Source organism: Mya arenaria, chromosome 10, assembly GCF_026914265.1.
Source record: "Mya arenaria isolate MELC-2E11 chromosome 10, ASM2691426v1".
Classification (NCBI taxonomy): Eukaryota; Metazoa; Mollusca; class Bivalvia; order Myida; family Myidae; genus Mya; species Mya arenaria.
The window spans coordinates 6663324-6735412 of NC_069131.1; the positions used below are offsets into that span (position 1 = coordinate 6663324).

The window sequence follows — 72089 nt, forward strand, 5'->3', positions numbered from 1 at the left end:
TTTTCAATGTTCAAGTTGAATGCACAACTTTCATTCAGAAATATCTAATGTCAACGTTCGTGTCAGTATGACATTCGGCTTTGAATGTCGAATGTTATGCCAGTTTGAATGTCAATTGTCCAATGTCGTGCCAGCAAGACATTTTTGTTATAAGCCTAATGTCCAATGTTGTCTTTCTAAATCTCTTATGTCCAATGTAGTGCCAGCACGACTTATATTTTTGCATGTCCAGTGTCCAATGTCGTGCCAGCACGACTTTCATTTTTGAATATCTGATGGACAATGTCGTACCAGCACGACATTCAGCTTGAATTTCCATTGTTCTTTGTCGTGCCAGCACGGTATTTATTTCTGAATGACGAATTTCAAATGTTGTACAAGCACGACTTTCGCTTTTAAATGTCCAATGTCGTGCCAGCACATTCTTTTTAAATTGTCGAATGTCCAATGTCTTATGTTGAGTTATCTTCACATATCTATTATAGGCATTATTTGTCACCATCCATCAATTACGATTATCGTATGCATGGCTACTAAGATTGCACCTGTAGTTCTACTCGCGATGATAAGTAGATGTTTTACTGCTTCTCTTGTGCCCTCAGCTTGGTTTAAACAAACTCTTTAAAATCAATAAAAAATGTTTAATTTACAGAGTTTGAGCATAAAGAAAAGCTTTAGTTTAACAGGTTTTCATGAACGAAAGGACAATATATATACTGAGAAGGCAGCTTTGATGCTGATACTTAATATCACTTCGGTCACTCTCTTTATACTGGTGTAATTTGTTGCATATTCCTTTCTTTGGAAATTAGTTGAAGGGTAAATACGACATGAAGGGATATATACCCGCTGTCCTTAATTTCTTCCTAATTTAGATGTTCTCAAATAAAGTGAGTGTTTATAAATGTATTTAGTGTGTGTGTGTGTGTGTGCGTGTGCGTGTGCGTGTGCGTGGGCGTGTGTGCGTGTGTGCGTGTGTTATACCGAGCCTGCTTGTATAAATACACTAACTGCTTTCACGCACAGGTATAATTATAACAGTTTTGCACTGCGTGTCAATGGACATATTTCGTAACAAGCTGGTGGTGTAACCCCACACCCAGGAATTTAAATTGTAACCATGATCACGTAAACCTATACGAAACCAACGTTCCAAAATACAAATAAAGAAGTTTTGAACGATTAAAATTATGCTAATTTAAATTGATAAATGTTTTCATGGTAAAGTGTCACCAGGATACCCATTGGTACCATAATGAAAGTGACATTCATTTTCATTGTAGTAAACATCAAAATTTAATGTCATATATGTATTACTTTTGAGTTGTATGCACAGCTTAAATACATATTTACTGAATTCAAACTAAAAATATAATGTAATGTAATGTTTCAGTCTATTCTTAGATTTAGAAGGTAATTTGATTTTACGTAGTATGAACTGATTTATTGAACAGCGATTGTGAAAAAATAAATCAGTCTCGTTTGCACGATGTTATGCGAGAGTGTGGCCTTTTGATGTGGGGGGATCCGAAGTTACCCGAAGGAAACCCACTTGTCCGGTTTGATAACCACAAACGAAACTCACGTGCAACCGGACATCGAATTAACCCGGAACTCCTTGGAGAGAACTGAGAGTACTTACCTCTGCACTTACCTTACAGCCGGATTTCTCGACAGTCGCCTCTTAAAAATAATGCATAACACAAACCATATAGTACGGATGTTTAAGGCGAATATTCCTCAACGTTTAAGTTATGAAAAAAGGACCAAGATGAATCTGATTATCTACGCAAAAACATGCATTTCAAATCACATTGTGTCAGCAAACAAATGTTGCAAAACAGGTTTCTCGAGTTTCAGGTGAAGCAAACCATCCAAATTCAATCATTGCACTAGATGCTGATGTAATATTATAATATTTAACAAATTGGTTTAAACGTGGCATAAACCAAGACAAATATAGTTTGCACAGCCAGTGATTATCATCTGTCCTGTCACAAAAACAACTCGCGCAGTTAAAGGAACATACTCACTATTATTGAGCTATTGAAACTGACCTCACAAACATACATAATTGGCAGAATAACACGACAAGAGTCTAATTTGAATGTGATTGTTTTCTTTGTATTACTGTTTTGCGGAATTGAAATAGCCCGTGGCTCAACGAGCCTACAAGTCTACAAGTCTAAGATTTATGAAAATGAAAATGAAATTAAATATCAAAGCTCGAAATAATGGTATTTATAATAAGCTAGCTAATCAAAAACAAAAGAGAAGGTAAACAGCTCACTTTTAACACTCATTTTCAGACAGTCAGCATCCATGCAAAAAAATCAATGTCTAGAGGCAGGTTAAATAAGTGGATCTACAGGTACCGACCGCGCACTCCACTAATAGACGCTGATACAGTGAGTCGAAATACAGATAATGACCGCGCACTCCAATAATAAACGCTGATACAGTGAGTGCAAATACAAATAATAACCGCGCACTCCACTAATAGACGCTGGTACAGTGAGTGGAAATACAGATAATGACCGCGCACTCCCCTAATAGACGCTGATATAGTGAGTGGAAATACAGATAATAACAGCGCACTCCCCTAATAGACGCTGATACAGTGAGGGGAAATGCAAATAATAACCGAGCTTTCCACTTATAGACGCTGGCACAGTGAGTGGAAATACAAATAATAACCACGCTCTCCACTTATGGCCGCTGGTACAGTGACTGAAATGACCGATAATGACCGCGCACTCCACTTATGGCCGCTGGTACAGTGACTGAAATGACCGATAATGACCGCGCACTCCACTTATGGCCGCTGGTACAGTGAGTGAAAATACCAATAATGACCTTGCACTCTCTCTACTTATGGCCGCTGATACAGTGAGTGGAAATACCGATATTGACCGCAAACCCAACTTATAGACGCGGATACAGTGAGTGGAAGTACAGATAATGACCGCGCACTCCACTAATAGACGCTGATACAGTTAGTGGAAATACCGATAATGACCGCGCACTGCCCTAATAGACGCTGATACAGTGAGTGGAAATACCGATAATGACCGTGCACTCCCCTTATAAACGCTGATACAGTGAGTGGAAATACCGATACCGACCGCCCACTCCCCTAATAGACGCTGATACAGTGAGTGGAAATACCGATAATGACCGCGCACTCCCCTAATAGACGCTGATACATTTAGTGAAAATACAGATAATGACCGCGCACTCCACTAATAAACGCTGACACTTTGAGTGTAAATACCGATAACGACCGCGCAATCCACTAATAGACGCTGATACAGTGAGTGGAAATACAGAAATTGACCGCGCTCTCCACTGTTATGGTCAAGAGTTAAGAGTATGAGTCAAAATAATATGATTGATTTGGTCTTCCTTTTAAGGTGAATGCCATTTTTAAACGACTTAAGTGTCGTCAGCGGATACTAGTTTGTAAATGTCTTTCCAACTACTCAACAAATATATACCCCCACTTGCCATCTTTCCATCGAGAATTATCAGCAAAAGTAAGAACGGTATTAACGTCGATGTTAAAGTGCATTCAGATAATGACAACAAAACACACAAAAAAACAAACACAGAATTAAGTCTACGACCCATACATCGTCAAAAATGTAGGTACATGTAACATTTTGTGTACGGCCCATTCATCGTCCGAATTGTAGGTACAGGCAACATTTGGTCAACAGCCTTTACATCGCCCAAAGAGTAGGTACATGTAATTTTTGGTTTACTGCCAATACATTATCCAAAATGTAGATATAGGCAACATTTTGTCTACGGCTCATACATCGTCCAAAATATTGGTACAGGCAACATGTGGTCTACGGCCAATACATCGTCCAAAATGTAGGTACGGACACCATTTGGTCTACGGCCCGTACAACGCCCTTACATCGTCGAAATGTAGGTAGAGGCAACATTTAGTCTTCGACCCATACATCTTCCAAAATGTGGGTAAATAAAACATTTAGTCTACGGCCCATACATAGTCCAAAGTGTCAGTACAGGCAACATGCGTTCTACGGCCCATACATCGTCAAAATAATAGGTAGAGGCAATTTGTCGTCTACAGCCCGTACATCGTCCAAACTATAGGTAAATGCAACATGTGGTCGACGGCCCGTACATAGTCCAAAATGTAGGTACAGGCAACAGTAAGTCAACGGCCCATACATCGCCAAAAATGTAGGTACATAAAACATGTAGTCTACAGCCCATACATCGCCCAAAATGTAGGTACATAAAACATTAAGTCTACGGCCCATACATCGTCCAAAATGTAGATACAGGCAACATGTGGTCTACGGTCCGTACATCGTCCAAAATGTAGGTACAGGCAACAGGTGGTCTACGGCCCGTACATCGTCCAAAATGTAGGTACAGGCAACAGGTGGTCTACGGTCCGTACATCGTCCAAAATGTAGGTACAGGCAACAGGTGGTCTATGACCCGTACATCGTCCAAAATGTAGTTAAAGGCAACATGAGGTCTACTGCCCGTTCATTGTTCAAAATTTAGGTACAGACAACATTTGGTCTACGGTCCGTACATCGTTCAAAATATAGGTACATGCAAGATTTTGTCAGCAGCTTGTACGTCGTTCATGGTGTAGTTACAGGCAACCTATTGTCTACGACCCGTACTTTGTCAATGCAATGTAGGTACAGACAACATTTTGTCTATAACTGTGCTTTGTCTACAATGTCCGAAACAAAAAAGAAAATTGTCGAAAACTGACATAAACTTGGTATCGATGTGCACAATGCATTGAAACTTACTAACTGAAGTATCACTTAGTTTACAATTAATTTTTTCCGCAGTTTTTTTCGTATTTTTTCATTAAAAAAGATTACAAGGTATGTCTACCTAGTAGAATTTATTCCTTATGCATGATTGGCTAGTCGATGTTATCACGTGATATTACCAAGTTAGGTATATAGCTTAAATATTCCAACCACTTAGAGAAAGCCTTCGTAGCACAGTGGATACAACACTGGACTGGAATTTTGGCGACACAAGTTTGAACCGGCCTCCGACTCGATTTTTTTTTACATATTGGTATTTGTTTTACAATTATGATATGAAATAGTAAAATATTTTATTAAATAATTGTACTGAGATTCGTTACAGAAAAAAACTTTTTTTGGTGCCAATCTGGTGTACAGTCCCTTTAATCAGACGAACGACTGGGCTTTCGCGCCAAAATACCGCCTGACAGCACAAAGGGCGAACTAGTAAGTCATCTTGACGAACACCAAATAAACTTTCTCCGCCTGCGGCCTCGCTTCGCTCGCTCCATTTTCTGAAAATATCCAAAATGAACTCTTATCAAATATATAGGCCTCACACAGCTAGTAAGGTGAATATAGATATCAATTATATTCGGATCAAACGTTTTGTCAGGGCGGTAAAGTAGTCACGAAATACAATTGGAACATTCTAATATATAATAAAAAAGATTGAATAAATTTCTTAATCTATTTAAAGTAAGGTGTGACTTGTTCAAATCTGGGATTGAATATAAAATGATTATATGTGCTTTTTAAATCGTAGCCTAGGACTGAGGATACATTGCACTGAAGTTAACAATATTAATACGCATATGAAAACTTAGCGACAAGTCCAGTTAGCCTAGAATTTAACCAATACTATGTTTAAAGGGATGAGGATTAAGGCCAAAAACACCAAACAAAGATCACGGCGCTACAAGACAAAACACATTACACACATATGAAACATTCGCCATTGGCTAATATGGGCTTACTGCCTTAACACGATCAGTGACAGCGCGTCCCGGTTTAAAGGAAATGATTATCTTTGATACCCCATACGTGTACATGCAGGCGTACTTCCACTTTAGGTGAAAACCTTTAATGTTGGCCAGGAGTTTTTTTTCTTCGAATGATGTATACAATACTTAAACAAGTGTCACGCGCAAGACACAGACTTGGAGGTTTCAGTTCAATTGAGTTCAAAGGATGAACTGTAATAAAAGATATTCTTCCTGGGCAGCTTCAGAATTTCACCTTAAACGCACCGTAACATTAAAAGATGAAAATCCACGTTTATACTGATTTGAAGGCTGGGATGGGGACATTTCCAAATTTTATAATTGTGGTCCAAGATTGTCAAATATGGTTTATTTGGTTTATTTATATAACATAGATGGTAAAGATGGAACTCGGCGTTCGCTTCTCTCTATTTCACCTTGTGATATTGTCGGGTTCCATGCCTTCTTGATAACAGAGTTGCAGTGGCAGGGGAAGTACTGGCTGTTGGAGGTTGCGGTGGTGGTGGCGATGTCCTACGTCTCTGTTGACAGCGGTAAGTGTTTAGATATTTTTTGACTGAAATGAACTGCAAAACGTGTGTGTGATTTTGAGAAAATTGATTTTTTCATTTCATTCTATTTTCATACTGTGCCTTAAAAGCAGGCAATATATACCATTATGAAGTTCATACCTTCCGAGAACGTGAATATAAACATCATATCCTACTTCTTGAAATCTACTTCACATTGGTCTGTCTTGACCACGCCAGAAGAAAAGCTTAATTCACTATGAAGATAACTTTATTTTATAATGATCCTTGTTTCAAAATACTTGTTTCAAATTTCAAATATAAATGCAGACGGAAATCAAAGTAGTAGTGTACGATGTATGCAATAAAGTGCAACGGACAAACTATGTTTACTTAGGTCAGCGTTAGTAAGGATCTAAAAATATTGTTTGTTTCGTCCAATCAAAAGACACAACCAAACGTTGGGTATACCTTTTGTATCTAAAATTAAGAACGGTGCGAATTTTCGACATGTCCGAGTTATGCGAGATTGCATAGTAAAATGAGACTACAATACGCGGTATCCAGGAATTCTTACCGTGAAATTCGCTAAATATGCTTTGTTGAGCGGGATTCTGCAGAAACAGAAGGAGTATTCGGTGTTCAATGATAACGGCTTTAACACCAGGGGCTTAGCTAGCCCCTATATTCAATTTGATTCATATGTGTACCAAACACTTTAGGATAATTAATCAACAAATAAACCGTTTACTCGGCAGATTTTCTTTCTCTAAAATAAAACAGAAACATCGAAGCCCCGATTATGTTAATAACATTCATGTCTAAAAGGAGTCTAATTTTCTGTCCTCTTTGCTATTGAACTGTATAATGAATTGTTCAATGTCCATATGACTGTAACAGCATGTATAGTCAAGTACGAATACTTATACATTGGCTGAATTGTTTATTTTTTTGTCAAAATCATGTGGAATCAACCGCGTACTCGCGTATAGGCAGCTACGCGCCTGAACACCATTAGTAACGTCAAGTTTACTGTAAAACCAAGCAATGAGATAAATTGGAAATGGCTTTAAAGTTCCAGTTCGCATATCCAGACTCACAAACACATTACTTTTTTTCAAAATTTCAGCACGCATTCCCTGCCCAGGAGGAAATGTTACCCTTTGTATTGCCAGCGAGATATGTATCAACGCAATTTGTGCTTGCAAACCTGAATACAAGGGTATGGAGAGCGGTAACTGCGTGGCTCGAGGTATTATTTATCGAAGTTAAAATGTGCAGAAATAAATACACTCATATATTTTTATATATACATTAACTACAGAAGTTTTTTCCTCACTAAATATCTATGGTCTATAAAAGATACATGCATTATCGGATTATCGGTTTATCATTACTTAGTCTCATCTGCTTCTTGGTTTTTATATAAACTGCTATAGGGGGATAATTAGGGGGGGGGGGGTATATACCATTGTTATTTTCACGATTTTCGTGGTAAAATAGTATCAGACTGATAATGTTTGCATTGTATTATAATTAATGAGCATACGTATATACGTATGAATTGCTAGAATAGTATACACGTGTATCTGGTAGATTATCTTAAATAGAAAATACGAGGTACGGTCTTATTTCGTAACAAATTAACTTCTGATTTAAATATTAACATGTCTTACAGCTCGTGTCTTTATTAAACTTATATCAACGCACGATTATTCTGATTTTGCATCGAACAAAATCTGCTTAAATTTCAACGCCTGACATGAAAAGGTACTATGTACACGTCGTAATACATAGTTCTGCCTGTCTATTAAGCTGGTATGTACTAATTTTGACGATGTAAACAGGTACTGATTGAACAGCTTTTTACTACATTTATTTTGCATTTCTTGCTTGGTTGATTAATTAATTAATTCATTCACATTAGAATGTATGCCGGTACATATGCACAAGTTGTTTGTATTTCTTAATCATTATCATAAATGAATTGTAGTGATTTAGCTTGAGTTTATTAGTATAAGTTTAAATTGATTGTCAGTGAAGTGTAAACAATTGAAAACTTACTTAAGATCACTAAAAGTTAAGTCATTCATTTTTACCGAATAAATTACATGCAGCGGACATAAACGTACCGTTTTCTAAGTATGTAAACCGTCCATGTACATCCGAGGTTGTTTTCGATAAAAATGGCCGGGGAGCTCCGAATGATCAATCCAATCATTCATTCTGCATCCACACGTCCAGGGATTGATAGGTCGATTTATTTTATATTGATTCATTTTTCTATGAAGTATTCACTAATTCATTTATTGGTTCCTATATTTTTTTTAAACGTATTCTCCAGTCAGTTATTTATTAATTAACGATTTATAGGAGCTTTTTTTAGTCATATATATGGAATTGGTTGTCGATTTCGATAAAGAAACAATGCATAAAATTACAAAATCATATGAAAGTCTTACTTATATCTAAGCATATTCTGGCCTATTTGGATGTCTTTATCTCATATGAAGCTGCAAGTTCTTGTTAACTTATTATAATACAATTTTATCTTCATATCTTAATTATCATCTTGATATTTTGTATTTTTGTACACATTTTCTTAACCATTCAACGTGTTACTTTACATTTATATAACCATATCGTTATGTATATATATATATATATAATGAGCCTATCTTATCCCATCTCTATGTTGCAATTTATCACAATACTTGATCTTATTTAATCAGATTACGAAGATCCATGCAACGCCATCACAGACTGTCAATCAGGGAATCTAGGAGACAAATGCGTCTGTAACACCACTAGTAGCAAATGTGGCTGCATGACAGGTTACTCCTGGGTGGTCTCAATGTGCCAATCCGACAATGGTGAGTGGTATCTAAGCTATGTCAATAATTGTCACCTTGTTATATAGTATACTATCATTGTCTTCAGGTCGATGATTTGGACATTTGGGGATGCTTGTTGGTCAGAGATTACATCTCCACCATATTTGTGATATCTCACTGCCTTAATATGATTCAGGTGTAGAAATCATGGTTTAAGAAGCCACCCTCACAAACAAACCACATATGTTTAAGCCAAGTCTGAATGTTTGTTATTGATATATTAGCATATGTTTGGGCATTATTATCCATCGATTATTTAAATAACCGGACAGTATAAAGTACTTTTTAATTGCTTTGAATTTGATGTCTTACAAAGCCTTTGCTTTTAAAATGTTTAATCAGTATAGAGTTCTTAGACTTAAAATAAGTAACGAAACATAAATAAACTTGCATCTTCCACAGGATACTGTTTAAACATTCCCAATTATAGTCATAGTTTTGAGTCATGAGATAGGCTGGTCAAATACAGTGTTTTGTAACGACATTTGACACACTGTATCATGTTATTTGACACATTTCATGTTCTTTTTTTCACAGGCGCGGCAGGTCTTACCATATCTATCACGCTGATGCTTGGAGCCCTTATGTCCAAGAAGATATTTTAGGACAAGCAACCATCGACACTGCATACTTAAGAAAAACTACATACGAAAGAGAATACCAAACTTGAATATAAAACTATTAATGCTTATCAATTACAAACGTTCAGTTTTTTTTTATTGTTAATGAAATTAATTTTAATTGACAATTGGATATAATTACAGAATTACAGTTTTGAAATATCGCTACAATTGTGATGTATTGAATACAACATTTACGCACTCCACATTAACCGCCATATTGAATGTAAACACCTGGTAATAGATCTTCATACGAGTTGCTTTAATGTCAGACGAAGCTCTAAGAACCATTATGTCATATACTCACGCCTACTAAATGTTTATCTAACTCAGTCAATGGTTTTATGATCTTTCCACTGACAGTGGAGAGGGAGACCTTTAAATGTTGACATTGAATAATCTGTTAACAATATTTGTCTATCGTATATAAAATTAAATTTTAATGTTGGAATTATTTGGCATTCTTATTTTCTTAGAAACTAAATGGACACGCCTTGAAGTCGGAATAAAGGCGAGTGCCCTGTTTTACGGCTAACGCCAAGCCAACAAAGTCACGTAAAAACAATGAAATCCTACACGTGCACAAACATTAATAAAGGGGACATGGCTCACCTAAGTACATGGAAAGGTTTAAGCTATGTGTTCACAAAGTTCAACAATGATGCATCATTGTACAAACAAACAGGTGGAACAAAATAGAAAATGAAACATGCTGTCAAATTTTATCCATGTTCATCCATACGTACGTATTAAAACAAAATGATTCCAAACATTTGCATTTGGCCTACGATACATGCAGCATGGTTGTTGCACTAGATATAAGGTTTACATGTAACACTTGTATTTAGTCCATGATATATGCAGCATGGTTGTTGCACTTGCTAGAAGGTTTACAGGTTACACTTGTATTTAGCCCATGACGTATGCTGCATGGCTGTTGCACTGGCTAGTAGGTTAACAGTTAACGCTTGTATTTAGCCCATGATGTATGCAGCATGGTTGTTGAACTGGCTAGAAGGTTTACATGTAACATTTGTTTTTAGCCAATGATATAGTATGGTTGTTGCACTGGCTAGTGGGTTTACAGTTGACTTGCATTTAGCCCCTGATATATGCAGCATGGTTGTTGCACTGGCTGGTAGACTTACAGATAACACTTGCATTCAGCCTATAATCTATGCAGCATGGCTGTTACACTGGCTGGTAGTCTTACAGTGAACACTTGCATTCAGCCCATGGTATATGCAGCATGGTTGTTACACTGGCTGGTAGTCTTACAGTTAACACTTGCATTCAGCCTATGGTATATGCAGCATGGTTTTTACACTAGCTGGTAGTCTTACAGTTAACACTTGCATTCAACCCATGTATATTCAGCATGGTTGTTACACTGGCTAGTAGTCTTACAGTTAACACTTGCATTCCGCCTATGGTATATGCAGCATGACTGTCGCCCTGGCTTGTAGCCTTACAGTTAAAACTTGCATTTAGCCCATGGTACTTGTAGCATGGTTGTTGCGCTGGCTAGTAGGCTTACAGTTCACTTGCATTCAGCCCATGATATATGCAGCATGGTTGTTGCACTGGCTGGTAGTATTGCAAATAACACTTGCATTCACCCCATGATCATATGCAACATGGCTGTTGCACTGGCTAGTAGGCTTACAGTTTACTTGCATTCAGCCTACGATACATGCAGCATTGTTCTTGCGCTGGCTAGTAGGCTTACAGTTGACTTGCATTCAGCCCATGATATAGGCAGCAAGGTTGTTACACTTCAATGGTAACTTTTAATCGTTCAGTAACCGATTGCAATTTCGGCTCACATCATTTGAGTGTACTAGGGAAGGAAACCTACCGTATTAACACCTGAGGGTGGCAATAGTTGCCTATAATGACAGCCGTTGAAGGCAAGCGATTAGCGACGAATTGCATAAAATCATGCAATAACAGTTGGACGAGTCAGTTATTACCTAATACAATCGTGCTGATGCCGAACGATCTACTGAATATTTTTCACAGCAGCCATTCCGACGGCATAGATAATTAATTTTTGAACTACTTAAAGCAAATTATGTTTGTTAAGTATACAAAATGTTTTAATGAGTACAGTAGAGTGAATGGATGCAGAAAAATACTTGCAGTTTGCGCACGGTAATTGCCACGATACCCAAACTTGCGTCTAGTAATCGATGGAAAAAAGAAGATATAAACGAACACCAAAATACTAAACTTAAAATTGATGTGTAACAAAGCCTTTGTTTTTTAAAGGTTTTTCGATGTGTTCATATAGTTCAATAACCATGCTGCATATATCATGGGCTGAATGTAAATGTTAACTGTGAGACTTCCAGCCAGTGAAACAACCATGCTGCATGTATCATGAGCTAAATGCAGTGTAAATAATAAGACTTCCAGTCAGTGCAACAACCATGCTGCATAAAGCATTGGCTGAATACAAGTGTGAACTGAACGACTACAAGCCAGTGCAACAACCATACTGTATATGGGGTAAATGCAAGTGCAAGTGTTAACTGTAAGACTACCAGCCAGTGCAACAACCATGTTGCATATAACATGGGCTGAATGTAAGTGTTAACTGTAAGATTTTTATAAACATTTAAGAAAGCAATTATACTGTCATGTACATATGATATACATGATTTCATTATTTGCCTGTTAAGCAAAACCACATGCCCCTACACTGGGTCTTCGTTTAACATGTTGATTACTGGGATTGTCCCTGTAATTTCCATAGTTATGTCTAACAGAGTATAAATTACAAGCGAGGGAAGTGAGCGACAACATTTGGAAATGGGACCGAGTGTTTATATAAATGCATACCATAACCAACATGAAGTGCATTGCATTTTGATAGCTTTAATACGTACATTTAGGTCTCTGAAATGCGCTTGCCTTAACACTATGCAAGGGTACATAAAATTATACCTGATTTAAGGAGGCCAGGAAATAGAAAAATATGATATATAAGTCACGTAGAACAAAGGAATTGTGTCAATATTGAAAACGTTTTACAATTATTTGTGCCCATACGGATATTTATAGTATTATGGGTGGATAACATCTAATCGTTTAGTAACCGAGTGCGATATATGCTCACATCTTTGCTCATTACCTTACGTATTGGCGACTGAGGGCGGCGATTAACGAAACTGCGTAGAAAAAAGCAAGAACAGTTAGAACAATGTCAGATATTACCTAATACGATCTTACTGATGCCGAACGATGTACTAAATATTCTTCAATGCAGCCATTCCCATGGAAATTCTTCAAATATCTAGATATTAACCTTTTGATCTACCAAGAATAAATTAAAGTATAATAAGTGTTCGCGTACCGTAGAGTGAATGGATACAGAAATATACTTGCAGACTTCGCACGGTCATTGCCAGGATGCCCGAAATCACGTCTAGTAATCGATGGAACAAAGAAGATATAAACGAACACCAAAGGGCTAAACTTGAAATTGATGTGTAACGAAGCCTTTGTTTTTGAAATGTTAATCAGTATAGAGTTGTAAGGCTTTACAAGAACAACGAAACATAAATAAATTTATATCTTCCAAATGATACTGATTAATCTAAACATCCCCAATAATAAATCATAGTTTTAAGTCATGATTTTAGCCTTTAAATGGGCTGCATATATAAATCATAGCTTTGCGTCATGACTTTAGCCTTGTCGTGTAAATTATGGTGCATATGTAACGACATTCGACACACTGGTTTATGTATTTCAACACTTAGTTCATGCTTTTGTTGAATACCACGCGCGGCAGGTCTGACCATATCTATCAAGCTGATGCTTGGAGACCTCTTAGCCAAGATGATATTTAAGGACAAGCTATAGAATAACGATCATCTACAAATAAAAGAGAATACAAACTTGAATAGAAATCTTTTAAATTACATGCTTATCAATTTAAAAAGTACAGCTATTCACTGTTAATTTGAATTGACAATTGGATATACTAGTAATTACACAATAAATGTTTTGAATATCGCTACAATTTGATGTTCTAGTTTAAAGATTTACGCACTTACATAAACAAGGTATTTATCCCATGTTCTTGTGTTCTTATAGTTCATTTGTTGGAATTATTTGGCATTCATTTTTTTTTTGGAAAATACCTGTACAAGTGTAGTAGTCTTAAAAGAGCGATTGTCCTGTTTTACGGCTAACACAAGGCAAACAACATCACAAAACAACACGGACAAAATACACATACACCAACATATCTATATACCCAGATACCCTAAAAACAATTTTGCTAAATTTAAATGTCTGACAGGGTTTCTTGACTGCAGCATTTCTGCACAAAGAATATTTCCGACGCGGCACTCTTTTACATTCGTTCCTAACCGGTCGACGATAAATTATATATGTGCCGATAAATTGACACAAAATAGTGTTATTGCATTACAAGTACTTGACAAAATATTATGTACTGACTTCGAACTATCTTCCTATTTTGCTAAACGTCATATAACACTCAATAGGCAAAGTGAGCTCCAAAATGGTGTTTTGCCTGAAACATTGCACTAAAAATATGTTATCGCATATTCATAGCCAGTATTTGAACACTTAAAGTAATGACTTTCCTTTTAACCAGATTGCGAGACTGAAGCGATAGATGGCTTCGCGTTCTAGTGGGCCGGTATCCGTGCGGCTAGCATGATCTATTCAGCATTAGTGAAGTGACTGAAGGTGACTGTATTGCATCATTAGTATAATCGGTACAGGGAAAGTGGGTAGACTATCCGTCGACTAGTAATAAGTCAAAACTACACCGTCTGTAACCCGGCCAACGGAGAAATGTTCGTGTGCAAATGAATAAGGTTTATATAAAGACGCTGTTTCTTTTCAACAATCTGGATTACTATAGTTCAAACAAATTTCAAACGTAGACCGGCGCGATTGTTTTTGTTTTTTTGGCAGGAGTCCGACGGTGATTGCTCTGACTTCCTGTGAAATAAACAGAGATGAACTGAATATAATTAAGATTTACATTGGTCATTGTCAAATGAAACTAGAAATACTATTGGCTACTGTTAAGAGTGTAAAGTGAAACTAGAAATCTTATCTAATTTTAGAAACAATATCAGTATAAACAAGAACTACACTGTAGAAATATCAAACGCACGGCGTGAGTTATGGCCTGATGATATGAATGCTAAAAGAAATCTTGGGCCAGACCGAGTCAAACTTCGATGCCCAGCGGCATTATAAATAGACATACATAAATTATGACAGAGGATGAATTCCCCGACTGGCATAGTATCATTAACTGGCCAATAGGCAAGTGACACTCACTTTGATGTTGAATCTACTGTTATAATAAACACAATCTTCATTAATGAACAAGCAAAAACCAACCTGGAAACAATTCCAAATGTGCAACAGCCGATGACCCCGTGTAGCCTGCTGTCTAATATGAAGGCAGAGGACACGCACCTGTCCTATACAGATGACCCTAACTCTGAATGTATCTACGCCTCAGATACGGCTTATCGTTTAGCCGCGACAGTGCAGAATGCATTAAAAGTAACCTTTGCACAATGGAAGCCACACCCAGGCTTCACGCCACATCTCGCTCTAGAGAGTGGGACAACGAGTAATGACAACAGTGCTTCCCGCTGATGACGAACGCTACTGCGGCCCCACCTGTGACCAACACGTAAAAGGACTAGGACGGGATATTTCCCTTAACAACCTGACATTTAAGACATTGAATGTATGGTGCCCTTAACAAAAACTGAAATACCACGAATTTACATAACATTTTTATGTGTATCTGAAACTAAGTAAGATATGTGTTGCATTATTTTGTTATTTTTATTTACTTTTTTGTCAAAGCCCAGAATGCCAAAGAACTGAGCGCAAGTCTGGTGGAATAGGTGTATTAATTTTATTATAATTGTAGAAAGCTATGTGAATATATTTCGTGGGTCGAATTTAAAGACATATAAAATATATCACACTCAATTTATTGGTTGGAACTATTTCATTTATGTAACTTCTGAGAATTCAAAATATTCAAAACAATAATAAAAACTCTTCAATGGAACATATAATCACCATAATGGTTATCAAATCTCAAAACCTGCTGCCTTAAGGTGACATTAATGGCCATACTTCTATGGAACCAGATTTTATTAAAGTAGACGATTTCCTACAAGAGTATTAAATTTTGATGTGGAATTATTTAAGCACATGAGTGCAACTGCAGTCCTAAAAACTCGAAACATACAAACCAACAGACGTTACACAGATAACAAAGTTAGCGTAGCTGGTCAGAGGTTATTAGATATTGTAAAAATAATAATCTGGCTATTTGTACCGGAAGACTCGGGAATGATAAACAAATAGCTAAATGTACATTTAGGCAATTTTCTGCTATTGACTTTGATATTATATCCACTTCGCTTATTGATAGATTCGATTTCATGGCCATAACCTACTGAGATTGGCTTTAAAAGTGAAATTTAAATCCGAAATGAAAAGCACAAGAATGAAATCACAATGACTGCTATCAAAGAACTCCATAGAACAATACTAATATGAAATGAGGCACTGTCTTTGGCAGGCTCTAGCTGGACAATCCTATTAAGTATTACACCCGCATTCGTATGTGTTTTCAAGGGACACAATATATAACAGAGTGATGCAAAAAAATGCATTGTGTGTATCTCATTTAGCTTTAATGGTCATAACAAAAAAGCATAATTTTTGGTCTTACATTATTAGCCTTCATAATCAATTAATAGCTACGTGGCTACAAATATCTCTGCTAAAAAGTCCCAACTGTTCGCCAATATTTTGTTTCCACAAACCGGTATTATGCCCCAATACATGCAGATCTGCTGTAATGCCAATATATGTTATTTGTGTCATAATTGAAACAAGGTAAGTAGAAATGTTTGTAAGGACTTGATTTATTAGTCATTAACCTTTTGTAGGCATGCTCACGCTTTAATAAATCAAGTTTTTACAAACATTTGAATTTGAAGGTCGATGCTGTACTATATGTCATTAGTCCGTTGTGTTTTCTTTCCGAAAAATACTTGGGCTCGTCGTCTTGCAAAACGTTGGCTTTACCTCGAAAACATTGCTAGACATTCAGATGTATACAGGTTATCGTTGACAGTTAAATACACGTGAAGTTATGTTTATAATTATGGATTTAATTGTTGTGGATATGCAAGATATGTTTTCTTCACCATACCGCGCAGAAAGTATAATTATTTTGAAGGTATTACATACACGACAGACAATTTGTTACCAGTGACAGTTCCCACATGTCATGTCATTCAATAGCACACAAATAGTTACATGTGTGATTGTTGAGGCAAATGTTGAATCAAAATTACTCAACACTTTTCTGAATATACATTTAAATGTTTTTGGAACGTATCAAGTTTAATTCTTTAATATTAAAGGGACTCTGTCACATTTTATAGTTTAGATTTCAAAACAAAACGTCTGAATTGTGAATAAAATGATTATTTCAATGATAAAACATCATCAAACGTTCAAATGAGATCTCTGTGGATAATGATTATTTGAAAGTATAACAGAAATAGCTATATCTTGCTATTTGAGGCGGTGATATATCAATTTCTGTTTAAATGCTGCTGTTTGATTTTTCTTTGTAAATCAATGAACAAAACTGAATTTGAAAAACAATTATAGTTGCTAAAAATAAAATCTGCGAGTAAATCCGTTTCATTGGAAATTCTCAGATATGATCTCATAATTTGTTTTCATCAGTACAATTTGCCTCGATGAAAGTTTGGCTTAGTGTGAAACTAAGTCACATGGGATCAAAAACTAGGTCGCTAGGTAACACCTTGGAACACTATAGAGGGTAAATTTTCCATCAGGCGAGACCCTACACATACATTATCCCTGCACGAAATAAATATGATATTTAAGTCTTATTGTATAAGAAAATTACCATATTTTCAAAACTTGAATTATATTACAAAACTCTCAAGTACTATACGACGCATATCTTAGATAAATTTTCATGTAAATACATTTAAGGTCACGCTCTGATGAAATTTTGGTGTCCGGCATACACCCGCTCAGTATGATTTGTGAAAAGAATAGACAATACTGGTTCCATCACATTTGCTTCTTTTTGTGGCTTCTAGTGGTGAGCCTTTAAAAGAAAGTAGTCCTAACTGTAAACGCACATAAATGTAGCCTTAATATGGATATGCCGAGCTTTCGCACGGTTTAGAACCCGTACTAATAGTAAAAACCCGGAACTCAATAAAATGAAAGAACATTTTTGTCAAACTCTAACGACAGCAGTCAATCACAAAAGGCTTTTAGAAAATAATGACATCCGCGATGACGGTATCATTTAAATCGGATACTCCTATTCGGAAACAAATATCAGAACCTGGGTGCAAACCGGGAGTTATTTATACTAACAAGTATAATGTAGCCATTCGTTTTATATCTTGCGTCAGTTTGCATGCTTTTTCTTCGGAACGTGCGAATTTATGTTAAAACACAGTTTCCAATTGTGATTATGCATGCCTAGGGCTTCTCGGAGATTGAACTTAAAATAACTATGTTCACATGATTTTGTTGATCAAAGTTACCCAAAGATATACTTCGTAAAAACCAAGCAGGTTTCAGATCATCACATTCCACGAAAGGTCACTTGTTTACTCTAAACTTTTGACTATATCCGTTTCCCTAAAGATAAGCTTACCTGAACTTAGGCGCTGCCTCTACGGGCTTGAAATATTATTGTCAGAAACGTTTAAGTTCGAGTTACTTATAAAATCAAGTAAGAAATACCATGAGTGAAAGGGGAAACATTTGTTCTATGATAATGCAAGTCTTTCATTTTATTTGAAACTACTGAATCTAATTCAGTTGTCGATTCATTAAATAAATACACAAACATGTAGAATGATATTGTCTACACTATTATGTATGGTGCTAGAATTATGCTCCCCAAAAAGCAAATATATTGTCTTATTGTTAAACTTATGTGGTATAATGATTCCATCAGTAGATATAGATACACAACATAATTGAATGCACTAAATTCAGTTGTCCTACCCTTTTCAACTTTAATACTATACATCTGATTAAGTACACGAATGCAATAACTGTTTTAAACTGTTCTCCTGCATATTTAAATGGATTTGTATTCATTCAATTATAGTCAGAAAAGGGAATTACTCTCGTTTGTAATATTCTTCCGTGCAATCATTATTTGATTTGATTTATTGATTTTTATTTCTAACATAATCATAGCAATACTTATCACTAAAAATTGTAAAATTCACCTAGAAAATCATTCCATGTTTCATAGATTTATAATATCTTATGACAAAATTTCCGCCATATTTCTTCAAGCCCGCAATGTTCCAACTATGAATGTTTACATGCACAGAATCCCCCTAACTATCAGGCGTATTGCTATTAAAAGCATTGCTATGAGTCAATAGGCTTCGGCCACTTTCCTTTTCGATATTCGCCGAGATCGGGGTGTCCCCCGCAGCAGTCTCGTTCGGTAGACTGCTGGTGTCTAAGTTGTCGTTAGATTATACAATACTGAAATGGTTCTTATAGTGTTATGCCAACACTGCCATTATAATGTAAACCTTAAGACACTTTCTTTTCAAGAGTATTTAGTGCAGACCAAAGGCAATAGGTTAAGGATATATATGTCATGTTAAAGAATATCGGCGCATAAATAAAAACTTACAACGGGCAGGTATACAGGGATTACAAGAGTTAATATAACATTAGTTAGATCTAAGATATGCATCACTTTATGATGTAGCGTACACTGTAGAATACTAAACTAACATCACGGTATGACAGGCTAGTTACAACTACAAAAAAACAATAAAACAGAATAACAAGGATAAACACATGGACAAAAATGTCGGTTCTCTATCAGGATTGCGCATGTTAAAACACGGTTTCTTAAAGAGTAGTTAATTTAAATCACGGAAAACAAGGCGAAACCCACCTGCAACACCCGTGAAATACATTATCGACGGACGCCAGTATAAAAAGACGGGACCCGCGTACACTTAGCAGCATGTGTGCACGGGAACTGCTTTTGGGGTACCAAAGCTTAAAAGTAAACAAAAAGAAACCCGTTATGTCCACAGATTTATTTAATTTAATTTTGAAAGATGGCATAAAACTTGCACGGCTGATGTTAAAGGCGGGAGACGAGGTGGTTGAAAACCTGTCATTCCTATCAAGTCCAAGGGTCACCATTATAGACCCTTCCAAGCGTCACCATAAAGACGCACCGTATTGTACACTTAAAACACCATCAGTAGATAGACCCTGGTAACAACGGTACTAAACTGCCTAGGCGTATTAAATATTTTACGTATTGACTAAATGTAAATTGCCACCGCGCCTTCCCGGAACAAACGTCCTGATCCTCGGGTTCACGTTGGGTTATATATTCATGCATCATGGAAAGCTGAACTTGGATTCGGTACGTCATGGTCGACAACATGAAGCCGTGCAGAAGATGGGGCAAGGTATGGGCATAATGGCAATGGTTTCTGGTGGCTCGACTGAAATAAACATCACAGACGCGAGCAAACAAAACACATTTAATTAAAAAGTTACATATGTTATGTTGAAGTTAAGATGACCGGGCTATGGCTCGATTCAAGTATACTGAAAGATATTGACAACTATGGATAACATTAAGTTCTATACACACAAATGATAAACTGAAAACACACATATATACAGTTTATTATAATCATGTAAAGGGGGTGGGCTGGGCAGGGATTTGAGAAAACATGTACAGGCTACCTTCTCGAAAGTTGTAGAAGAAAAGGGAAGTAACAAGGTAAACGCTGACGTCATCGGATAGATTCTAGAGTGATAGACTGGTTACGATAGTATAGACTTGTATGGTAAAAGGAACTGTGCGCCGCGATAACGCTGGTTACATTAAGCTGTAACCAGAATTACAGAAAAATAGGATGGTCTAGAACGAAAATGTCCTTATGACATGTTCCAATGCAACAAGCTTGTTATGGCATTTTGCAACGAAATCTCTAAATAGTTGAATGAATGGGGTCTCTGTATTTTCCTTATTTGGCTGTTAAGCGAGCATAGTTAAGTCTTTTAAATAATGGGTAATGGTACTAGTTACGTTTAGATGGCTGCCATGATTGAGACTATCTTAAGCGGTATAGTATCAAAATACCCAAGATTGCCATTAAAGAATTGGTAATGTTACAAGTCACGTTTAGATGGCTATCAGGATTGAAAGGATCGTACAAGATATAATCAAAATTACCAAAAGTACTCTAAACTACCCGGATATTTTACCTCAAGAGTATCTTCTAATCGCATGGTTATGAAGAATGCACGATGTCAAATGCGTATGACTATGAAGTCAAGGTGACAATATCTTGAAATTGATATATTAAGTACAAATTAGTTTGCCCTCTGAAGGAACAATACGTACTGAAATGTGATCATAATTTAATCCGTTTAAACTGCAGAAACATGTCTATAGCAAACGACCTATATTGTCATAAATGAAAGCACACGTGTTCAAGTTCAAGGACGCCAAACGGAAAGGTGTAAACACAAATAACAACTACGCGCAACAACAACCGTAGTATATTTTTTTTTTTATAAAAGTGAGCAATGTTGTTGAATAAAATTTCGAAACGGAAAAAGACAAGTGTATAGCATAAGCATTTAAAAGATCATGTTAAAAAGTATGTTTTTGGCACATAGTTTACTAGTACAAACTACCAAAATTGTACTAATTAAATGATTAAAATTTGCTAAAAATTATCGTGATTAAAGATCACCAAGGAATCGACTAGTACCGTAATGCACATGATTTTCATTTTTATAGATTTGTTTTTATTAGATATGTTTTAGGTTTACTTTTATCCATTGATCTACATACTAAATTAATATTGACAAATACATGTTGATACATATTCCAACCAAAAATAGAAGTTCTTTAGGCCGAAAATACACATAAGTAGTTCTATTTGCGTAGATTTTATTGCTGAAATGTTTCCTTATTTTCTGAGATGATATTTGATTTAACGTGAAGTATTGTGCCATTTTTAATGGTCGCGTCTTTCAAATACTACATAATTATAAACTATATGTTGCGGGTGTACAGCATGAATACTCGTTAACATTTCGAATCAAAACAAAAGAATGGAAGCGATAGTCTATGTAGAAGGGGCCAAAAATATACGTTAATTTCTATCGTAACGCAAATGTGCATTTCATATTTTCATAATGTCATCGCACAAATGTCGGAAATCAGGTTTTCCTTGTTTCAGGTGACAACAAACGCCAAGCTTTGCAAAATAAATGCTGATGTAAAATTGTACCTAAACACATTTTGCAAGGCCGCTGATAATCATCTAAAATTCACCTTATCCTGCTATACATAACAACTCGCACAGTTAAAGGAGCATAGATACCATTATGGAACCATTATATTTCGTATTCACAAAAAAACGTAATTGACAAAAATTACAAAATCAGAGACTAATGGAAGACTTGCTGAAAAACTTTATTGATATAAATAACGTCATCAGAGAAAGAAAACACATGCAAGAAAAACGCAAGGACTCTCAACATTTGGTCTACGACCCGTTCACCTTCGAACGGTACTTTATCCATATTGCAGGTAAAGGTACCATTTCGCTATTGACCCGTACATCCCCATAATTCAGGCACAGGCAACACTTGGTCTACAGCCCATACTTAGTCCATAGTGTATGAACCGCGAACATTTGATCTACAACCCGTGCTTCGTTCATATTGAAAATGCAACATTAGTCTACAGTCCGTACTTCGTCATTAATGTAGGTAAAGGCCAGATTTGGCCTACGACCCGTATTTTGCCCAAAGTGTATTTACCGCCACCATTTGATCTACAACCTGTACTTCGTTCATAGTGAAAAAGTTTGGTATAAGACCCGTACCGCGTCTACCATGAAGGTACAGTCAGCATTTGGTTCACGACCGGTACTTTGTTCCATTGTAGGTACAGGCAATATTTGGACTAAGAGCAGTTCATCTTTCACATAGTAGGTACAGACAACACCTGGCCCCAATATCACAAAAATACTTAAGTCAAATGTCAATCTAAATCTCAACTCAATTTACCAGATAAAACGCATACTATGACTGAACATCTTGCATGTTTTTATACTTTTTGGAAGCGTATGTTCTCCTAGTATGTGTTGTTGAAAGGATTTTGTCAACATTTCGAAGAAAACTAATTCTAGAGCAAAAAATGTTCTTGAGTAGTTGTTAAAAACAATGAATTGTACTCAAATACATTTTTGGCTGTAGAATATTTTCCCCTTGGAATTTTGATCAATGGCGTTAAACAACATATTCTATCATAGAATGTGCTTTTAAAAAGTGTAAAATTCATATATGATTTTTAATAACTTTTGATATAATGTGATGAATTGAGTTGAAATTGAGATTAAGATTTGACTTAAGTATTTTCGTGATATTGGGGCCTGGTATACGACCTGTTCGTCGTCCATAGTGAAGTCACTTATAAGATTTGGTCTATGACCCAATGCAAACAGCATTTAGTATACGGCACAACTATAAAAACTCAAATAAGATGCCATAAATGGTCGTCATGTCAACAAAGAAAGAAAAGTAAAAAAACATCCCCTCTATGTTACGATTGAACATTTTTTATTTTTAAAAACACAAATTTTGCAAAGCACTAAAAATAAATATGTGACAGTCGCTTTAATGCTGTTAAAATGAATATCTACTGAAGCTGAAACCTTCCTCTTCGTTTTCCTCTTTGAGCTGCATATATATATATGGTGGTGAAAACTGTCTTCATGTGCCACTTTGTTCCGGTTTTCCGAAGAAATAGGATGGAAACTTAGACGGTTGTTCTGAACTCACTGTGAACATGGTGAGTGTAGCGTTTACTTTGTTCAACATTGTTTTTTTTACCGGGGTACTAGTAAATCATGTACGGAATCATTGTAAAATCATTGTTTTTTCTAGGTTTGTTTCAGCGATTCAGAAAATTTAACACATAACTAATAGCTGTGTTTATTGTATAGTGAAGATATGTTTCGCTCGTTGAATGTATGTAGGGCATTGAACTCTATGCCTCTAAACCAAGATGTATGTATTATATTTGACCACTTCACATTTCCATGTAGTTTCCACTGTATTCTTATGACGGGAACACAAAAATAGTTTGTAAAATACATTTATCAGAAATTTAATATTATGTTGCGAAAATACAGTTAATATATCAACAGTGTTATCAGCTCTCAATCCTTTTAAATAGTATATTCAGGACCTATGTGTTAAATGATTTAAGTGAAAAATAGCTTTGTGAATTTGGTTAAAATGGTACGGATTCTGGATTTACTTATCCGTGTATACAAGTCTAAAGCAGCTGTAAAAAAATGTCCCGGTACATAGTAAAACCAGTGAAACCCAGATCAGTATGGTAAAAATATTTTATATCCCAATCGCATGCTATTTTTATCATTCATTGAGTAATGCAAGTGTAATTCACTTTTGATGCAATCCTATGTTATGCTATTTCACATTCCGTTTCGACCGATGTTTTTAATGTTTATACGTGAGTGTAATGCGCGAGAAACAAGCACGGCGGATTCAATTCTATTGAGTTGTTCAGAGGGTGAACCGTAATTAAGCCTAATTTTTCGGAGCTGCTCCAGCTCCTTTACAGGTTCCGTAACATAAACAGATAACCAACCACATTTTAAACTGATTTGAACAGGGTCCTTGGAATATTGCAAAAATCTTATAATTCTGGTTCAAGATGGTCGAATATGGTATATCTGGAGTGTTTTGTGTAAATTTTGATGTCACTTGGCTTATTGTTATCAAATAAATGCTAAAATTGAAAACCGGCCCCAATATACGAAAATACTTAAATCAAAACTTTATCTCAGTCTCAACTCATTTAACCATATAGAATCAAAATTAATTAAAACTCATATATGGTTTACACCTTTTAAAAGTGCATTATATCAAAGAATATGTTGATAAACGCCTTTGGTCAAGATTGCAAGGAAAAAATATTCTATAGCAAAAAAAGTAAAAAAATCACTGTTTTAAAACAAGTATTCCATTACTTTGTTTGCTCTGAATATTTTTTGTTTTAAATACTGACTAAAAATATATTTTTCAGCACATACTAAGGGAAAATAAGATTACAAAAGTATAAAAAGCATGCAGAATTTTGAATCATACTTTGCTTTTATATGGTATATTGAGATTGAGATCTATGTTCACTATACTTAAATAGTCGTGTTGACACGGGAAGGAACTCCAGACCTCAATTTCTCAAAACTTAAGTCCCTTATAACAGGATTAAGCTAAACTCACTATTTTTGGTTTTCAATAATTTGGATATTATTTACTTCTTTAAGAGTTTTTATACTTTAGATAGGAATAATCTATATGTTAGTTAAATTAAACCATTTTTCATTTATCAAAACTCCATTCAAGTATGTATTTTGAGTAATTGAAATAAGCTACTGAAGCCTGTTAAGCTTAAGAAGTTTCGAGAAATTTGGGCCTGACTACTTGTGGTTATTTAAGGATTACGTTATGTTGTACCATGTTTGCTTACTAAGACACATGTTTCAGGAGTCCACGTACTGGCTACTTGCGGTTGCGGTGGTGATGTCGATGTCCTACGTTTCTGTTGAAGGCAGTAAGTTTATTAATGATTAGTGACATGGAATGAGCCACAGAAATGAGTCATTAGGATAAATATGTGGTGACTTGATTTTACTAGATATTTTGTATCAGAAGTATACAATAGTAACTATTTAAAGTATACACAATATTCAACTCAAGAAATCTTACAAGATATAAAATATATGTTTCAGTCCGATCACATGGACCTTTTTTCAGTAACAAACATTGCCCACAGGGGTTGATGTCTTAACCCACAATTTATCTTCCTGCAATCTACTTCCCAATCGTCTAGCCTGATCATGTAGAAATAAATCTTCAGCTCTGTTCAGCTATGTACATTGAATAAAACACTATTTGTTTTAATGTTCCTTGTGTCAAATGTTGATTGCAGATAAACAAAATGAAAATAATACTGTACGATGTACGACGTTAATTACAATAGAGAAACGCAATGGTAAAAACACTAGTTTTACCAAACTGATGTAAATGTGAGTAATGGTCCAAATCTGTTGTTTGAACGTCCACTTAAAAGTCACAGACATTATTCATGTCTTAGCTTGAGAACGGTACAAACATTCATTATGTGCCGCATTATCCGAAACTACATAGTAATAATAAGTACGCGGTATTTACAAACTCGTTATATATTATTGCAACGCGCGATTCTTTAGCAAACGAAGGATTTTCGGTAAGGATGGCGGGTGCTTACAACCTCAATAATGTACATTTTATCTAAAAATAAAGTAGACATGAACTAGAATAGATATAGATTGTTATGCTTTCGAAGTTAAATTTCGCGTATCTAGAACTGCAAACACATAGTTTTTTTTCTTTTAAAATTTCAGCTCCGGGTTCTAACTGTACAGGCAATGCAGACATTTGCGCTGACAATGAGACATGTTCTGACCCAACATGTGTAACTAGAGGTATAAGTCAAATGTATCTATTTATTTATTTGTTATTTTTAGTTTAGTTAGTTAGTTAGTTAGTTAGTTAGTTAGTTAGTTAGTTAGTTAGTTAGTTAGTTAGTTAGTTAGTTAGTTAGTTAGTTAGTTAGTTAGTTAGTTATTCGTATGTTTCGCTCAATAATTCTCACTAAGGCGTCCCGAGTTTGATTCACGGCCTTGGAATATACACCCTGGTACAGGTATGGCGTCACCATTGCGTCATTTGTACGTCCGTTGTGTGGAAAATTCTCATTAAAAAAAATAATGTTTTTATGACTGATAGACATGTTTTCACATGCTCAATACACTGTAAATAAAAAATATCATTATTCCTGAAACTTTTGTACATTGAGTATCTGTTATTGCTTGATTTATCCTTTAGAATAGAAATTTAAGCATAAACTGCTGCCCTATAGTTGAAAGGTCATTTTGGAAGAACTGTCATGGCGGACTGTACAAATTTTAGAGTTTGTTTTTCAAGTGGAGAGATTTTTCTTAGGAATAACTTGACCCCCCTTTTTATTGGCTTAGTGGGTAATTTAAAGCTTGTACTTTAAGAATATATATGTTTATCATAGTCTGCATTCGCTCGAAATGCCTTTGAATGTTGTCTAAAAATACTCATTTTACATTGAATTATAGAGGAAATGACAATGGTGGTGTGTAACCTAAAAGGGACCAAACTGCTTTGTTTAAAAAGTGTTTTGTTTTTTTTTTGGCAAGAAATGTATTGCATTTCACTATTTCTGGCAAATTTTCACAATTAAATGCATTTATCTTGTCCGGTTGATCAAAATATGCTTTATCCTGGTTTTCACAACTTTCGCCTAAAAATTGAGTCGTCTGCAATCTTACGAGCACTGAAAATGTCCATATTTGGTGAAAATTTGACTGCGAGAACTTGAAATGTGTGCAAAGATGTGTAGAACTGCCCCATATGATGCTTAGAATACCATTTGAGTCCAGGTTCAGTTTAAAAACCTCAAAGAAAGGCATTTTGGGCCAAAACGCCTTAGGAAATACAGACGCACAGACACTTGGGTGACAGGCAGTGAAACTGGAAAACCTTACACAGACTATCAGATTGAGCTAGTTTTGGATGCATTTATGTATGAAGGACTAATCGAAAGTGTTTTTCATAAAAAATGCAGGGACGGGTTTAGTTATACAGCTCAGCAGCTCACCATATTAACACCATTTGTTTTACATGCAAGCCAACACATCAGACACCGTCTCATAGTTGTCCGCATTAATGGCTAATTGGTCGAACAACAGCCACATGTCATTTAATCCAATATGCCCTAATAACAAGTCTCTCCCAGTAACGTTTTAGAACAACGCGAGCGCCTAAGCCTCTAATAGGCATGTCTGCGGCATGAGCGCATATCTTTGGAACACTAAAACATACTTATTTTTTGTACTCAGTATGTTTCGTTAAATATGCTTTAAAACATTGTAATCATAGAAATTGCATTTGAAAATAAAAACTACTTCTGCTTTGTAAAAAAACATTCGAAAAGCACAAATAATAAATATATCGCGTTATAAATTTCCTTCCATGCTTCTTTGTGTGATAACATGTTGTCAAAGCGGCACGCTGATGCTTCTTTGTATGATAACATGTTGTAAAAGCGGCATGCTGATAGGGCTTAAGTTATGTTACATTGAGAGTTTTACATAATACCAATATTCGGGGCTCCCCAAATCGTTTTTAAATTCGCTAAAATACATTTGATTCTTCTTAAATTGAACGTGCTATATTTACTTCATATAACCATATCTTTATCTCTCTTATAATCATATATTATTTGTTCACATGTCATATCATCGTAGCTTAATGATTTATCTTTTATTCAGAATACAACGATGGTTGCCTATTTCCCGATAAGTGTCTTTTGGGGCTTATACGTTATTCGGACACCTGTAAAACATCCATGAAATGTGTCTGCGTGACCATATTCTCCGTGTATGTGAACATTTTCAGCAAAGGTCAGTGGTCTCTATAATATGCATGCATTCTTTCATTGATTCACTTATTCATTTATTCATCATGTATTTTTATGCAGTTATATCATAAAAACAAAACGCTACTTTTCTAAATGAATAATTAATAATTTATATGTCATCATGTCCTTCTTATCCAGGATCCTGTAAAACGGGGAAATTGGGAGACAAGGGCGTCTGTGACAACACTACAGGCAAATGTGCCTGCACTACAGGTTACTCGTGGGAGGCGGAGAAATGCAAAGCCAATGGTCAGTGATTTCGAAGCTATGTCAGTATTCAGTTGATTGTTATAATTTACTTGTCTTTTCTGTACATAATTAGACGTTTATAATTTTTTTTTATTTATGTTCAAATGGATTTGTATGCATTAAATGTGTCATGAAGACCATTTTACCCCTTACGTTTAGATTTCTCTTTATCTTAAATACTTAGTATATCTGTACACAGCCTATTGTCTGATCTCGTCTTCATTTATCAACTGTGCCACTGGTTACGAACAGTCTTGAATCTGAGTTCAGACTCAAGTGGCATAACTGGAATTCCTCATTTCACTGTAACTTTCTTTCTAGTTGCATTTAAATTGTACAATTATTCACATAAATTCTTGTTAATCAAATGGAAAAAAAAATCTTTGTAATTTAAAAATAGTGTTTTTCTGAGTATGAGTCTAGACTTGGACTTGAGTCTGTTTGCAATCATGGTCTTTGATCTTATCTTAATGTTTGTTTTAATATTTTTCAGGATACGGCCATGCTTGCACTGCCAACGAGGACTGTAAATCGGGGAATTTAGGAGACAAGGGCGTCTGTGACACCACCACTAGGAAATGTGCCTGCATAACAGGTTACTCGTGGGAGGCGGAGAAATGCGCAGCCAATGGTCAGTGGTTTCGAAACAATGTCAATATTTATTTGATTGTTTTAATTAATTTGTCTTTTCTGTAAATGGTTAGACGTTAACAATTGTTTTTATTTAAGTTTAAATGTATGCGTACATATTAAATGTGTCATGAAGAACCTTTTTTACCCCTTACATTTTGATGTATCATTATCTTAAATCTTTCCTCCTTATTAGCATATCTTTACACAGCCTATTGTGTAATCTCATCTTCATATATCACCTTGCCTTATCTTAATATTTTATGTTATATTTCAGGACACGACCATGCTTGCACTGCCAACGAGGACTGTAAATCGGGGAATTTAGGAGACAAGGGCGTCTGTGACACCACCACTAGCAAATGTGCCTGCATAACAGGTTACTCGTGGGAGGCGGAGAAATGCGCAACCAATGGTTAGTGGTTTCGAAACAATGTCAATATTTATTTGATTGTTTTAATTATCTAGTCTTTTCTGAAAATGGTTAGACGTTTACAATTGTTTTTATGTAAGTTTAAATGTATGCGTACGTATTAAATGTGTCATGAAGAACCTCTTTTACCCCTTACGTTTTGATGTATCTTTATCTTAAATCTTTCCTCCTTATTAGCATATCTTTACACAGCCTATTGTGTAATGTCATCTTCATATATCCTCTTGTCTTATCTTAATATTTCATCATATTTTTCAGGACACGACCATGCTTGCACTGCCAACGAGGACTGTAAATCGGGGAATTTAGGAGACAAGGGCGTCTGTGACACCACCAATAGCAAATGTGCCTGCATAACAGGTTACTCGTGGGAGGCGGAGAAATGCGCAGCCAATGGTCAGTGGTTTATAGGCTTTGTCAGTATGTTATTGATTGTCATACTTTCTTGTCTTACTTGGTACTTGATTGGATGTTAAAAATATTTGTTTACTTTCAGTTTTAAATGTATTCGTGAGCATTAAATGTGTCATGAAAACGTTATTTTACCCCTTCCGTCTTTATTTCCCTAGACCGTATATCTTTACATCTTCATACAGTAAACTGTCTTATCCCATCTTCATATATCACACTGTCTTATCATAATAGTTTACCTATTTTTATTCAGGATACAACCATACTTGCAGCAATGAGAATGACTGTCAGTCAGGGAATTTAGGAGACAAGGGTGTCTGTGACAACACCACTAAGATGTGTGACTGCAATGACAGCTACTCCTGGAAAGGGGACAACTGCACAGCCAATGGTCAGTGGTTGCTTAGATACGTAAGAATTTGTTTGTGACATTTTACTTGTCTCGGATATTCCTGGAAAGCGGTTGTCTTTACGGCGCATCCCTGAAAGCGTAAATGTGCAAACCCAGTGGTCAGTGGTATCTAAGCTTTGTCAGTGTCTGCATGATTGTTATACTATATATGATTATTTCAATACATGATTGGACGTGTACATCTTTTTCTACAAGTTTGCTAGTTAGCATTCCATATGTAATGAAGACCCTAATTTATTACCCCTTACGTCTTAATTTTTGTTTACCTTCCATCTCTTCTTTAGATTACCATTCCTTCAGCAGTATACATACTTATTACATTTTATATGCCATTTTATCGTTTTTACTCAGGGTACAACGATACTTGCAATACCACTCCGGACTGTCAACTAGGGAGTTTAGGAGAGAATGGCACCTGTAACATCGCCACCAAGATGTGTCACTGCAAGGACGGCTTCTTCTGGGAAGTGGATATGTGCAAAGCTAATGGTAAGTGGTTGCTTATCTTTATCAGCATTTCCCTGACTGTTATACTAAACACGTCTTCACGGCTACTCATTTTAAGCGGAAATGTGCAACGCCAATGGTCAGTGATTTTAAAGCTATGTCAGCATTTGTTTGTTATACTGTGCTTTAATTTAGGACAACTTAGAAATAATGAGACAAGGGCGCCTGTGCAACAAACGTTGAAAATGCGTTTGCATGACAGGTCGCTGACCTGGACATTTTGGGACTTCTATTGGTCAGTAATTCCTTACCCGCTGTGTTTGTGTTATTCCTGTCCTATGAATAATGTGCATGACTCATGCATGGTTGGATAAGCAACCTTTATCACACTTCACATTAAAATTTGTGAATGACATCATATATATATATATATTTTTATCTATGTTCGATTTCAATAATACCATGGTTTTCAAAACATTGAATCGGATCTAGTGTTCTTTTGGATTTTCCTTGTACTGCTCCTTACACATATTTGAGGAGGTATAGCTTATTCTTTGTATTTGTATTATTAAGTATAAAGTATATATATATATATATATATATACCATATGTACCATATATATATATATATATATATATATATATATATATATATATATATATATATATATATATATATATATATACAACATTCGACATTCTGCATTATGGTAGCTAACATGGTATGTTTTTGGTCATTTCCAGGTGCGGCAGATGTGATCATATCTATGACGCTGATGCTAGGAGCCTTCTTCTACAAGAAGATAGTTTAGGACCAGACACCTTCCAAATGCAATACCACGGAATAACGATCATCTACAAAGAACTCAAATAAAATCTAGGATATACAATTAGAAATGCTTATCAGTTTTAATAATAATGTTTTTAATTGTTATAAAGTTAATTTGGATTGACAATTTGAAATAATTTAACAATTATAATTTTGAATATCGCTTTTTTATGTACTAAACAATAACATAAACGCTCACTCCATTAACCTGAGAGATATATGCATACACCTGGTATAATACCTCCATACATTTACTTTAATGACTGTTTCCTTAGTCCTTGTAAACATTTACTTTATGTCCAGAATAAATGATGTAAGTACACATGATATAAAAATGATGACCAACATACAACAAAGTGTTCAAAGTTCGATAAAATGTACCATATACTCAAACCTACTAAATGTTTATCTAACTCTGTCAATGGTTTTATGATCTTTCCACTTATTGTGGAAAGGGAGACTTTAAATATTGACATTTTATAATATGTTAACCATATTTGTTATTTGTATGTAAATAAAACGTGCAAAAAATAATGTTGTTATCTTATGACACTGTGGTCTTATATTTTAATTGTTGGAATTGTTCAGCATTCTCAATTTCTCTTAAACTACAAGGACATCCTAGTATTCAGAACAAAGGCGAATTCCCTGTTATAAGGGTAACGTGGAGCACATACCTCCACAAAACAACAAAGACAGACTTGACGTTTAACGAAAGTAATGTTGTTATCTTATATATAAAACAAATACCACTTTATAAGGCCAACTATGAGCATATTTTAACATACTGAATGGATAACTTCTAATTATTCAGCAACCGAGTGCAATATCGGCTCACATCCTTGTAGTGTACTAGGGGAGGGAAACCTGCCTTATTGAGTACTGAGGGCTGCGAGAGTTGCCTATCATTGCAGTGCTGAAAGCAAATAATTAACGACAAATTGCATACAATCAAGCAAGAACAGTTGGGGAAGTCAGATATAACCTAATACGATCCTACTGATGCCGAACGATCTACTGAATATTTTTCACAACAGCCAGTCCCACGGGAAATCTTCAAATATCTAGATAAAAAATAAATTAACAACTAAGAGTAAATTATGTTCATTAAGTAAAACAAAATATTGAATGAGTACAGTAGAGTGAATGGATACAGAAAATACATGCAGACTGCGCAAGGTCATTGCCAGGATGCCCCTCTAATAATAACGTCTTGTAATGTCTTGTAATCGATGAAACAAAGAAGGTTAATGAACTGCAAGAAGCTAATCTTGCGGTTGGAGCTTTTGACATTGATAATACACACAGGTTTAGCCAGTTTAGATCCGAGTTTATATAAGCGTTTGATCATTTTCAAGTTTACGAACTGAAGGGCAGCGGGCGTGGTCGGAGAGTCCATGGGTGATGTAAGCAAGTTTTGTCAAAAGCTTTAGAATGAAGCACGTTAACTCTGCAGGAAGCGTCATCTGTCTATCACTTGGAGAGATACTGAAATATTTTCTGTCAAAGAAGTTCTTTAGAAATTAACATTACTTTCTTGTTTGTTTACATCGGTTGTGACCTGTGGTGACCCATGTGAGAGCCCCCTTGAAGTCGAGTGATTCATCACCCTGAATAAGTACCCACACAATTCTTTATGAGTATAGTGATAAAAAGACGAATATAATACATTCTCTTTTCAACGAGTACAAAAATACATAGTTGCCCCTCAAAGATGTAAGACTAATAAAGTTCAGTAACGTTGTCTGCCTATGAATTCTACCTAAACCGAAGAACGATGTATTGTATCAAATGTGTTCTATTTTTGCGGAAGAAAAATGAACAGATCATAACTTTTCGATCCATACATAATTATATCATTTGTTGCAATACTAACCATACCCTGTGCATATACAATACAAGATGAATATATTAAAATAAATAAGCCAATATGTTACTGATATACATGTGTAGATGAAAACTTCTATATAACCATATATCAGTAGAATTCACAATATAGGGAATGAAAGGACGACATCAACGTCAGGAATACTAACGTCAGAGCGTTAAGGCCGCACTCTCACCTATTGAACGTTTTGACAACTTTTTAAAAAAAAAATTGTCTTGGAATGACCCTATTTTTATCAAAAATGCATGAAAACCAGTAATTTAAGATCGCCGACAAAAAACAGATCGCAGAAGTTCAAAAATTGATGTTTTATGCATTTTTCTAAAACCGTTAGTAACGGTTTAAGCCATAAAACATTAATTTTCGAAAGGAAATATGAAAACCTACGATCTCGTCTTTTGTCAGCCATCTCTTATCATTGTTTTGCAGATATTTACGCAAAAATTTGCTCTTTCCAAGAAAAAAAGAGTTAAAAACGGTATATCTGTGAGGGTGCAGCTTTAAGTAAGCGTCGCATTCAACCCAAAGTAGTCACTATACGGGTCTTTTCTTTATTCCAAAGAAGCATCCGTTAATTATCTCTGAATAATGCAGGAAGCCATGCAGGTCCTGTTTCGTCATTGTATGGTAACTTTTTTGTACGGTGCCGACCTATAGAGAACGATTTCTGTTTAAGGTGACCTAATCTCTACAGTTGAATGAATTAAAAGAAGATCGCCGAAGTGAACTCAAACATATACTTAGAATAGAAAAACAGCAAGCTATCACAGGAAAGTTAAAACTACAAATTCAATATAGTCAATACAATAATAAGGAATACAAGGCTGAACATATTTACAAACGTGTATGATCTTTAAAAGGTATATCTTCTCACGGTTTTGCGCAGGTTAAAAGCAATCGATACGATTTCCTAAAACGTATTTTACTTAAATCACAAAAAACAAAGCAAAACCACCCTGCAACACCAGTTGCAATTTCGAAATATATTACGGCAAAAGTTGAGGGAGTTGAACGCTTATGTCTGTATGACAAATTGCAATAAAACAGGATTGTTAAGATATTTTTCAACGACACCTCCAATTATGCGTGTATCGAGTTTCTACTGTTCAGCCACCGTAGTTTTGTAACCTTTAAATAATGAGTAATGAAAACGTTTATATGGCTTTCAGGGTTGAAACGATCATAGGCTGGCTATTAATAAACTACCAAATACACCTTAAAATAACCGTAATGAGTACGTACGTACCTTATAGTCACATGTTAGTGGGCAAGACGCGAAATGAGAAAACTAGCGGATCCAAGGAGCGCACCTTGCGCGCGCCCCCTTTAAATACATGTTAACTATTTTATTTCAATGTAGGAGAAAAGAGGTAAATAAAATACGCCTATGCAAATGCACCATTTCGGACAAGAAGTTGTTAATAAAAAACACCCTACCAACACAGTTAACAATATAAATTTCGGTTCTGAGGTAGGGGCGCATTCAGAAGGTCCCGCCCCTAAGTTACGCCCCTTTAACGTCGGATTCTGGATCCGCCCCAGCAGAATGCATTATATAAACGATCTGCATCGTATCAAGATTTTGACTGGAGTGGAATGATTTTATGTCCTTATTTTGTTTCATGTACAATATTATACTTTGTTAACAAAGTCTCACCTTCATGTTCTATTAGTGATGTTCTGTTTTCTTACTATTTGTTATGTCATTGTTATGAAACAACAAAATATACACTGAATTGTTTAGCGTACACCTGGAATTTATGTGTCAGCATGTCTCTCGGAAACTCCCCTCTCGTTCATGGCACCTGGAGTCCGGACAATATGAGGGGAAACGAAAGACATGCAAATCTTCCTGTGTATTTCAATTTGCTTTTATATAAACGGTAGCCTAGAGGCCCTGTTTGAAGATAGTACGGGTTGGACAACAGTATTTTCATCGTTTTCTGTGCAATATACTTATTTGTTTCTAATTTAATGTGAACCTGCTCTTTGTAAATGCATGAGTGTCCTTAACGTGATCCTTATCAAATATGTTACCTCTTCTGCCTTGTTTAAAATTCTGTTTGCTATTCTTATGTCAATACAGTCAATTAATCAAATTGAATAAAATTGAATATTGAAAATAATTTTATGTTATATAAGCTTTTTCAAACGGTCAGATCTCATTTGCTTTCATAATAAACGTGACTAGCGACGGCTCTTAAATTCGTCCTTGCAGGAGGAAGGGTCGGTGAACTAAGGGACAATTACGTAAATGTGCTACAATGACATCTATGCGCATTCTCTTTTCGAAAGTTTTTCCATATTGACGATTATTTTTGCAAATGGAAGGAACTTTATATTGCTGTCGGTTATGCTTACATAAATGGTGTATTGATGGGATCCGAGTCCGCTTGCTCTATATGTGAAACCCGGCACGTTTAACCTTGACCAGAAGGCAATTATGTAAATCGTATTTCAACATAGCCTCACATCATGATGAAAAACTGAATTTACGAGTTTGGATGATATTTTCGATAATAAACGCAAGTCAACCAGTCAACCATGACAATGGAGGTTGATTTTAAGATTGTACCTACCATTAAATCCACAACATACCCATATATGGCAAACCCTGGTGTTAATCATCTCTAAAGTGACTCAAGCCTGCAGAACAAATACTTTTCACATTTAAAGGAACATTACCACTATTATTTATGATATGGATTAAGGTACAATCCTCGAACATCGACATAATTCAGAAAAACAACAACAAAAAAAACAACAAGAGAGGTTGATTTGAAATTGAATTGTTTGGATGTGGTTCGATCCGTTTGCAAACACGACAATGCAATTGGGATAATAGAAGCAAGCTCATCAGTCTCAGTCTGTATAGACAAAGATCAAACATCGAAAACATAACGTCAACTTAAGGATGAAGACTTTAAACAAAGATAACTTTATATTTTTTCTTCACAAATTGAAATGAGACAAATCATTTATGACGAATCTTTACCACGTGGTTTACACACACAGAGTGTAGGCACATACAACATATATGCAAAGGTGAAAGGAAGCTACAGACAACTGAATGTATTATCAGCAGTAAAATGTCGCTACAGAGAACTGAATGTATTATCAGCAGTAAAATGTCGCTACAGAGAACTGAATGTATTATCAGCAGTAAAATGTCGCTACAGAGAACTGAATGTATTATCAGCAGTAAAATGTCGCTACAGACAACTGAATGTATTATCAGCAGTAAAATGTCGCTACAGACAACTGAATGTATTATCAGCAGTAAAATGTCGCTACAGACAACTGAATGTATTATCAGCAGTAAAATGTCGCTACAGACAACTGAATGTATTATCAGCAGTAAAATGTCGCTACAGACAACTGAATGTATTATCAGCAGTAAAATGTCGCTACAGACAACTGAATGTATTATCAGCAGTAAAATGTCGCTACAGACAACTGAATGTATTATTAGCAGTAAAATGTCGCTACAGACAACTGAATGTATTATCAGCAGTAAAATGTCGCTACAGAGAACTGAATGTATTATCAGCAGTAAAATGTCGCTACAGAGAACTGAATGTATTATGAGCAGTAAAATGTCGCTACAGAGAACTGAATGTATTATGAGCAGTAAAATGTCGCTACAGACAACTGAATGTATTATGAGCAGTAAAATGTCGCTACAGACAACTGAAGGTATTATCAGCAGTAAAATGTCGCTACAGACAACTGAAGGTATTATCAGCAGTAAAATGTCGCTACAGACAACTGAATGTATTATCAGCAGTAAAATGTCGCTACAGACAACTGAATGTATTATCAGCAGTAAAATGTCGCTACAGACAACTGAATGTATTATCAGCAGTAAAATGTCGCTACAGAGAACTGAATGTATTATCAGCAGTAAAATGTCGCTACAGAGAACTGAATGTATTATCAGCAGTAAAATGTCGCTACAGAGAACTGAATGTATTATCAGCAGTAAAATGTCGCTACAGAGAACTGAATGTATTATCAGCAGTAAAATGTCGCTACAGAGAACTGAATGTATTATCAGCAGTAAAATATCGCTACAGAGAACTGAATGTATTATCAGCAGTGTCGCTTCAGACAACTGGGGTAGTAGGTTTGACATTATACACATGCAGGAAAAAGGTCAACGTTTAAACATATATAGGCAATACTTTTGGTGGTTTTCCATTGTTTCTGTTCTCTATTCATAATTCAACTTATTTGTCTTTTTAAATGCCCAAATGACTGAAAAACACTTACGTCTAACCGCTGACAGTCCCTTTAATGATGTGAAGCGGAAAGGCCGCTGAAGCTGAAACCTTAATCTTACCTTAATATTGTGGTGAAAACATTCCTCACCCGCCACTTCGTTCGTGTACCCCGAGAAGATTGGATGCAAACATTGTGAGGAACACTGTGCTGTCTTTCGAAATGGTGAGTTGGGCGTTTATATTATTACTTTAAAATATAACATTCTACTTTTCAAAGCGGTATTATAGTAAAGGGTAGTATGAATTATTAGAAAGTATTTATTAGAAATTCTATTTTTTTACAATTTATTACACATAACACCGTAGGCTGTGTTTGCTGTATTCAGTTCTCCATCGAAGACAACCGCGTATGTATATAGCCGGTTTACAATGTCAGAAATCTTCTCATTTGAGTACACCGCAGAGTAAGTCGCGTAGTAATTTCATTTTAGCAGTTGAACTTAAGGACTTTACTCTTAGGGCAATGATTTAGTCATGCAACGAAAGTCTTCACTGGGATTCAATTTGAACTAAGTGCAATATAATACAATGTACACGTTAAAACACTACAATGAAATGATATTATTATTAATAATTTTACCATCTACTTCTACTGATGGGAAATGGTGCTGGAACGCTCACGTTGGGTGCGTTCGGCCTGAAGCCTAGTATTTCTAAACAAGGTTGATTTATTTGGCTCCGGGGCCAGACCCTGTGTTTCGAATGTATCGTAATGAAGTTATTTAATTAAGATTTAGTTGTGATCTCGAATTGTTCAATATGACGAAGAAATTGCTTGTTCGAAATTTGACTTAAAAGGCGGGTAATAATCTAACAGGAAATGAAAATGAAAGATAAGTTTGTACATTATAAATCTACTATATTTAAATATTGCGATATCTTAATACAGTTTTTATGTTAACATCTTTATCTAAATGCCTTTAAACCTTTTAAATAATTTATTCTGAAGTTAAGTGCTTATATTGAAATGAACCGCCCGCTTTCAAGTCAAGTATGTTGAAATAATATGGATGCTATCAGAGCGTAGCCACTTAACCACCATTATACAATGGTACACTGCACAATACTCACGCCAGGTAAAAACAGAATACTCGTTTTAAAGATCCGGTACGAGGGGCGTTGGCAGTCTTCCGTAATACACTTCTGTCAGTAGACCGATAATTACAATCATTTTTAATACTTAAGATGTAGTTTTAGACCACTCTTCATACTATCCTCCAGTCAGCTATGCTTTCAAGCTATGATTCAAAAGTAGCTGTGACAAAGAATGGCAATTCTGTCTATAAAATAATTGCTAGATTTTTATCAATTTTTAAATGGGGGCGGGAGTGACTTTTTTTCTTAGATGACTGTTTCACCGTTCAATATTTGTTCATGCTCTTTCTGATTGCATAAGGGAATATACACAAGACAAACCTAGAACACGATCTAAACACATCGACACCGCAGGTTTGATAAAGGTTCCGTTTCCGGACAGTAGCTGACCGATACGTAAATACAGTACTTAGTTCTGCATTTATTTTTGAGCCAATAAAAATTAAGGGGCGGCGGAACAAATCTAGCAATAAATTTATAGACACCCAAAGCAAACCGTTATGATATTCACAAATGATGATAAAAAGCTGCGGAAAATGTCGATATTATATAAATATTGCATGGCTTCCTGTGTGACAGTACGTATTGTCAACATGAGGTAAATACTATTACACGAGGCGAAGCACAGTTACATTTATATAAAGTCAATAATACCAGATACAACTATAATATTGACGTATAAACAATATGAGCTTCTGTTAACAAAGAAGCATGCATTTAATGGATGATTGAAACAATTTCACTATATAGATACGATCGATTATTTATTATTATTAGAAATATATACATACATTGTACTGTCGCGCGGTATAATAGCCTCTACGCAGGCGAAATTTTATAATTAAATTATTGCGCTCAGGTAGAACAAAGACAAATGTAAAATATAAATTTAATTTGGCCGAAATAATAGGCTGCTAGATTGGAAATACAATTAACATAGATATAAAGCTTATGTCAAAAGCAGCCATAAATCCTCCAAAAAGATGGCAATGAGAAAGATTCCCTCCCTTAATCATTATTAAATTTCCACTAAATTTTGTTAAATGAAGCAAGATTGTTTGAATAGCCACCCTTTCAAAACAATAAGTAGAATTTGATTTGATAATACAATGACAATTACTGGGACAAGCCCAGTAGCCTAAAGCAGATAATTCTGTACACGGGGCTTATATTTTCCGTATTTTCTGGTCCCAATTTCTGGAAACTTCGATAGTCAATTATAACAGGATTAAGCTAATCTCACAACGTTCATTTTGGTGCAATTTCGGCTATATTTTCAATCTTAAGATTTTAAAAGGAAAATATCTGTATGGTTTCCACCATATCGTCATTTGTATTTAGTGGAATCGAGATGAAGCAAGAAATTTTAAGATTTAATAAGAAAAGCAACTTTTAAAGAACTTTCGAGAAATTGGGGCCAGGGTGTTAATATTTTTTATAATAATTCTGAAGAGTTTTCAGATGAACAAAATCCAAAGTATAGGTTTAGTAACTTATTACTTACAAATTCTAACAAAATGATTTTGGGATCGAGGTTGCTTTGAAATCATTATTTCGGTACCAATAATTGACATGAATCAGAAAACGAGTTCTGAGTTGAGTTGAGTTTAAAGATAATAAAGATTAAGAATCATATAACCTAATTGCGTATCATTTTCAACAAACATGTACATGTATATGTGATATATTAGTCTGTGGGTTCAATAAGAAACAGCCGATGTACATTAATGTATAGTTTATTTACATGATATATAGTGAACTAGCAGTTACAGGAATACCTAGGCAAAAACCCCGCGGGATACACGGGCAGTGTATATATTCATAGCTAATCAAATGATATCAAGTTACAACGGCTATGATTAAACAAGGTATACCCACAGTTTATACACATGTTTAATGGAAACGTACGTTCACAATGCAATTGCAAACTTATGTAATAGTAAGAACATATGATGTAAAATATTGATAAATAAATTGGTCGGAACGGGCGTCCAATTTCTTAGTCATTTAGGTTTGACATAATTTGTTCTAACTTACTTAATTCATAACGTTTATTTTAGCGGGCGGGTCTGCTGAAATGCAAAAATGCATTTTTTAACAAATAAAGCCTAGTGCTTTTAGGGGCAAATTGGCGATTTCATAGGCTGAAAAAGTAGGTTTATTAAATCTTAAATAAGATAAGCTATTTACCAATATGCATTTCGAGGATTACAATGCTAATACGAATATTATGCGCACTGACACCAACTCGGAGGTGTTTGATTTAGTTCAAAGGATGAAATGTACTTAAGCAAAATACTCCTCCGTATCGGATCTTGAGAGTGCCATAAACATTATACATTACCAAACACTATTTATACTGATATGAAAGGAACGATGTTGATATGTTTACACGATTTAATAGTTCTGGTCAGAGGTCGAATGTGATGTATAAGCGATGATGACGGTGCACTTTAGTGGCTAGTTGTCAGTAGGTAGGGGTTGACTCAGTCACTGCAACAGTCACATCGATATTATGCAAGTTTTCTATATGAGTTAGCGACCATTTTTATTATAACGTACAAACCGTCAAAATATACTGTGTTTCTTTTATTCTGTTTCGTTTCGTTAAGGTATTCATCAAATTAAACACATTGTATCATTGTTTGATAATCATTTAACCACTGTTGGTTTACTTTCATGTCGGTATGTTTATGATACTGCCTGTCTTTATTTTTGTTTGTTTGTTTTTTATATAAAAAAAAATTATTTATTTATTTATTAATTTTATTTATTTATATTTATTTATTTATTTATTTATTTATTTATTTATTTATTTATCTATCTATCTATCTATCTATCTATCTATCTATCTATCTATCTATCTATCTATCTATCTATCTATCTATCTATCTATCTATCTATCTATCTATCTATCTATCTATCTATCTATCTATCTATCTATCTATCTATCTATCTATCTATCTATCTATCTATCTATCTATCTATCTATCTATCTATCTATCTATCTATCTATCTATCTATCTATCTATCTATCTATCTATCTATCTATCTATCTATCTATCTATCTATCTATCTATCTATCTATCTATCTATCTATCTATCTATCTATCTATCTATCTATCTATCTATCTATCTATCTATCTATCTATCTATCTATCTATCTATCTATCTATCTATCTATCTATCTATCTATCTATCTATCTATCTATCTATCTATCTATCTATCTATCTATCTATCTATCTATCTATCTATCTATCTATCTATCTATCTATCTATCTATCTATCTTTATTTATTTATTTATTTATTTATTTATTTATTTATTTATTTATTTATTTATTAATTTTATTTATTTATTTATTTATTTATTTATTTATTTATTTATTTATTTATTTATTTATTTATTTATTTATTTATTTATCTATCTATCTATCTATCTATCTATCTATCTATCTATCTATCTATCTATCTATCTATCTATCTATCTATCTATCTATCTATCTATCTATCTATCTATCTATCTATCTATATTTATTTATTTATTTATTTATTTATTTATTTATTTATTTATTTATTTATTTATTTATTTATTTATTTATTTATTTATTTATTTATTTATTTATTTATTTATCTCACTCACTCGCTCGCTCGCTATTTATTTTTTTATTTATTTATTCCATTTGTATGTGTTTCCCCATTACTTATTTCTTTTCTAGAAATATATCTACCTCATGTTTTGAGGCAATCAAGTATTAAATTGAATTGAATTACATACTTTGACTTATATTGCAGGATACAAAGTACTGGATACTGGCGGTAGGAGTGGTGGTGGCGATGTCATACGCTTCTGTTGAAGGCGGTAAGAAGACCACTTAATTGCTACCGATCATTTAATTAGTCTGTTAATGGGGCAGAGTAAACATTTACTCTTGATAACTGCCCAATTAAGAATGTGTTTTGATTATATGTATTATGTTTTAACATGTTTTAATGAAATGACTTTGATTGTCACAAACAAATAAAAAAACATCCGTTTGTGTACAGATTAAAATATTAGCGATATTATTGCGTTTTTTAAACTGGAGAATCTGTAGCCACGTAGCCTTTTTAAAGTATTAAAATTGAAAACCACATATATACAGGCTTATATGTTTTTAACTGTTCACATATCATATGCTTCTGTTTTGATTATTCAAGTCAAATGAGCCTTAAAATTGATATGTTTTTTTTTGTGTGCGTCCGTCAAATGTAAACCGCTATTGGGCCCCTTTTAATTGTGTGTAAATTAGAATATCATCGAAATTCTTAAACCGCTATATCTCTTCATACTAAGTGATTTCCAAGCTTAAGTCAGCCCAATGGGAAATGTGCATCAGAGTATAATACGGACAGTGTGAACAAAAAAGTGTATCTTATCGTCATATTAACATATGTAACGAAAAGAGACGTGTTGTATTCATGTAATATACAACAATTTTCTATTCCTCAAGAGCGTCGTTTCTTGTTGTAAGCAAACCAAATTGTCGTATTTCATTTCAGGCAGTGTCTGCACTCCTACATGTAATGCCAACCAGACCTGTAACAGCAATAACATGTGTGAGTGCTTACCTGCATACAAGTTAATGGACAGTGCCTGCATGGCTAAAGGTGATTTTAACAAACATAATAACTCAGAGATATTTATCTAAATATATACTGCTGATTACATAAAACGATTTATATTGATATATTGTTTGTTTAAATAAAATTTAACAAAATCACGAGTCCATATCTTTACATATATAACCATCTCGTTATATCGCCATGTATTATCTTATCACTTCTTGCCTTTCAAATCTTTACATATATAACCATCACGTTATATCGCCATGTATTATCTTATCACTTCTTGCCTCTCAAATCTTTACATATATAACCATCTCGTTATATCGCCATCTATTATCTTATCACTTCTTGCCTCTCAAATCTTTACATGTATAACCATCTCGTTATATCGCCATCTATTATCTTATCACTTCTTGCCTCTCAAATCTTTACTTGTATAACCATCTCGTTATATCGCCATCTATTATCTTATCACTTCTTGCCTCTCAAATCTTTACATGTATAACCATCTCGTTATATCGCCATCTATTATCTTATCACTTCTTGCCTCTCAAATCTTTACATGTATAACCATCTCGTTATATCGCCATCTATTATCTTGTCTTATCTCTTCTTGCCTCTCATATCTTTACATATGTTATCCTCTCGTCATATCGCCTTCTATTATCTTGTCTTATTTCTTCTTGCCTCTCATATCTTTACATATATAACCATCTCGTTATATCGCCATTTATTATCTTATCTCTTCTTGCCTCTCATATCTTTACATATATAACCATCTCGTTATATCGCCATCTATTATCTTATCACTTCTTGCCTCTCAAATCTTTACATGTATAACCATCTCGTTATATCGCCATCTATTATCTTGTCTTATCTCTTCTTGCCTCTCATATCTTTACATATGTTATCCTCTCGTCATATCGCCTTCTATTATCTTGTCTTATTTCTTCTTGCCTCTCATATCTTTACATATATAACCATCTCGTTATATCGCCATTTATTATCTTATCTCTTCTTGCCTCTCATATCTTTACATATATTATCATCTCGTTATATCGCCATTTATTATCTTATCTCTTCTTGCCTCTCATATCTTTACATATATTATCATCTCGTTATATCGCCATCTTTTATCTTATCTCTTCTTGCCTCTCATATCTTTACATAGATTCCCATCTCATTATATCGCCTTCTATATTATCTGCTCTCATCTTATAACTATATGTCATTTTATCATATTTTGGTTATGTAACTTTTTATTTAGAATACGACGATGCTTGCACTGCTGCCGCGAACTGCCAATCAGGGCATTTAGGAGCCTGGGGCACCTGCACATCCGGCAAATGTGCCTGCTCGAGCGGATACACCCTTTATATGAAGATGTGCAGCAAAGGTAGGTGTGACCATATGTTTTAAAAAAATTCATTGATTTATTGATTCATATTTGTTTATGTATTTTGTCTGTAGCTGTTTAATATTCACAGAGCCCTGCATTTGTCTAAATAGATGCCTAAAACATATAGATGATCTGTATTCATGTTCTAATATTTCATCTTTATTTTAAAGGATACGACGATACTTGCACAAATGCCGCGGAGTGTAAAACAGGGTCGTTAGGAGCCTGGGGCACCTGTACATCCGGCAAATGTGCCTGCATGGCCGAATACACCTGGTATATGAACATGTGCAGCAAAGGTAAGAGCATTTATTTTCATTGATGCATTGACCTATTTATTCAATATATATATATTACATGCAGTCATGATATATTCACAAAGACCTGTGTCCGTTATTACTCACGTCGAATGCCTGAATTTGAGACTCAGAAACTTTTAATTTTGTTGTAAATATACTTTATGGGCGCAAAGATAGTCAAAAAACAATGATGTGCAAAATTATCTTTTCTACAGTCAGGAACGTATCAAATTTTACATTCATTTCCTAAAAAAATCAGAAACATTTAAATATTCATTTTCATGCGCCATAGTCTGAAATTTAGACTTGAATCGTAAGTGAAAATGAAGCCTGCTTTGTAAAGTGCATGATTGAAATAAAAACTATTTTTGTTGATTATCTGTGTAAATCCGGTTTATTTCCATCGAGTTATCACAGAAAACGAGTATTTTTAATATCTCTATTCATGTTATCACATGTTTTATTATCTTGAACCAGAATTAAACACAAAGTTTTCTTTTGTTTTCATAAATAATAATGAACAAAATGTCAATTTAACTTCGACGTCGACATGAACAGAAATTCGCGACGTCACGTCATGCTGTTGTCGACAAGTTACATCAATGCTGCTGTTCTGGGGGAACTTGGTCGATTTCCACTATCTGTTCTTTGTAAAGAGAGAGCTCTAAAGTTTTGGTGTAAATTATGAACTCCCCAAATTCTTTGATTGTATCGGTTTATAATAATAATGTTCGAGACAACTCCTTTGTAACCGTAAATGTTAAACAGAACTGGGCAACAGCGGTAAAAGGTTTACTCGATGGATTAGGTTTTAGTAATATTTGGTTAAACTATAACAATGAAGCAAGCTGTTATATTGATACCATTGATAACGAGTGTCATCGAACTGCTTTGTCAAGATTTAGATTGAGTGCACTTTCATTGGAAAAAGAAACTGGTAGATACAAAAATATTGTTAAAGGGAACAGAAATAAATAAAAATAAACAAGACTTAAACGATTGAATCAGAGTACCAATTTTTGTGTATTTGTCCTCTTTATAGTGACCTGAGAACTAAATTTAACCTGAATAAATAATTAATATTATTATAAATAAATTTGTAGCCATCATGTCAATTAAAAACAGTCTGAATATTAGAAATCTTTCAAAATATATATTCAATGCTATGAAGAAACGCACTGAAGCTCTCGCTATTGTTGCTTCTTCATTTGTGCAATGTATTGCTTTATTTATTGATATCCATATATTTTGTAGATACTCGTCAGTTATAAATATGTTTGATTTTTCTTCTGTGTGGCCATTTGTGTATATATGATACTGTTTGTGTTTGGCCAAAGGCATGTATTTGCTGATTTTGCCATTAAAACGAAACTGAAACTGTTATCATTCAACCACTTGCAGTGAACGCTATGATTCTGTTAAACTCTTTCAGAGCATTGACCTAATAAAGAAACATTTTCATATTAAATATACGGTACCTTTTAATCCAGGAAATTCTCATGTCATATCTCTTGGTCTTACATACTAATTTCTATCTCCATAAGTTACCTTTGTCCGTTTTGATACCTTAATATATCACATTATGTTTTATCTTATTTGTTCTTTAATATTTAGGATACGACGATGCTTGCACTGCCGACGCGAACTGTACATCTGGAAATTTAGGAAACCGTGGCGTCTGTAAATCCAGTAAATGTGCTTGCCATAACGACTATAGCTGGGCAGGAGGAGTGTGCAGCAAAGGTAAAAAACAATACCAGTATTGCCAGTGCCATTCTAGTCTTATTAGTTTACAACAGTCAGTTCCAGTATTTGCATCATTGCTATACGGACGCCAGTGCCATTATAGTCTTATTGATACACAAAGGTCAGTCCAGTATTTGTATGATCGCTATACAGTGGTCAGTGTCAGTGTCAGTATTTGTCTGAATGGTATACAAAGGTCAGTCCAGTATTTGTCTGAATGGTATACAGTGGTCAGTCCAGTATTTGTATGATCGCTAAACAGTGGTCAGTGTCAGTGTCAGTTTTTTCGAATGGTATACAAAGGTCAAGCCAGTATTTGTATGATCGCTATACAGTGGTCAGTGTCAGTGTCAGTATTTGTCTGAATGGTATACAGTGGTCAGTCCAGTATTTGTATGATCGCTATACAGTGGTCAGTGTCAGTGTCAGTATTTGTCTGAATGGTATACAAAGGTCAAGCCAGTATTTGTATGATCGCTATACAGTGGTCAGTGTCAGTGTCAGTATTTGTCTGAATGGTATACAGTGATCAGAGCCAGTATTTGTATGATCGCTATACAGTGGCCAGTGTCAGTGCCAGTATTTGTCTGAATGGTATACAGTGGCCAGTGCCAGTATTTGTCGGATTTATATACAGTGTTTAGTGCCAGTATGTGTCTGATTGATATACAGTGATCAGAGCCAGTATTTGTATGATCGCTATACAGTGGTCAGTGTCAGTGCCAGTATTTGTCTGAATGGTATACAGTGGTCAGTGCCAGTATTTGTCTGAATGGTATACAGTGATCAGAGCCAGTATTTGTATGATCGCTATACAGTGGTCAGTGTCAGTGTCAGTATTTGTCTGAATGGTATACAATGGTAAGAGCCAGTATTTGTCTGAATGGTATACAGTGGTCAGTCCAGTATTTGTCTGAATGGTATACAGTGGTCAGTGGCATTATTTGTATGATTGCTATACAATGGTCATACCATTATCTATCTGATTTATATACAGTGTTTAGTGCCAGTATGTGTCTGATTGATATACAGTGATCTGTGCCAGTATGTGTCTTGTTGATATACAGTGGTCAGTGCCAGTATGTGTCTTGTTGATATACAGTGGTCAGTGCCAGTATGTGTCTGGTTGATATACAGTGGTCAGTGCCAGTATTTGTCTGATTGATATACAGTGATCTGTGCCAGTATTTGTCTGATTGATATACAGTGGTCAGTGCCAGTATGTGTCTGGTTGATATACAGTGGTCAGTGCCAGTATGTGTCTGGTTGATATACAGTGATCAGTGCCAGTATTTGTCTGGTTGATATACAGTGGTCAGTGCCAGTATAAGTCTGATTGATATACAGTGGTCTGTGCCAGTATGTGTCTTGTTGATATACAGTGGTCAGTGCCAGTATGTGTCTGGTTGATATACAGTGGTCTGTGCCAGAATGTGTCTGATTGATATATAGTGGTCAGTGCCAGTATGTGTCTTGTTGATATACAGTGGTCAGTGCCAGTATGTGTCTGGTTGATATACAGTGATCTGTGCCAGTATGTGTCTGGTTGTCTGTGCCAGTATGTGTCTGGTTGAAATACAGTGATCTGTGCCAGTATGTGTCTGGTTGATATACAGTGATCTGTGCCAGTATGTGTCTGGTTGATATACAGTGATCTGTGCCAGTATGTGTCTGGATGATATACAGTGATCTGTGCCAGTATGTGTCTGGTTGATATACAGTGGTCTGTGCCAGTATGTGTCTGGTTGATATACAGTGGTCTGTGCCAGTATGTGTCTGGTTGATATACAGTGATCTGTGCCAGTATGTGTCTGGTTGATATACAGTGATCTGTGCCAGTATGTGTCTGGTTGATATACAGTGATCTGTGCCAGTATGTGGCTGGTTGATATACAGTGATCTGTGCCAGTATGTGTCTGGTTGATATACAGTGGTCTGTGCCAGTATGTGTCTTGTTGATATACAGTGGTCTGTGCCAGTATGTGTCTGGTTGATATACAGTGATCTGTGCCAGTATGTGTCTGGTTGATATACAGTGGTCTGTGCCAGTATGTGTCTGATTGATATACAGTGATCTGTGCCAGTATGTGTCTGATTGATATACAGTGGTCTGTGCCAGTATGTGTCTGATTGATATACAGTGGTCTGTGCCAGTATTTGTCTTGTTGATATAAGTGGTCTGTGCCAGTATGTGTCTGGTTGATATACAGTGATCTGTGCCAGTATGTGTCTGGTTGATATACAGTGATCTGTGCCAGTATGTGTCTGGTTGATATACAGTGATCTGTGCCAGTATGTGTCTGGATGATATACAGTGGTCTGTGCCAGTATGTGTCTTGTTGATATACAGTGGTCTGTGCCAGTATGTGTCTGGTTGATATACAGTGATCTGTGCCAGTATGTGTCTGGTTGATATACAGTGATCTGTGCCAGTATTTGTCTTGTTGTTATACAGTGGTCTGTGCCAGTATGTGTCTGGTTGATATACAGTGGTCAGTGCCAGTATGTGTCTGATTGATATACAGTGGTCAGTGCCAGTATGTGTCTGGTTGATATACAGTGGTCTGTGCCAGTATGTGTCTGATTGATATACAGTGATCTGTGCCAGTATTTGTCTGGTTGATATACAGTGATCTGTGCCAGTATGTGTCTGGTTGATATACAGTGGTCAGTGCCAGTATATGTCTGGTTGATATACAGTGGTCTGTGCCAGTATGTGGCTGGTTGATATACAGTGGGCAGTGTCAGTATGTGGCTGGTTGATATACAGTGGTCAGTGCCAGTATGTGGCTGGTTGATATACAGTGGTCAGTGCCAGTATGCGGCTGGTTGATATACAGTGGTCAGTGCCAGTATGCGGCTGGTTGATATACAGTGGTCTGTGCCAGTATTTGTCTGGTTGATATACAGTGGTCAGTGCCAGTATTTGTCTGGTTGATATATAGTCATTTTGTCCAGTCCCCAATTTCGTTCGATAAAACAAAAACAATATAAAAATAACGACATCAATTTACATCACTGAAATGATACTGACTAATTGAAACATTCTCTTTATCCTGCTTTTCGTCATGATTTCGTATTTCATCTTATGTCAGTCTAAAAATAGGCACGTGAAATCGGGTATTTTTGTTCAAGCCAGTATATTACACTACGTTTTGGTCTTAGTCCATGTTTATTTTGGTTTATTCACAGGCGCCGCGGGTGTGACCATTTCTATCACTCTGATGCTTGCAGCCCTCTTGTCCAGGAAGCTATTTTAGGATCAGAAACCCACCGAAGACTGCAGAAAATAAAGCTTTCATTTATAACTAACATACTAGAATAAAAACAAAAATTGGAAGAAAAGAATTTCATAACCTCGAATCGTAAATATTGTTCTGGTGTATGTGTTCAAACTTATTTAATACCATTTTAAGACACGAGGACGCAGTCAACATTATGCCTTACAACTAATGCACCATTATTTACACTTGAATTATACCAATGCATCATGTATATTGTTTCAATGCAACATAATTGAGATTTGCTTTAAACGCTTAAAATCAGTTTCAAAATTGTCATTGGTAGGTTTTTCTAGAATCAAATGATATTATTTCGTGATAAGGAACGGATGAACAACATAAAAACTATGTTCATTTATTTTGTGCCATATACTCGTGCCTACTGTGTGTTTTTATGTATTTTACTCTGTCATTGGTTGTATGATCTTTCCACGGATAGTGGAGAAGGAGACCTTTGCTCGCACGCTATATTCTGTTAAACAGATATTTGTTATTTGTACATATAATAAAAAAACAAAAAACAAGGTTGTTATTTCTAACATGAGATGGGTTGTGTGACTCGTCATGCTTTGTACACCTTTTTTCAGAATTATGACGGCTTCTTAATTTCGTTAAAGCATTTTGTTGTCATGACATTTGTACCATGTTATGCACCAGTCAATTGTAACCACGCCCCCCAGGTCCTGGGAATAGCGGGGACTTTGACTTTAGGTCCAGCCAACCCCGGGTAAAATCCCCGCCCTGCGGGGACGAACTGATGGTAAAATCCCCGCCAAATGCCCCCGCACTCCAGGGAGCTTAGGTCAGGCCCATTCCCCGCGATATGTTGCATGAAGACAAAACCACCGCATTCACCCGGCACTGCGGGGCCACCTGAAAGGTAAAAACACGGCCCATTTCCCAAGCTATCCCCGGTATACCCCATGACCTGGGGGGCCTAGGTAACAATTGACTGGTGCATTACCTTGGAAATATAAAAAAAGAAAGTACGGCCATTACAACAAACAGAAATGTACACATAATATGGGTCATAGTTATGCAAAATCAGTTATTTTATAACATATTCAACGTATACGTATGATTAATTTGTTTGATATATACTTTTTTATTTCATTTTAATGAACTGATCAAAATTATCAAATACATCTATCCGAAATCTCAAAATCAGTTGACTTTGGTGTCAATGCCTTGAAGTCGGTCATATAATACGAATGGCAATAGAACACATCTCAATCATTTGGAAAACAGCCGAAACACTTCTTAAAGTTTTAGTAACGCTTTTAGCCATGAAGTATCAATTTTAAACGTAAATATGAACAACTGCAGTCTGATATTTTGTTAGCAATTTTGAATCACTGGTTTCCAGACATTAAACGAAAACATTAGTTCATTCCTCGAAAAAAAATATAAAAGTGGTCAAAACGGTCAATCTGTGAGAGTGCAGCTTTAAGATCGGTGCAAAAATGTTGGGCAACCAGTTATTAGTTTCGAGTTTTCATGATTTATTGGCAATATAAGCATAACAATAGCCTTCGGCCATGAAAAGAAAATAATTACATATCAAAGTAGATGTACACAAGATACAAAGGTTTTAACAATACCTAACACAATTTGATATGACAAAAAATGTACTTAAAGGTATTAAACTAAGAAGCAACTGCATAAACGAAGACAGAACGCCAAAACATAGCAGTGTTTATGAATTTAGCCAAACATCTTAAAGCTGCACTCTCACGGATTGAACGTTTTGACAACTTTTTCATTTTTTGGTCTTGGAACAAGCAATTTTTTGCGTTAATATCTGCAAACCAGTAATAAAAGACCGCTGACAAAAGATCAAATCGCAGCTTTACATCTTTCCGTGCCAAAATTGATGTTTTATGCATTTTTCTTAAACCGTTAGTAACGCCATAAAACTTTAAATTGGAATGGAAATATGAAGATCTGCGATCTGATCTTTTGTCAGCAGTCTTTCATCACTGGTAAGCAGATATTTACGCAAACGAAATTAATTTCAAGACAAAAAATAAAAAAGTTGGAAAAACGGTAAATCTGTGAGATTGCAGCTTTTAAAATGATTATATTATTTAAGACATTATCTTTACAAATCTATTCAGTGCATCCCATGATCATAAAATATTCTATAAATGTAAACGTATGTCGAAGTAAAAAGGACAACATGGCAAAACGTTGTATTCTAATTCTAACATATTAGTATTACATAGTTTGCAGTTACTATTTATAGTTGTAATATTATTTTATCTTCCAACCTCGATTTTCAGAGAGTGTGAACACAATCTGAGTCTGGATAATGCAATTATGTATATATCATTTATATTAATGTCAAGATATTTCTTGGACCTATAATCCCTCTTAGATCGTTTTTGATATTCCTATTTCTTACTTATTGCGAATTAATAGTACCAGACCAATGTTGTACAAACTGATCATATAGTCCTTCCCTTAAAGATACAAGGCAAGAGTTATCAACATTATTGCTTTACCAAACAGAGCTAAATCCAAGAGAATCTAACACATTATTAACAGTTTTAGACCAGTTATCCTTGGCAATGCTATATGGAAAGGTAGCATCATTCATTTGTTCAATAAATATGTGATTGCTAAGCAAGGTTGGGGAACTTTTTACTTTGCATGGAAATTGAAGAACTCTTATTTTACAAGAAAGCCAAACTGAATTTATTTTCCAGTTTTACACCACTTATTAATTCTATTTGTAAATTATAATATCATGGCAATTATATTGGCCAATGGATCGGTTTTGTCGCCCTTGGATTTGCACAATAACACTTTGAGTCCAGGCTTCTGAATATAATCCATATTAAAATATAGAGTTAAAAATAGTAGCTAAATACGGTAAACTATAACATATTGCATCATGAAAACAATCTGCTAAATTTCCATTGTTATAATGTAATTAGATACGTTGGGTATGGCCCACACATTTTGTCATGCTTACTGGTATGATGGTAACCTTGCAAATAACTATGCTATACGCCTGCACTGACATATATACAGGGTCATATATAATTCGACCAGAATTGATGTAAAGGTCCCGTACTGGGTTTGGGGAACGTAGGTCGGGCGCTTGCACTCTCGCGATTCGTTTAAATGCTGGATGCGATTTAGTGCGTGTTCTACTTAATTCTCAAAGAAAATCAGAAAAAGCGATTATTAGTTTTAAACATACTTTTTATAACTTCCATTTGTTTGAATATCATGTGCACGCCCGGGCGTATATTGCCTATATGGAGCAATGCCTGTGATATATGTTAAGCAATATTAAACACTAGCATTTTATAATGAAAATCTATTTTATTCCCCCATATATATAGAGAGAGAACTGTCTTATACAAACTCAACGTCCACTTAAAGCGGACCTGATAATTACATTGAACGGAATGAAAAAGCTACAACTTGTACACACTTAACTACCGACCCCATCAACCCCATCAACCACAACAACCCCATCAACCACAACAACCCCATCAACCACAACAACCCCATCAACCCCATCAACCCCATCAATCACAACAACCCCATCACCCCATCAACCACAACAACCCCATCAACCACAACAACCCCATCAACCACAACAACCCCATCAACCACAACAACCCCATCAACCACAACATCCCCATCAACCACAACATCCCCATCAACCACAACAACCCCATCAACCACAACATCCCCATCAACCACAACAACCCCATCAACCCCATCAACCACAACATCCCCATCAACCACAACAACCCCATCAACCCCATCAACCACAACAACCCCATCAACCACAACATCCCCATCAACCCCAACAACCACAACAACCCCATCAACCACAACAACCCCATCAACCACAACATCCCCATCAACCACAACAACCCCATCAACCACAACAACCCCATCAACCACAACAATCCCATCAACCCCATCAACCACAACAACCCCATCAACCACAACATCCCCATCAACCACAACAACCCCATCAACCACAACAACCCCATCAACCACAACAACCCCATCAACCACAGCAACCCCATCAACCACAACATCCCCATCAACCACAACATCCCCATCAACCACAACATCCCCATCAACCACAACAACCCCATCAACCACAACAACCCCATCAACCACAACATCCCCATCAACCACAACAACCCCATCAACCACAACATCTCCATCAACCACAACAACCACAATAACAACAACGACATCAACAACGACATCAACAATAACAACGACCTTTATTTTGTTTAAATATCGCCATAACCAAGAACATATCACATCGTGGCTAACAGGAACTGTTGGACCCGATTGTGATTGCATAAATATAATTTCTTGCCTAACTAGACATCTCAGGCAAAAACGCAAATGTATTTTGTAATTCATAAGGCCATTGCATAATGTTGCAAAACAGGTTTATCCTGTTTCAGGGGAAAGAGTATTAAAATTATTAAACACAAACCAACCATGACAAAGGGTGTTGGTGTACATTTTACGATTGGCTTTATCGCACTGTACTTATAAACTTACAATGATACCCATAATGTAAGATGTTGAGTCAAAAAGCTTAGTCACAAAGATTGCAAAACGAAACCCACTAGCATAAATATGTAATAGCATTAATGTAAAACAAGGCATGTATGTTAATGGCATACGCTTACTGTCATTTATGTTGAATTAATATACATGCAATAACAATCCCATTTAAGCATAATGCTTTATGCATGCTCATAGTTTGACCTGCATGCTAAAACGTGCAATCTATAACAATGAAAAGCGTATGTTGCAATGTTCGCATACATCGGAAATAAATATTAATCAGTATTATTAAGTCCTACACCGATAAGATGCTTGAGCAACGCATGTTTCAATTTCGTGCATGCAGTGTACATTTGAAAGCTTTCACAAGTCACTTGTCACAAAAAATAAGAATAACGCACGAAAGAATATAAATATAAATCAAGCCGGGAACCACTCATATACTTGGGGAGGGCCGTTTTCTAATGTTGTAAAAACTTGTGGCAATGACAAAGTAAAATATGTCATGCTTTTCATGTTACTTAGATTTATTTTTTGTCGTTTTTTTTTGCATGCATTGTCAAAAAGTGTACAAAAATGAAGCAATAAAATACGATTAAATAAAAAATACTCATATACTTCTACATTTTAACAACAGATGGTGCAACTGGAGGACAATAGTTAAGAACCGATCCTGAAACGGTGTTGCAGTAAATTTCGCCTACGTAGAAACATCGCCTAATTATGAACTGTCTTTACTATGACCATGACGGGTAGCTCTGTGATGGAAACAGAGGAGCAAACTGTAGAGTTATTTTGTCACGTTGCAACAAAAATGAATATGCATTATTGATGCATTAATTGAAACGTGACGTTCTGCGTGGTACCTCGGATACCGATGATTTCGGACAGATATGGATATTTGAGTATTTTCGTGTTTGCTAAATTCTAATTAATTAAATGTATTAAGGTAAGCGAATAAGTATTCTCGTTCTAAATATTTATATAGCCAATAGGCATATTTGATGAAACTTAAAGTTGAGGAAGTGAAAGAGTCATACTCATAGTGTTGAAAAGGTTTATTGTATTTGACTGGTCTCGTGACGTCATAATAATAAGTACGTTGAAACTTCAATAACCAATAAGCCTTCTGATCAAATTAAAATGACCGAACAGGAGGTGCGGGATATGGTAATTTTGAGACTGTTCGTGTTCATTTTGTTGTGTAATTTAGAAGAGTTTTGCGTGTTCAACACCGTGTCACATGGAAAGAGGGTTTGTTATTGGCCCCGGGTGACACCTATTCTTTTTATTACTGTTATAGAGGTTAACGTTGTTAACGAACTTCATCTAGATGTTTTCAGGTGTAGCCCTCAGGGGAGGGGGGTGGGGCAACATGGCCACATGTGGGGTTATACAATTCCATTATCAGTGAAGGCTCGTCGCGGGTGGAGTGGGGGAGCAACATGGCCACATGTGGGGTTTTTCACTACCATTATCAGTGAAGGCACGTCGCGGGTGGAGGGGGGGGGGGCAACATGGCCACATGTGGGGATTTACAATACCATTATTAGTGAAGGCACGTCGCGGGTGGAGGGGGAGCAACATAGCCACATGTGGGGTTTTACACTACCATTATCAGTGAAGGCACGTCGCAGGTGGAGGGGGGGGGGCAACATGGCCAAATGTGGGGTTTTACACTACCATTATCAGTGAAGGCACGTCGCAGGTGGAGGGGGGTGGGGCAACATGGTCACATGTGGGGTTTTACAATACCATTATCAGTGAAGGCACGTCGAGGGTGGAGGGGGGAGCAATTTGGCCACATGTTGGGTTTTACACTACCATTATCAGTGAAGGCACGTCGCGGGAGGACGGGGGGCACCATGGCCACATGTGGGGTTTTACACTACCATTATCAGTAAAGGCACGTCGCGGGTGGAGGGGGGTGGGGCAACATGGCCACATGTGGGGTTTTACACTACCATTATTAGTGAAGGCACGTCGCGGGTGGAGGGGGTGCAATATGGCCACATGTGGGGTTTTACAATACCATTATCAGTGAAGGCACGTCGCGGGTGGAGGGGGGGGCAACATGGCCACATGTGGGGTTTTACACTACCATTATCAGTGAAGGCACGTCGCGGGTGGAGAGGGGGGAGGGCAACATGGTCAAATGTGGGGTTTTACACTTCCATTATCAGTGAAGGCACGTCGCGGGTGGAGGGGGGAGCAACATGGCCACATGTGGGGTTTTACACTTCCATTATCAGTGAAGGCACGTCGCGGATGAGGGGGCAACTTGGCCACATGTGGGGTTTTACACTACCATTATCAGTGAAGGCACGTCGCGGGTGGAGGGGGGAGCAACATGGACACATGTGGGGTTTTACACTTCCATTATCAGTGAAGGCACGTCGCGGGTGGAGGGGGGTGGGGCAACATGGTCAAATGTGGGGTTTTACACTTCCATTATCAGTGAAGGCACGTCGCGGTTGGAGGGGGGGGGGGCAACATGGCCACATGTGGGGTTTTACACTACCATTATCAGTGTAGGCACGTCGCGGGTGGAGGGGGGTCAACATGGCCACATGTGGGGTTTTACAATACCATTATCAGTGAAGGCACGTCGCGGATGAAGGGGGGGGGGGCAACATGGCCACATGTGGGGTTTTACAATACCATTATCAGTGAAGGCACTTTCTCGGGTGGGAGGGGTCGGCAACATGGCCACATTTGGGGTTTTACACTACCATTATCAGTAAAGGCACGTCGCGGGTGGAGGGGGGTGGCAACATGGCCAAATGTAGGGTTTTACACTACCAATATCAGTGAAGGCACGTCGCGGGTGGAGGGGGGGGCAACATGGCCACATGTGGGGTTTTACACTACCATTATCAGTGTAGGCACGTCGCGGGTGGAGGTGGGGGCAACATGGCCACATGTGGGGTTTTACACTACCATTATCAGTGAAGGCACGTCGCGGGTGGAGGGGGGAGCAACATGGCCACCTGCGGGGTTTTACACTACCATTATCAGTGAAGGCACTTTCACTATCTTTCACTTTTGATTGTTTAATCACTGTCTCGATCAGGGTTTTTTAATTAAATACTTGTCTTTGGATTACCCTTGAAGACCGCCACTCTTGAATGTATCTGTAGCTATCTTAGCGCAGTAGTAAAATCCGCAATGTTGTGTTTGCGCTTGGGTGATTATCAGTTCACCACATTTACGCAATAATTTGTATGCTGGGCCTACTGTCTTATGTACTCCTTCACAAAATGTCCCTAAGCATTGTTATAACTATTTGGTTGTGGTACCACTAGTTCGTCCCGGCAATAGAAGGTCCTGAAACCGCAGTGGCAGTAAATGGTACAAGTTGGAGTAGTGGCTTGCGGCCATACAAAGACTCGGTGTTTGGCGTTGTCATATAGGGCTGGAACCAGCAGTCTCTTTCGCACAGTTGTGGTTCCCGAAAGGTAAGGCAGGGCCACAAAACTGTGTTCCTGGTCGGTAGCGATTGTGGGTTGATTGCTCACAGGTATGGCTTTGGTGCCTCTCCAAGATTGAGGCCCTGCTCCAAGATGGCTAACTCCTGGGACTGAAAGTACACACTGAAAATAGTGTTAAGCATTAGTGTTTAAAGACTGCAATTAACACAATACAAAGCTAATAATGCATCATGCACTTAATAGTGTTAAGCATTAGTGTTTAAAGACTGCAATTAACACAATACAAAGCTAATAATGCATCATGCACTTAATTTCCTAATTTTACGTTACTTATCTTGACACAGTCATTGTTTCGGTTGGTCAGGGTGGCGTTGTTAATGTTAAACAGCTGTATACCGGTCTTTGCTATCAATATATTTTATAGTTTATCAACGTCTCGTCGCTATCATACGAGGGTGCTCCACTACCAGACATGGCGCTCGAGGTGTCGGTACGCCATGCAGGGCAATCTTTCCAGTCGTTTCCGTAGCCGATACTCGGCTAATTCCTCAAGAGCCAGATCCTGTTTTTTTTTTCCAAAACCCCTATTTTCAAGATTTCAAACTTTTAAAATTCTCTGATTGCGTTATTGATATTTTAATCGATTTGTAAATGCCCAAATTGTTTGAAAAAGCTTTATCACCAAAATGACCATGGTGCGTCTGGGGTCTTGGCGGGTCTCGCGCTTTCTCCATACATTGTCCTGTAAAGCATAGGGCTGTATTTAGAAAACATCTGACTCTGATAACATTTTAATGACAAAGGTTAACATTTAGTCCAAAGACGTGGGTATGTGTTTTTTTGCGATTTTTGATATGGTTAATTCTTCCACATGAACTACAGGGACAATTGTAATGTCTATCATTTTAGACTATCAAATCATTTTATTATCAGGCACATATGTAGATTCGATATAGATTCTATGAGAACACTTGTGTGTCAAATTAAACATCTTCACCACTGTAAATCTAGCTAAACAGAAATAAGTACAAGGCGGTTATGAGGAATAAAGTGTCAAGCAATATATAGAGCACTTCTGAAGTGGCATTTATTGAAATAACATACTATTATCCACTATCAAAGGAATGAAGGGCCATATTTTAGTGTCAAAGATATTTGACGGACACCTGTGGGTGTGTTCAGTAATGGTTACAACCCAGGAAAGTTGTGCCCTGTGTATTGGGGCTTTATACCGAGCAAGTAAAAGAACCAAGTGTATATTCGTAGGCTTTGGGCAATGCACCCAGGACTCTCTGTTTTCAAATACTCTGATATCTGGATAACAGCAAGTCGGTCCCATGTCACTGACGTCTTCACAATTAATTTTGTAAACAAATAAATCAAACAAATAACACAAACAAAATATTTCTTAATTCTATAAAAAGTTCTAGCGTCGGGGCAAAAAATAGTGTTGTTAAGAAACAAACAAGACAATTGCACACTTCCACCAGGGACTGTTAAAGAAGTCAAGACCCCAAGCCATAACAATGCGAGTTAAGGAAAATTTTGCAATATTTAGACAATCATTATTTTCCCTTTAACAGAAATCGTTAAAGGACTCTGAAGAGGCTGTTTATAATGATCACAGTTTGAGTCAGAACGGCGGTTTGAACTTCAGACATTTTGCAATTTGCGAGCTGTCGTGTATAATCTACAATCTTATTTCTATGAAAAGAAAATGGAAGGTCTATGAAATGATTATAACCGTTGCATGTCATGCTCCAAACCTTCAATAAGAAGAGTTATATGTTCAGGTAGCGCGCTACGAATGGTAGAGTGACCCCCCTTGGATAGAAAATGGACCCTAGCGTATTTTCTTCGCTAGCTTATATTGTATTACGGCATATAGATATAGATAAAGAAATACACTTGAAACAGTAAAGTTATCAAATAAACGAGTCCTTCCTAGTCATTAAAACTTAACATAGTGTATTTTTTACTGTAATTAAAAAAGTTTTTTAATAGATGAGAGAACAACTGGCTTATGTGTTAAGTTTATTTAGGGCCAAAGCTTTGCACCTCTAAAAGGCGGTTTTTGCTGAAATTCATGACAACTGGGCTTTCCCTGTATTTGGCGTTTTAATCATGAAATTAGTAATGAAAAGATTATATATTCAGCGTGACTTTATGAAACGTGAATAATAATACTGGTTCGAAGTGTAATCATATCAGTTAAAGTAGTGCTTAAATTTTAAATTATATATAATTTTATGTTCAATGTTTAATATATAGGTTATTCAGTTTGAAACGGTCGTGTTATAAATACGTCCATACCTTGCTCAGAACCCTCTTTTTAACGACCTTTGTGTCCGTCTTTGAAATAAATTGATCCATTTTAAGAAAATCAATCCATCCCTGACTTTTTCAACCGCGTTTCGTGATGAATAATCTTCCTGTAACTTCCCAGGTTATTGACATCTGTGAAAAAGTAGACTTTTGTATTGTCAATGTTATGTTAATTTTTGCCGTAGTGCACAAAGAGTGTGCTGTACGAACCTATATTTCAGGATTGATTCCTTTTTTTCGTGTTGCTTTAATGCGAAACTCCAGAGGTCACGGCTGGTGGATCTTTTCATGCAAAAATGAACGCAGATTTTATCGTACAGAAAATCAACTGTAAATGGAATTAGATGGCAATATATGGCTGTGAAACAAAACTAATGTCACAGCGAAGAATAAACTTGGTAAGATCGATAATGCTAGATTAACTATGTTTAACCCTCTTGAATGCTATGAAAGATTTCTTTCACTTGAATAATCGGGGCATTTAAAAAGACCTAGGATTTATATATTAAATACAAATACATGTAGTTCAAGTTTTGGGGATGGTTCATGAGATGTGGATGACACAGGTAAACAACAACAGAATGTCCGGCAATATATGAATTCCAAGGGTAGATCCGAATTTTAGGGCGAGCGCAGCTTGCATTCACGCAACAAATGAGAGACTCGCTCAGGCCGAGTCGTGCACCAGAAAAAGGAAGACTGGTCGCTCTACGGATAAATTACGACGACATTGTTATATTTATCACCATGATATTCTTTTGGTGAAGTCCCACCACGCTACCTACTTCTACCAATAAAGAATTTGAACGTATAATGAACGAACATAATCTCAGAAACATACACTGAAAGCTTATCAGCCACGTACACCATCTCCGTAACCCACACTGAAAGCTCATCAGCCACGTACACCATCTCTCTAACCCACACTGTAAGCTCATCAGCCACGTACACCATCTCCCTTACACACACTGAAAGCTTATCAGCCACATGCACCCTCTCCCTTACACACACTGAAAGCTTATCAGTCACGTACACAATCTCCCTAACACACACTGAAAGCTTATCAGTCACATACACAATCTCCCTTACACAGACTGAAAGCTTATCAGACACATACACCATCTCCCTAACACACACTGAACGCTTATCAGTCACGTACGCAATCTCCCTATCACACACTGAAAGCTTATCAGCCATGTACTCAATCTCCCTAACACACAATAATGGCCGCGTCAGCCTCCTTCAACAACTAACCAACACAGCCTAAAAGCCGCGTCAGCCCTGTTAACAATCTCCCTGACACACGCTGAAAACTCACCAGCCACGTACACACACTTAAAAACGCGTACGTATTATTCTTATACACATTCGTTGTTATCTAAATATGTACGTAATTTTCAGAACATATAATCATAAAACATCACACAGGTACGTTTTCTAACCCCATTGACACCCAATCGCCACTGTCTGACTACGTATGTCATGCCCAGAACACATACGCCTAAATGTTTATCATAGTTTGTTACCTTCCGACTACACATTACTGTGTCACTGTTCAATCGCATTCTTAATTCGAATCTTAATAATCTGGAAGATTTTGTCTTACGCAGGTTATGCGATAAATCCTTTTAAAGGCTTACACGATTCATATAAGCGTAATTCATACATTTAAACAGTTATACAATGTGACAAATTTAGTTCAAAATTGGTAGAAATGGAGATGCCGGGGATTGAACCCGGGGCCTCTCACATGCGAAGCGAGCGCTCTACCACTGAGCTACATCCCCGATGTAAGGTATAGAGTGTGCCCTACTTAAATTGCCAGATAAGCAGAAAACATTGTAGTTAAAGTAAAATGATATATACTTATAGATATAAATCATAAATTTAATAATCATGCTTCTCCCCTTCTAGGAGCGATTTATTGCGGTGATATTGTTTTTAAGTCAAATATCACTGTTACGTTTACCTTGAACATAAAATCCTCTCTTCTATGGTCATCAATATTGGAAGGGAGGATAGTCATGCTTGATAGACGAACATTTTGCCCCGAGGCCAGTAGGTCGGTCAAAGTTTATAGTTGTGGTGACCTTGAACAAAATGTTTTTCGATTGATAACTAGAGTACGATTTGATCTTATGTATTAAAACTTGGTAGCAAGATTGGACATGACATGGCAGAAGAACCTTGTTAATCTTTACACCAGCAAGTCACGCTGACCTTGAACACAAAGCAGGTGATCGGCATGAAGAGAACGCGTTGACACACGGTCCTTAAGCTTGGTATTGAGGTTGATCAGGAACAGTAGTAGTCACCTATTGAATTTGATGTTAGTACGCCGAAGGTCAAGGTCGGGTGACATTGAATTCAGAACGCTTGTCCGCTTTATAACTGGATTATTCTTGGGCCTAAGATCCTAAAACATGGTATAGATGTTTGTCTTGACAAGCAGTCGCCCATATCAATTTTGAAAAAGGTATGTTGGTCCTCACCTGCAGATGACTCTTATTGATTTAAAATTTTGGTATACTTGAACCTACGGTCCTTAGTAGCCTCCAACTATTTTCTTGTGTAACTAAACTTAAATGTTTGGTACAAAACACGTCTGGTCAGTGATGAACACGTCTTGGCAAAGCTTTCATAACATCTTAAAGATTATACAGTAATTGTGTATTAAAACAGCAGTAGTAAGAATTCTGAATGGTTTAATGTATATGAGATATACTTGCGACTGTTTAAGGAACATTTTGTATAAAGGTTTTAATTGTTGAATTAATATGTGTATGTATTGAGCTGTATACTTCATACAGTTCTCACATTAAATGTTGCATACCTTCTTGAGGCGTATGGAACCCTCTGTAAAACCCTATGAATAATGTCTCCAGACCGACCAGTTGTCTTGCATCTTTTTAAAATATGCATAATGTTTATGATTCCTTTATTTTCAGTCTTTTGGGATGTTTTCCTACTATAACTAATGGCACTGGGCTCTCCACCTTATAAAGAAATTGAACTTCTGGGGACAATTTAACTGTTAAATCACGCGTGTAACGTCCCGAAGATCGATTTATTACTGATCAATGCCGTGCGTAATATCCCGAACACACATGCGAAAATATTCAATTACGTTCGTTATCTCCCGAACACATTCTCGTTACTTATCCATCACATCCGTAATATACCGACACATGCACAGTCTAATCTGATCACTAACGTACATTATGTCCCGACCACACACTCACAACTCTTTACTGCATACGCAATTCCCCGAACTCACATATTAGATTCTGATCAATTACGTTCGTAAATTACTGAACATCCATTCGTTACTTATAGATCCCTTACCTAACCTCCCGAACACACACTCGTTTTAGATCAATCACGTACGAAATCTACCGAACGTAGGCTCGTACCTTAAAAATCACGTACGTAACCCTCCGAACACATTCGTTACTTATCAGCGTTACTTATCTCTCTACGATGCACTCGTTACAGTTCTTTCACGTAAGTAATTACCCTAACATATTTTCGTTGTTGACGTACCATCTTAACTGACAATCACGTACATTATTATGACAAACCTTCGTAACTGATAAATCACGTTCATTTTTGTAACATACTGTCGTAACTGACAAGCACGTTCATAATTATAACATACCCTCGTAACTGATAATCACGTTTATAATTGTAACATACCCTCCTAACTGATAATCACGTTCATAATTGTAACATACCCTCCTTACTGATAATCACGTTCATAATTATAACATACCCTCCTAACTGATAATCACGTTCATAATTATAACATACCCTCCTAACTGATAATCACGTTCATAATTATAACATACCCTCTTAACTGATAAACACGTTTATAATTGTAACATACCCTCCTAACTGATAAACACGTTTATAATTGTAACATACCCTCCTAACTGATAAACACGTTTATAATTGTAACATACCCTCCTAACTGATAAACACGTTCATAATTATAACATACCCTCCTAACTGATAATCACGTTCATAATTACAACATACCTTCCTAACTGATAATCACGTTCATAATTATAACATACCCTCCTAACTGATAAACACGTTCATAATTATAACATACCCTCCTAACTGATAAACACGTTCATAATTATAACATACCCTCCTAACTGATAAACACGTTCATAATTATAACATACCCTCCTAACTGATAAACACGTTCATAATTACAACATACCCTCCTAACTGATAAACACGTTCATAATTATAGCATACCCTCCTAACTGATAAACACGTTCATAATTACAACATACCTTCCTAACTGATAAACACGTTCATAATTATAACATACCCTCCTAACTGATAAACACGTTCATAATTATAACATACCCTCCTAACTGATAAACACGTTCATAATTACAACATACCCTCCTAACTGATAAACACGTTCATAATTACAACATACCCTCCTAACTGATAAACACGTTCATAATTACAACATACCTTCCTAACTGATAAACACGTTCATAATTAGAACATACCCTCCTAACTGATAAACACGTTCATAATTATAACATACCCTCCTAACTGATAAACACGTTCATAATTACAACATACCCTCCTAACTGATAAACACGTTCATAATTATAACATACCCTCCTAACTGATAAACACGTTCATAATTACAACATACTTGTAACATACCCTCCTAACTGATAAACACGTTCATAATTACAACATACCTTCCTAACTGATAATCACGTTCATAATTGTAACATACCCTCCTAACTGATAAACACGTTTATAATTGTAACATACCCTCCTAACTGATAAACACGTTCATAATTGTAACATACCCTCCTAACTGATAAACACGTTCATAATTATAACATACCCTCCTAACTGATAAACACGTTCATAATTACAACATACCTTCCTAACTGATAATCACGTTCATAATTATAACATACCTTCCTAACTGATAATCACGTTCATAATTATAACATACCTTCCTACCTGATAATCACGTTCATAATTATAACATACCCTCGTAACTGACAAACACGTACATAATTGTAACATACCCTTCTAAATGACAATCACGTTCATACTTGTAACATACCCTTCTAAATAACAACACGTTCATACTTGTAACATACCCTCGTAACTGATCAACATGTACATAATTGTAACATACCCTCGAGACTGACAATCACGTTCATAAATGTAACATACCCTTCTAAATGACAAACACGTACATACTTGTAACATAACCTTCTAAATGACAATCACGTACATAATTGTAACATACCCTTTTAATTGACAATCACGATCATACATGTAACATACCCTCGTAACTGATCAATCACATGCATAATTGTAACATAACCTTTTAAATGACAATTACGATTATACTTGTAACATACTCTCCTAAGTGATCAAGCACGTGCATATTTGTAACATACCCTCCTAACTGATCAATCACATCCATAATTGTAAAATACTCTCCTAACTGATCAATCACGTCCATAATAGTAGCATACCCACCTAACCGGTCAATCACGTGCATACTTGTAGCATAACCTCCTAACTGACCAAATACGTGAATAATTGTAGCATATCCTCCTAACTGATCAAATACGTGCATACTTGTAGCATACCCTCCTAACTGATCAAATACGTGAATACTTGTAGCATACCCTCCTAACTGATCAAATACGTGAATACTTGTAGCATACCCTCCTAACTGATCAAATACGTGAATACTTGTAGCATATCCTCCTAACTGATCAATCACGTGCATACTTGTAGCATACCCTCCTAACTGACCAATCACGTGCATACTTGTAGCATACCCTCCTAACTGACCAATCACGTGCATACTTGTAGCATACCCTCCTAACTGACCAATCACGTGCATACTTGTAGCATACCCTCCTAACTGACCAATCATGTGCATACTTGTAGCACACCCTCCTAACTGATCAATCACGTGCATAATTGTAACATACCCTCCTAACTGATCAATCACGTCCATAATTGTAGCATACCCACCTAACCGGTCAATCACGTGCATACTTGTAGCATACTTTCCTAACTGATCAATCACGTGAATTCTTGTAGCATATCCTCATAACTGATCAATCACGTGCATACTTGTAGCATACCCTCCTAACTGACCAATCACGTGCATACTTGTAGCACACCCTCCTAACTGATCAATCACGTGCATAATTGTAACATACCCTCCTAGCTGATCAATCACGTGCATAATTGTAGCATACCCTCCTAACTGATCAATGACTTGCATAATTGTAGCATACCCTCCTAACTGACCAAGCACGTGCATACTTGTAGCATACCCTCCTAACTGACCAATCACGTACGGAATCTCTTGTACACACATTTGTAACTGTGGAATCGTGTTCTTAACATTAACATTCTGAAGATGAATATTTATATTCAAACAAATTTCATACGTCTAAACATTGCAAAGCGTGTACTTATAATACTATATTATACTTACGCCTCGGTCCATATACACTTTCGGGGGCTGACTGGCCGGTCCTCATAATGTCATATGACCCTCAACGGTGTGTAATATTTTTAAGTACTGTAAACCTTTTAACTGGATCGGTTATAAAAATGAAAACGAATATTTAAAAAACATTCAATAATAGGAGTGGAGATGCCGGGGATTGAACCCGGGGCCTCTCACATGCGAAGCGAGCGCTCTACCACTGAGCTACATCCCCGATGCAAACACAATCATGTGCCCTTGTTTAATTGCCAGATAGGCGGAAAACAAATATAACATTTTTCATTTTAGTAGTTTAACCGAAATGAAACTAATAGTATGTTGATTTGAGTCATAACATCAATAAAAAGCTTACCATAAATTCAAAGATGCGGAAGCATTTAAGTGTGATATTTATATTTAGGTCAAAGATCACCGTGATAAAGGTCAACTTTACCGTGATCATGAATAAAAAATAGCTTCTCCGGTTTAATTGTACATGCGGTCCTTAGTCTTGGTAGGGAGGATAGTCATGACCTACAGATAACTTTTATTGAAAATGAAGCAGATCGAAGGGCAAAGTCGAGGTAACCTTGTTCTGAATAAGTGGGTCTAAGATACGCAAACTTGTTGGGAACGTCTGTTATATTATTGAAGTAATCAGGAAAAAGGTTAAGATCGAAGTGACATAAAACAAAAAGCGTAATCTGACTGAATAATATGAAGAGAAAGTTTGATGTACAGTGCTCAATCTTTGTAGGGAGGTTGAACTTGATCAGTGGATGACTGCTATTGGATTTTAGATCAGTATATTAAAGTTGGGGCTACGGTGAACTTTGTATGGCTGTTTCTCATGTCCCGTCTTGATTTTAGGGTCAACAGAAGCTTGTCTGGTCACTTAAAAGATAACGATTGGGTCCAAGGGCCTAAGGGCAAATAGGTCAAAGGTCATGGTCGTGGTACTGGTAGTGTATCAGGGTTAAAGTGAGCCAAGCAAAGGTTTGATTTGAAGGTAAATGTTGAGCAATATGGGTTTTAAAGCAATTATTCGTGTCTCAGTGGTATTTTTTTGTTCTACACATTTATGGAGCACCATGGGAAGGGGTGTCCGGCATAAAATTATTGCTCCGTTTTAAACTTCCCAGTTAGATAAATTTTGTGGAATACAAATAGGGATTTCTTAGTACCAATAATTGAACATTTCTAAATGGCTATCACACCAACAAACACATCGCGGAGCATTTGGCACGCGTTGTGACCAAAGGATTTAGGGTTAAAGAATGCATTTCGTTGTCGTTGCTATTTCATTCTGATGTATACCACGAGATGTTTACACATGTTTGGCAACTTTTCAAAATAAAACTACAAACTACGTCGTGACGTACTACAATGCCGGATCCGCCCTTCATATGAAATATGAAGAAGTTAGTGATATTTTAAGGTATTAAAATGTTTCCATTAAAAATATTAATATCTGTGATCTGTTTCCGTCCGAATAAACCATTCCATCCTGAGGATACGTGCGGAAACCCGTAACGAGGCTTACCGAGTTACCGGCAACGCTGCAGTGTCTGATTTTCTTCATTTGTGTAAAGGTTGACGTAGAAAATGCATTATTTAAAATTCAGTTAAGATATCAGACATGCGTTAAAAAGTTAGTTTTGCTCATTCCTCTCATAAAACGAATTGTTCGTTAAATGTTATATTAGTTTTTTTTTCAATAAAAATCGAACTTTCATGAAGTGCTGTTGTAAACGTGATAGTGATATGTGCTGTCGTTAACATGGTGACACATGTGAGAACCCCGTTGAAGTCACGTGATTCCTCACCCTGTATAAGTACTGGTCGCAAGCGCGCTTCATAAAATTTGCTCGCGTGCCGTACTGTTCATACTGTTATAGTTTTGATGAAATGTATTTATTCATTTGCGCTTTATTGTTTTGCTATTATTTTGCAGGAGGGGATTCATACGGATTTTCCATCTCGGCTGTATTCACCGGAAATGCTTATCCGGTGTGAAGGAATAAGGGCTTGCCGTCTGTGAACACTCAGCCACCTCTACTGGTTGCCGGTACATTTCCAAACAGGGCACAAATCCCAGGCACCTGCTTAAACACGCGTTTTTTTATCGTGATCGATTATTTGATGATCTAGATCAATACAGAGGCTTGCCTTAGCCACACTTGTGTTTGTGAATGGTTAAATACAGCTAAAGACAGAACACTTATTTTTAAGACATTTTCATATTTCAACCTTGACATTGACCTTTGGGGACCATTCCGAGAATATTGTTAGAAAGACTGGCATCGGTACATAACTTCCTTAAAACGTAAAATTCAAACTGTTAGTGTTAAACAGTTATAATAGATATAGTAAGACTAGTCGATCAGAAAATGGCGGCCTTTTGGTTATTGAATTGGTTACCTTGGTAGCATGATGCCAGCTGTACATCCATTTCAAAAATGAATTTCAGACATCCCACAACGCAAATATTCTAAGAAACGCTCTGGACAAAAGATCGCAGAAAATAATGTTTTTGTGATCAGGGTCTCCGATTAATCGATTATGAAAATCCAAGCCGATCGCCCATCACTACTGATAACCGACTGCAAACGTGACCAATATGTCAGTATATGAAAAAAAACTCAAAAAGAATGTCACAGAACTGTCATATCATTTTCATTGCAAAATACGCCCATTTCACGAAAATACATGACAAAATTAAATACAGTATAAAACTATATTGCAAAGCCATGATTCAAACACAAGACAACAACTGCAACATACTATTGACTCTTATAGATGAATAATAGATTAACATCTTAAAAAATGTATCTTATTGTAATTGAATTAATTTCAACAATAAAACCGGGGATCACATGACAAACTTTCCGAAAAATCATTCGCGTATGGCATCATCATAATCAAAAGATGATTCAGCAAGACGGCATTGCTGACTCCACAAACATGAGTTGTCTTTCTCAACAAAATTACAGCTAATTGACAGGGTAGTGTTGCATGTATCGTTATGTTAATGAACAATTTTAATGTAACCATAACTGCTGTTTTCAAACTTCGGATGTATACGTTATTGTGCAGCATAAGGGTCTCTTCTAAAGAATGTATTATTATCAATAATAATGTTTACAAAAAAGTGTTAACACAATGCATTCTCAAAGGAATTGGATCTGACAGGTCTTTAAATATTAATTTTCAAATCGCGTGCTATTAGATTGAATCTTGATATGAAAGGAATTGAACTGTTTGTTTTCTTAAGTGGAAAACTATTTGAACTTGAAATGTTGATCACGTTTATGAACGCACTTAAATGTCTTTTGTTGAATTCTTTTCAAACCACAACATGGAGTTAATGGTGATATTCTCAGATTTTAAGTCATTAAATTCAGCTGATTTACGTTGCTGAATTAATTGATATTCAATTTGTTTAATAACTAACATAAATATGAATAAAACATAAGGGTTGAATAAAATAAACTATACTCACAAACAAATAGACATGAACAGAACAGAACAGAACACAAGTTTATTTCCACACATTACATCACACATATATACATCAATAATGTAGACTATGAAAGTCCATGATCATTTCCATAATTTAACATTGGTTGGCGGTTTATATAAGTTTTTGTAACTTGTTCAGGTTTATTATTGTAACAAAACTAGTAGCAAATGGTAATCAAAAGAAGTTTTACGTACACAACCTTTAACAACTATTTAACAACTGGTACAACGTACAAACAGGTAGTTGGACAGATAGACTCAGTGAATTGCTTGGATTTTATTTAAACCGTGGATATAAAGGCAATACTTTGAAGAGTACTTGCCTTCTAGTTTTTGATGATGAATTCCTTGAACTAAATATAAGGTGGAATATAGCATCCTTACATAAACTTACAGTCCTTTGATTTTATGAAATCATGTTATCTTGAAAACCGTCTTTGGCTGGCTAGGAATGTTCCGACATGAGACGTCTTTTTCTTCAAATGATGTAAAAAGGTTATCACTTGGAAGAAAAGTTGAGCTAATACATGTAGTGTTTTTATTTTTAATAATGTTTTCGCTTAAAATGTACCTTGGTTTAGTACAATGATGCTTTTTATTATGAAATTGTATGATCACACAGTCTTAAACCTTTTATTTTCTAAGGCAGACTGTGTGTGATGCTCATAGTTCCAAACAATAACTGCATCATATTTTTAACACGTTTTTGCATTAGGTATTCTGAATAGTATTCCTCCTTCTTCAGATAGAGTTGGAATCTCTAATCATTGAAATACTGGGGGTTTACGTATGAGTTTAATGTTATTTGTTTTATTATTAAGTTTCCTTAGTATTATGTTTCATGCAAAGTAATGGAATTCTTTCTCTGAGCAAATGCTTTATACAGGAAAAAAGAGAGATTCTTTAACAAACCAATATGTTCTGTATTAAACAATTCTATGGTTTCAAACATAATTAGATGAGTACGATAACATAGTGGAATATATGTAGAGATAATATGTGTATTCAGGCTGTATTCAGTCAGGAAAAGAGATTCGTCTTCTAAGACATTCCAATGTGGGCAAAGTCTGTGTTTCAAATTTATATTATTCCACTACCAACTTCTAAAATTAACCGATGCGACGATTTAATCTCGCTTGAAGCAAATCTAAATTTCTGTACATTAACACACTTAATATAGG

At 36.1% G+C, this 72089-nt stretch overlaps 4 protein-coding genes and 2 non-coding genes across 6 annotated transcripts; 2 read left to right on the forward strand and 4 right to left on the reverse strand.

The window, feature by feature from the left end:
* Positions 1-23749: 23749 nt before the first annotated feature.
* Positions 23750-32485, forward strand: LOC128206982 (multiple epidermal growth factor-like domains protein 10). Its single transcript, XM_052909747.1, has 11 exons — positions 23750-23819; positions 25544-25610; positions 26443-26523; positions 28402-28533; positions 28689-28799; positions 29293-29430; positions 29707-29844; positions 30121-30258; positions 30527-30664; positions 31037-31174; positions 31877-32485. Exons 1-11 carry the CDS (start codon positions 23817-23819, stop codon positions 31942-31944), a joined length of 1152 nt encoding a protein of 383 aa, XP_052765707.1. The 5' UTR covers positions 23750-23816; the 3' UTR covers positions 31945-32485.
* A 5727-nt stretch (positions 32486-38212) lies between these two features.
* Positions 38213-51083, forward strand: LOC128207001 (multiple epidermal growth factor-like domains protein 10). Its single transcript, XM_052909783.1, has 7 exons — positions 38213-38295; positions 43022-43088; positions 43769-43876; positions 45102-45230; positions 45404-45532; positions 47147-47275; positions 50471-51083. Exons 1-7 carry the CDS (start codon positions 38293-38295, stop codon positions 50536-50538), a joined length of 633 nt encoding a protein of 210 aa, XP_052765743.1. The 5' UTR covers positions 38213-38292; the 3' UTR covers positions 50539-51083.
* A 3022-nt stretch (positions 51084-54105) lies between these two features.
* On the reverse strand, positions 54106-54903 carry LOC128206023 (uncharacterized). The gene has a single exon (XM_052908144.1). It carries the CDS (start codon positions 54901-54903, stop codon positions 54106-54108), a length of 798 nt encoding a protein of 265 aa, XP_052764104.1.
* Positions 54904-58633: 3730 nt separating this feature from the next.
* On the reverse strand, positions 58634-62072 carry LOC128206024 (uncharacterized). Its single transcript, XM_052908145.1, has 2 exons — positions 61717-62072; positions 58634-58712 (listed from the first exon to the last, which is right to left on the reverse strand). The coding sequence occupies exons 1-2, from the start codon at positions 62070-62072 to the stop codon at positions 58634-58636; spliced, it is 435 nt and encodes a 144-aa protein (XP_052764105.1).
* Positions 62073-62590: 518 nt separating this feature from the next.
* Trnaa-cgc (transfer RNA alanine (anticodon CGC)) lies at positions 62591-62662 on the reverse strand. The gene has a single exon. It is a non-coding gene; the product is annotated as a tRNA-Ala (tRNA).
* Positions 62663-67549: 4887 nt separating this feature from the next.
* On the reverse strand, positions 67550-67621 carry Trnaa-cgc (transfer RNA alanine (anticodon CGC)). The gene has a single exon. It is a non-coding gene; the product is annotated as a tRNA-Ala (tRNA).
* Between the last annotated feature and the right edge of the window lie 4468 nt (positions 67622-72089).

Coding starts and splice junctions, on each gene's coding strand:
- LOC128206982 (XM_052909747.1), top strand. Junction 29,431..29,706: donor GGAGAAATGCGCAGCCAATG/GTCAGTGGTTTC, acceptor GTTATATTTCAG/GACACGACCATGCTTGCACT. Junction 29,845..30,120: donor GGAGAAATGCGCAACCAATG/GTTAGTGGTTTC, acceptor CATATTTTTCAG/GACACGACCATGCTTGCACT.
- LOC128207001 (XM_052909783.1), top strand. Junction 43,877..45,101: donor CAGTGCCTGCATGGCTAAAG/GTGATTTTAACA, acceptor CTTTTTATTTAG/AATACGACGATGCTTGCACT. Junction 47,276..50,470: donor AGGAGGAGTGTGCAGCAAAG/GTAAAAAACAAT, acceptor GTTTATTCACAG/GCGCCGCGGGTGTGACCATT.
- LOC128206023 (XM_052908144.1), bottom strand. CDS start 54,903: ATGCAATCACAATCGGGTCCAACAGTTCCTGTTAGCCACGATGTGATA.
- LOC128206024 (XM_052908145.1), bottom strand. CDS start 62,072: ATGGCTGATAAGCTTTCAGTGTGTGATAGGGAGATTGCGTACGTGACT. Junction 58,713..61,716: donor GTGGCTGATAAGCTTTCAGT/GTATGTTTCTGA, acceptor CACTATTTTCAG/TGTGTACTTTCAGTCCCAGG.